We start from the raw sequence: 72,089 nt of genomic DNA, 5'->3' as shown, positions 1-72,089 counted from the left end.
CCTAAATGAAATGTTTTTATCAGGAGAATCTCTCATTTGGCATCTTCACTGACATGCTAAAATGATATACATTATTCAGATTGTATAACTTGTTTGTCATCACGTTTCAGAAATAATGTCACATATGAAAGAGCCACAGATACCTAACGTTTCCGTTTCTGGAAGGCTTCTTTTTGGCGTGAAAGCAGAGGCTCTTGTGTGCTCAAAGAAACATTGTAAAAGAAAAAACACAAACCATTTTTCCCTACTCTAACCTCACACTTGTTAACAAAGGATCATGAGATCTTTGGAGGAAAAGAGAGAGCTGTATCTTCTATAGCAATAATCTGCAGATTGAGGAGGCACAGCCTTCAGTACAAGTGAGACTGTGCTCTCCAAAGATCAAAGGGAAGGTCCAGCTTAGACAGGGAAAGTTCTCACCCTGGTTCTCAATTAGGTCTATTTTATGCAAATGAAGGATCCAAACTTGTTCAGGTCTGATTGGTCAAAAGAGTCAAGCCCTGATGATGTGGTTTCCAAGCCCCAAATGAGAAGTCTCTGCCAGATATTTCTAGCTATGGGGTGTTGGGGTGGGGAGAATTCCAGCCACAGTTTATCTTGGCATGGAATACAGGACAACAGTAACTGGTTTGTTTTGATTGCAGAAAAGGAGGTCCTATGACACTTTCATAACATCTTTCTAAGAACACAGAGTATGTGACCCTCACCCAGCAATGGCCGCTTGATTCTGTTTTAATTTTGAGCACCTCAGTTAGCCATAGGGAGTGCATTTTGTCTGTCAGCTGGGGGCACACTTTAACACACTCAACACAGAACTCTTCTGTGACTGGATATGTGAGGATTTTTTCCCACACCAAGCAGTTCTCCACTGGACACCAACTGGACATTCTATAATTCAAGTCAGTTCTGACACTATCTAACTGGAGACAATGTCACATCCCACAGGTTAAGGGATCAGTCCCACAAGACTGCCCCCAACTTCAGATGCCAATCAGCAGTCCAGGCCACTCATATTTCTGACCAACTGGCTATAGCCACAACCTCTTGCTTGGGTTCAATTAATTTGCTAGCATGGCTCACAGAACTCAGGGAAACACTTATATTTGCTGGCTTATTACAAACGCTATTATAATGGGTACAGATGAAACGCCAGATGAAGAGATACATAGGGTGAGGTATGGGGGAAGTGGCATGGAGCTTCCATGAACACCTCCACATGTTTAGCAACCTGGAAGTTCATCAAATCGTGTTGTCCAAGAGTTTTTATACAATGCGACCTCAAGCCCTCTCCTTCCCAGAGATACATAGATACATGAGTGGGGCTGAAAGTTCCAAACCCCTAATCCTCTAATCACCTGGTCCTTCTGGTATCTGGCCCCATTCTGAGGCTATCTAGGGGCCCTACCCTAAGTAATCATTAGCATAAACTCAGGGATTATCAAAGGGGCTTATTATGAACAACGAAAGATACTCCTACCACCCAGGAAATGCCAGGGGGCTTAGGAGCTCTAGACAGAAACCAGGGACATAGACCAAATGTATTTCATATTATACCATGTATGTCAAACTGCTTCCTGAAAGAAAAAAAAGAGAAGGGAATGGAAGGGGAAAGGGAAGAGAAGGAAAGGAAAGGGAGGTGAGTGGAAAGAGAAAGGTAGACTAAGTGATATGAGTTAGGTTAGGTGAGGTGAATCCACTCTTTATTATTACAACCCTAGGAGCTGCAGTGAAGAATTTCAATAAAACATGTAGTATTTCCAGCATGTTGTTAGTGATGTTCTATGGTCACTATCATTTTTCTCTTTCTGGGAATTCAATTTGTCCCTATTAAGCCAAGGTCACAGATTGAAGAATCTTAGTGGCCATCCAGGCTCTGCCTTTGAAGCAAAGGGTCAGTGCATTAGTACAAAAGGGAATTAATCCAGTATGCTGGCTCACCACACGGTATTTAATTCATTTAAAAGGAATGACCAGAGCTCCTATTCTAGGTTTCCATCTGAACAATCAGAAGCCTCCCCTCTCCCAAACAAGAACGTCATTAATGAATATTCAACGGAAAGTATTACTTCATTGTCAGCTCTAATTGCTAGTTTTACCTTATTAGTAGAAGCTTTTCTGTGGCTGAGCCTGACATACATTTGTTTGCACACTGTTATTAGTCAAGACTCAGTGAAGTCTTGTAATTAACACCTCCACATTATCTCATGCAGTGAAAGCAAAGACAAAACCAGATGACTCACTTTGTTTCAGCTTTGCTCTTGTTTTCTGATACAGAAGCACTTAAGGAGAAGTGTAAGCTCATCAGAATGCCATATGGAGCCAACAGAAACCATAAAAGGGTTTTCAGGAAGCAGTGCATGGAAGTTCATTAAGTGAACAACACTACAGTCAACATCCTGATTTAAAACTCTACCGGACACTAATAAATTGTGCAGGTACATTACCTGCATCACACTCAGCACCATCCAGGTCGCTGATGAAGGATCCATGTCCCCAAGACAGAGGGGAGATAACATATTCTCCGTAAACATAATGAAGTTAATGATTCACATGACAGTTAAATAGCTTTCAGAAATCTTATCAGTTTAGAGATAAAGCAGACCAAGGCAATAAGTGTACTTTAATCATTCCTACTATTGAAAACACTGTGACTAAAAGCTGGCTTCCAGCAGCCTATAAATGATATTTCCGTAGAAAATGGGGGTGGAGGAGGTGGAGGAAATGTCAACAGTTCATATTTTAGTTTTATATTTGGGAAGAGCTCTTTCTCCAAATGTCTGTTAAAAATAATTTCTAGCAAAAGAGATTTGAGAAACCAAGATATCATCACATTTTTTCCTTTTATAAATTTAGTCTAATTGTCTTTTTATTTTTAAAGGCAAAAATAAAACACTAAACTTTAAAAGAAATACCATTATCTGAAATTTTAACAATTAAATCTACAAAATCTGTCATAGTTTAAAAGAAATAATTGCTTACTTCCTGCTTGCAAATGTTTCTTTTCTAAGACAATACAAACAAGGAGAAAATCAGCTACAATAGGAAAGAGGAATAATATATATGTAATGGTATAATGACCTTTCAATTAGCAAGTACAGTATTCCCAAAGCAATGAAGAATCTGGGCATTAAATTAAAATCATTATCATACAGAATTTTCACAGCTTGAATGGTCAGATTGCAAATCTTATTTACAAATAGAAACAGGCCAAAAATGTTATGGACCTCTACATACACGAAATTTCCAATATTACAAAAGTAATCCATCAGAAAGTAACAATCAAGAACGCCTACAAGTTGCCCGACTCTTCTGGAAACATCCTGGTGGGCCTGTAACTGATCATGTCATGAAGTAATCACCCTTTCTTACAGGTATTTTACTTTGTCACCTTTATCGTCCAAGTCACAACTCTGTGCAATATTGGTCTATCTTTCTGTGCCAGCACACAAGCTAGTTTATTAATTTATTTATTTTTATTTATTTTTATGACAGGGTCTCCCTCTGTTGCCTAGGCTGGAATGCAGTGGCGTGTTCACATCTTACTGTAGCCTCCCCAGGCTCAAGAGATCCTCCCACCTCAGCCTTCATAGTAACTGGGACTACATGCGCCCGCCACCAAGTCTGACTAATTTTTGTATTTTTTGATACAGACGGGTTTCACCATGTTGCTCAGGGTGGTCTCGAACTCCTGAGCTCAGGGATCTGCCCGCCTAGGCCTCCCAAAGTGCTGGGATTACAGGCATGAGCCACCATGCCCAGCCAACAGGCCAGTTTAAATGACTGAGTCACAGATGTTACTACACAGTTGCAATTTGGGAAAATTATTAAACTGGGCAGCTTCATGGTAGAGATCCCAGGTATTCTATCCCAACCCCAGCAGTAACTCTCTGTAAAAACCAGCAGAGGTTTCAGCAGACAGGACTTTGGCCAGCTCTCTGCATTCTACCTCTGCCTAAAAATACCACCATTAAAACATTTTCACATTCGTGCCTCTGTGCACATTTTGGCTTCAGGTGCCTACTATGCCCTATTTGTCCAGCGCTAGCCCTGAGGCTTAGGTTTCTGCAAATCTATTGCACCAGAAGAGAACAGTCTGAAAATAGAAACATGGACTGTTTTGTCGCCATTGAATGGAAAGGCTAATAATAGCATTGCTTCATTGTCTGGCATGGACTCAAGGCTACCGCGGCCAAGGAGCAACGCGCCCTGCTGCAGTAACTAAATCATCAAGTTTCTCCAGGGAATGGTGCAGCTTTTTAGAATATGTTTTATATTCTGGGATTGCTCAGGAAGGAACTAGTTCAGAAGCCGTTTTGACATAAGTGTGGTTTGTTTCCAATTTAAAGGGAGGGGGAGGGGCTGGAGAGCCAAGCCAGGAGGTCAGTTGCAGAAGGGATGCAAAAATGTCGTTAAGGAGTTCCTGACAGGTGGTGATAGGGCTGTGGCACTGCAGCCCGAGGCCCGGCAGGGAGTTTGTCCCTGTCAAGTTCTCAGTGTGCATTCAGGGCTGCCTTCACACTCCTATTATGTTTATTTCTGTTGAACTTAAAAAGTGACCTTTTCAAAACTGCAGTGCATTGTTGACCCACATGCATTTTTGAGACCTAATTTTCCTGAATGCCTTCCTTGTTCCTGCATAAGAGAACTTTGTTGGAGAAAATGGGAAGAGGCTGAGGATAAAGAGCATTGGAATGGAAATCTTTCAGGCATTGAATTCTGCCTGCTATTAATAATTTAGAAGTGTGTTTAATGCCCTGGTATGGAAGGAAGGTTTTTTGACACCAAAGGCATCTAAATATTAATTTCAGAGGAATTGGTTGTTACAAGCAGTTAACATCCATTTTGTTAGTTGACCTCCCAAGGAAGGTTAATGCACTAAAATCTGGTCATTAAGTATAGTAACAAATGTTTTTTCAAGGAGGTTATTACTATCATAAACTCTAATCCATGGTTCACAGGCAGCAGCCTCTAGTGCAGTGCTCTGACTAATGAAGAATTAACTATTTCTGAGCAGTTAATAAAGATTTTTTTCCTCACCAATCAACATACTCTACATGATCCTTATAATTACTAAAAGCATTAAGCCCCTGGTATGAGTGCCCACATGTCAGACGGGAATTCTACTCTGAGTAAATGACAAATGGCAAACCTAATCCCATTTCACTTAATTTTTTCTAACATGTTCACTGAAATAAGAAATAATGGAATTCCTAAGTATTAGAAAAAGATGGTTCAGTCCAAAGCATTTGCTAAATGAGTATTGATGAGGTCTTTAGTCACATTTTATTGTGATGGAAGATTTTATACTCCAGTTTAGTTCTTGTTAGAATCAAGAAGTTAATTGACTCCAAACTGGGGTTTTTACTTGCTTGTTTTTTGTTTTGTTTTTCCTTTATTAAGAAGTGCACTCATCCACAACAACACCGGAGGAAAAGACATGTGTGAGGAACACTAATATCTGCCTCATAACAATAAGAGGGAAAAGGTACAACCTAACCTTTCTAAAAAGCCTTGGGGCAGTGTTTTGCTTTTCAATGGAAAGGTCGTCCAGAATTAATTAAAGTCACTTTCCTGCTGAGGAGCAAGTATTTGACTTTACTTTGAAGGCCTAAAGAAAGTTGCTCATACTGATTTCTTAGAGACCCACATTAAAGGCAGCATAGCCAAAGCAATGGGTCAGTCTTTAAAAAGTAATCTCCTTTTGGAGTGAAAAGTCTGAACAATTAATACACTGGAGACTTAGGTGCCTCTGAAGACATAGACCAGAGTTGGCAAGGCAAAGCAAAAAGAGTAAGAATCGCTTACTTTTCCCTGGAACAATTACCTCTCATTCAGGGAGGATCAGTCCTCACTTTTACGTAAACCCTTTTCCTTCTTATTTTTAACTTACGCTAAATCCTGTAATTGGGACAGCTGCTTCCATTAAACAGCGAGAAGGATAAACACACTTAGCCAAAATAAAAAGGATGTCATCTTATCGAAAAGAAAATGTATTTTGTAAAGGTTTGCATTACATAGGAAAGCTTCTAAAAGCGGTCAAATACAGAGACAGTAACTCGCCTTCTCAAAATATTCCTCTGCTGGAAGATTCTACACACTGTGCCTACCTAAATAACCAGTACGGTGGGCCGGCGGAGGTGGCTCACGCCTGTAATCCCGGCACTTTGGGAGGCTGAGGCGGGCGGATCACTTGAGGTCACGAGTTCAAGACCAGTCTGGCCAACATGGCAAAACCCCATCTCTACTAAAAATACAAAAACTAGTTGGGCTTGGTGGTGCATGCCTACAATCCCAGCTACTCGTGAGGTTACTGGCAGGAGAATTGCTCGAATCAGGGCAGCACAGGGGAGGTTGCAGTGAGCCAAGATTGTACCACTGCACTCCAGCCTGGGTGACAGAGCAAGACTCCGTCTCAAATAAAATAAAATAAATAACGAGCAGGGTGGGGTGATCTATGCACATTATGATTTGTCTGAGCATCATTTGTTTGGCACTTTGCTTGCTTGAAGATGACTCCATTAGTTTCCCACTTACTAGTGAAGGTTAGTGACTTAGTCTTCCTGAACTTCAGTTTCCTCATCTATAAAATGATATTATAACATCTATTTTGTAAAAATTAGTGACACCATAAACCTGGTCTACCAAAGGGTTACAGACATACTGCATCTGGAATTGGTGGGTTCTTGGTCTCGCTGACTTCAGGAGTGAAACTGCAGACCTTCGCAGTGAGTGTTACAGCTCTTGAAGGCTGCGCGTCAGGAGTTGTTCCTTCCTCCCAGTGGGTTCGTGGTCTCGCTGCCTTCAGGAGTAAAGCTGCAGACCTTCGCAGTATTACAGCTCATTAAGGCGGTGTGGACCCAAAGAGTGAGCAGCATCAAGATTTATTGCAAACAGTGAAAGAACCTTCCACACCCTTGAAGGGTACCCCAGTAGGTTGCCACTGCTGGCTTGGGTGGCCTGCTTTTCTTTCTTTATTTGGCTCCACCCACATCCTGCTGATTGGTCCATTTTACAGAGTGCTGATTAATCCATTTTACAGAGTGCTGATTGGTCCATTTTGACAGAGTGCTGATTGGTGCGTTTGTAAACCTTTAGCTAGACACAGAGTGCTGATTGGTGTGTTTACAATCCTTTAGCTAGATAGAAAAGTTCTCCAAGTCCCCACCTGTCCCAGAAGCCCAGCTGGCTTCACCTCTCAATATTAGTATAAATTTGTTATTCACTATGTCAATTGCTTTGTGTATTTACCACATTTTATAAAAGTGACTAGAATCCTAGAATGCCCCACAAAAACCTTCTGGGCCTAAAATTGGAATCAAGTGGGTCATAATACATTAGCCTGACTTCTGAAAACCAGAAGTTTGACAGAACCCAGCTCTTCCATCATGGACCCATCATTGAACACAAAACCTTCCCTGGTTGCCTCAGCCAGAAATAAACCTTCCAAATGCAGTGTTCTAATTTGCCTTGTACTTTTCTCATACAATTCTTCATAACCCGTCTTCTCTTAAGAGTTATTTGTAGACAGACCTTGGATCTGTATTCCCAGCACTTAGTGCAGTGCCTCAAGCACAAGAACTAAAAAGGGGTTTGTAAATTTCACTGTCTTGTGGCAATTTTACCGCCTAACCCCACGGAGATGACTGAACGAATGAAAAAGGGAATGTATTTAGAGGTTAGCTGCTCTTTCTTTATTTTTCTGCGGTGAACCCTCTCTCCCACTTTTTTCTCCACTGGTTTCTAAAACCATGTCTCTTGAAGTTTGTCCGCCACCCTCCACCCACATCATTTCCCCACAGTTGATCAGTTGACAGTAAAAAGACATCCAGGAGGCAGGTGTCTGCATGGCTGGATCATTTCTAAGCTGAGTATTTGCAGATCAGGGGTTTCCTGCACTTTGACAAGGATTTTTAAGCGAGTATGGTAAACAGGAAGATGTAGATTGAGACTCTATAAAGGTGAATCAAAGTGTCTTTTGAAGTCACTGGTTTCCGCATATCCCTATTGCCATATCCCTCATTATTCATAGAAATCACAGAAAAGAGAGGCTAGCCTTCCAGGGTTACTAGTGATTTGCTGTGTTGACCTTTGACATGCTCTTTAATCTCTTTGGACTTTAGTTTTTTCATCAATAGTAACAACCTGTTCTAATTACATCACAGACTTGCTAGGCAAATCATATGAGAGTAGTATATAAAAGATACTACTATATTACTAGCACTAGATATTAAAAAAGGACTAGGTTAACTTGTGTAAATAGCTTTTTAAACAATGAATGCTATGTGAATCAATATATTAATAATGAGAAAAATTAGATTTACTTAAAAACAGAATGCTATTAAAAACAGGAAGAAGCCACAGGATAAAAGTTGAATTTGTCATTATAACAGGTGAAGAATATTGCTATAGTCACCCTCATAATGCTTGAGCTTCCTGCCCTTACAGGGAATATTCAATACATTTGGAATAAAGAGCACGTTTGAGATACACTATCAAATCAAAATGGTTTTCCTGGTTTGATCAGTTGTGGAAATCAAGGCTATTAATTTAATACCTAGTCCTTCTTCTCACCATGCACCCTTGGTCATTATTTAACGGTGAGCAAATGGTCTTCGTGACGCTTAGCAAACCCTGAAAATATGTAATTTCCATTCCCACTACCAATTCCGATCAAGGCCATTCCGAAGTGTAGCAAATGAGTTTAAGTACAGGGTTGACACTGAACCGAGTACTGGCACTTTCTTGCTCCAGAGGAAGACAAATGTAAATGCTTGAAAAAACACAGTTGAGAGAATAAATGAAAATGGGTTTAATGTCTTCATCCTCTGAGAATATGTGTGTGCATGTGCGTATTTGTAGTTGCTCTTTCATAAAATGTGTATGTGTCTGTTTTGATTCTGAAGCTTCCCTCTGGTGTGGGTAGGTTTCACAGAGGGGTTCTGGCTTATAAAGGTTAACCATGCAGAAATCAAGGCTTTGTGCATTTTTGCAAAGGTCACACTCATCAGCAGTTCCGGAAAGACTGCTGGGCAGGGCCATGGTAAGCACCCCATGAGTGAACCATGGCTCTGGGTTTCATTTCCTTTAAGAACACTGCTTCAGCCCCCGGTTGTGTCACCAAGAGATAAAGAGGCTGCTCAGTCACTTGAAATTCAATTTGTACATTACTCCAACCTAGCCCACCTCTTTCCTTCATGGTGTTTGGCAGCTGCTTGCTGGCACTCTGCATTTCAAATGCCTGAGCTGCAGGAAGCTGTTTAATAAATGGGATAGGTTTTGATTAATGTAACAAGCTGAAAATAGACCATGATGTAATGCATATCTCAGCAGGAATCACAGAGCAAATTGGACGGTTTCAAGGGACCGTGCTGCAGCAGAGAGTTTCTCTAAAGAAATGTATTTATGTTTTTATAGCACCTTGAAGGGTCAGACTGTAGAATGAGTACATTTTGGACCTGGAAGCTTATCCTGTGGATCTTTGAATAGCAATTATAGGTGACCACACAAGAAGCTCCAGAGAAAACTGGATATTTGACACTGAATGAGGTACACTAAGGGTCATCTATACTTCACCAAACTCCCTGGTAGTATTATTTTTTAAACACAGCAAAAGCTAATAGAAATAACAGCAGTAAAATTCTGGCAGAATCTGTAAACTCAGTTATTGAAGTATTGCATTTAGTTTTGTCTAATGATCTAAAAGCCTCATGTAGTCCTACGCTTAAAGCCATTGATTAAAATTTCTCATTTCTTAGTGGATAAAATAATTAGAATTCATGTTGCTTGGTTTAAGAAAGACCAATGAAAAGAAAAGCAATAGACTTGTATGGTAAGATTCCCTTATATTTACTGAGGAATGGGACATTATGTAAAGGAAATGCGGGGTCACTTTTCTTAAGGGAGCAATAATTAAAGATTAAAAACAAAGTCTGGAATGTACTAAAATAAAGAAATGAAGGAAAAATTTCATTGTTCATAATTGTTGCTTACTAAATCTATACATTGTAAGTTGCTTGAAACCACTTTGGATATTTAGTCAAAGTATGTGTGTCTGTGTATGTGTGTTGATGTGGTGTGGCGGGGGTAAGGGATGGAGGAAAATCATCTTCCCTTGCTACAAATACAAATGAGAGTGTGGAAAAATTATACTTTTGTATTTTTCTCTACAAGTAATTTCACCTTCCCACTATGAGAATCTGTGTACTTTATGAATGGTCCCACACTCTGGTTACTGCAAAGATGTTGACTTGTTACCTTGCCGGTGAGGGAGAGCCAAAATTAACACTCTTAGGCTGTATGAGTAATTTTTTTCCTAGAGAACTTGCCTATCAAAGTACTCGTCTCATGGGACAGCCAATTAATACAACCAAGGTATAGATTCTATGAAATTAAGTTAATTTCAAACAGAGCAAAATTTGCCCAATGACCACAGTCCTAACCAAAGCATTCATTTTAAAAGAGAGTAGCAACAATTAAATAAAATCCATCATTATTACTCCATGACAAACAACACAAATTGATTAAACTGTACTGTAGTGGGTTGAAAGGTGCCCTCCAAAAGTTATGTCCCTGGAGGGGATGGGGAAATGGGAAGTAGCTTTTCAGTGGGCATAAAGTTTCATTTGTACAACATGAATGAGTTCTAGAGATCTGTCTCACATTGTGCCTATAGTTAACAATACTATATTGTGTACTTAAAACTCTGTTAAGAGAATAGATCTAGGGTGAAGTATTCTTACCACAATAAAAAATACATTTAAACAAATTTAAAGTTATGTGTCCTGGAACCTGTGAATGTGGCATTATTCGAAAAAGGGGGTTTTGCAAATGTTAAATTAAGGACAAGTGTTATTTGATTTAGGAATCACCATAATCCAAGATCCTAAATTAAATGATGTGTGCCCTTCAGAAAGAAGAGAAGAGAAGACACACACTCAAAGGAGATGTTGAGGTGAAGACTAGGGTGGAGGTTGGTATGATGTGCTGGCGGGCCAAGGGATGCCAAAGATGGCCCCAGCCACCAGAAACCAGGAGCATGGTGGGAGGCATGGGATGGATTCTCCTTCAAGGCCACCAGAAGGAATGAACTCTATCAACTACTTTATTCTTGTAGCCTCCAGAACTGTGAGAATAAATTTCTGTTGTTTTAAGTTGCCCAGTTTGTGCTAATTTGTTACAGTGGCCCTAGGAAACTAATACACACAACTGAGAGTTGTATCTTTGTGTGCACAAAAGAGGAAACAAACCAGGTGAAAACGTGGATTGGTAATATATTGCGTGAGGGGTATCTGCAAATATTAACTTCTAAAAATATGTACTTTGTTTATTTTTGCACTGTTCATTTAATATATTTGAGACATCTTTTATTTATTTATCTATTTTTGAGACAGTCTTACTATGTCACCCAGGCTGGAGTGTGGTGGTGCCATCGTGGTTTACTGCAACCTCTGCCTCCTGGGCTCAAGCTATTCTCCTACCTCAGTCTCCAGAGTACCTGGGAGTATAAACACGTGCCACCATGCCCAGCTAGTTTTTGTAATTTTGTAGAGAAAAAGTTTCTCTACATTGTCCAGGATGGTCCCAAACTCCTGGGTGCATGCGATCTGCCTGCTTTGGCCTTTCACAGTGCTGGGATTATAGGTGTAAGCCACCATGCCAGGCCTGTTTGAGACATCTTACTACCAAAACACAGATAAATTAAGAACAAGGATGATTAACATAGAAGAATAAGACAAAAAGACAAAATAATAACAAAAAGGGATAGGGAGAAGAGAAAATTTACCTGAAAACTTCAGCCTGGGACAAACTAGAGAACTTGAGAAGAAAATTGTAGGCAAGGAAAAAATAGGAAGCTGGGGTTACAATGATCTTAATATCTAATAAAAGGAATATGGATTTCTTAGATAAATTTAGTAAAATTTACTTAAAAGGCAATAATTCAAATCAATAAATGATTTTATATATGTATATATACACATATATATACACACACACATACACTTAGAAGTGAAATACTGTCTGTTTTGGTACCCCCCCCCCCACACACACACATTTCTTTGATGGGAATAAGGTCATATGCAATTATAAATAAGAAAGTGATGCTAATATAACATCATGGAAGTCATGTTAGTTCTTATGTGATTTTTCCAAGCACATTAGACACAATGATTTGTGTCACTAAAGAACAGGAGTTGAATGCAGCAAACCACTAAAAAACCGTTCTCTACATCAGCGGTCTCCAACCTTTTTGGCACCGAAAGACCGTTTTTCCACGGACCAGAGGTGGGGGTGGGAGTGGGGATGGTTTCAGAATGATTCAAGCACATTATATATTGTGCATTTTATTTCTATTATTATTATATTATAATATATAATGAAATAATTATATAACTGACCATAATGTAGAATTAGTGGGAGCCCTGAGCTTGTTTTCCTGCAACTAGATGGTCCCATCTGGGGGTGATGGGAGACAGTGACAGACAATCAGGCATTAGATTCTTTTGAGGAGCGCACAACCACAACCCAGATCCCTTGCATGCGCAGTTCACAATAGGTTTCACGCTCCTATGAGAATCAACGCCGCCACTGACCTGACAGGAGGCAGAGCTCAGGTGGTAATGCTAACTCACCTGCCGCTTGCCTCCTGCTGTGTAGCTGGTTCCTAATAGGCTACGGACCAGTATTGATCCACAGCCCGGGGGTTGGGGACACCTACTCTACATGATGCTAATTCACTGCATGTTCTTCCTCTTGGCTCAATTTAGTCATGAATTTCACATAGGTGCAGATGGCCTGGTTCGGGCCATGTGTGCATTTTGTCCTTTTTTCTAACTGAGCAACCTCAACCTCAGTTTTACCTTATATCCTCTTCCATCAAGCATCCCTCACCTTTTTTTTTTCTTTTTGAGAAGGAGTCTTGCTGTGTCGCCCAGGCTGGAGTGCAGTGGTGTGATCTCGACTCACTGCAACCTCTGTCTCCCAGGTCCAAGCGATTCTCCTGCCTCAGCCTCCCAAGTAGCTGGGACTACAGGGGCGTGCCACAACACACAGCTAATTTTTTGTACTTTTAGTAGAGATGGGGTTTCACCATGTTAGCCAGGATGGTCTCAATCTGCTGACTTCGTGATCTGCCCACCTCGGCCTCCCAAAGTGCTGGGATTATAGGTGTGAGCCACCGCGCCTGGCCCCCTCACCTTTTTTACAAAAGGAGAAAATCTTATATTTACTAAGGTACTTATTTTTCAAGAATTTAGAATGTCTTTTTAACTGCATTGGTGTTTTTATTAGGATTATTACTATGTTCCTGGTATTCCTGTTACAAAGTTGTGTAAGTTTGAATGATCTGACCCGACTCTATTTTGTCAGCGGGCCCTATTACTTTCAGTGCACCCTATTATTTTCAGTGCACAATTTTTCAGAACATGAGGTTTTTTAGGAGCACATGCATTGCATAATAGTATAAATACTTACATATGACACCTCTCTTATAGACATTATTCTGTAAGACAGGCAAAGGAAATGGTCTCATTTTAGCTTTGCTACCCTCTACACACATTAATAATCTCTACTCTCTTTTGAGTCACCAGCAGCAAAGACTCTACTTTTTTCCAAGCTGATTATTCAGGGACTAACAAACGGAACTTATCTTTCTGGAAACTAGAATCATGACTGTAATAATCATCTGAGTACAACCCATTCAAGGAAGGTTCCCTTAATATGGCTGTAAAGTTATTCTTTACAAACTTTTTTTAAAGAATAGCAAAACAGAAGAGTTGAAAAGAATTAAATCCATAAAAGGACATGAACTAAATGTACTGAACTCAACTTTTATCTTAATCCACACTAGGTGGTTTCAGTGTTATTTCAATACTTGTGAAATGGTGAAAGCTTTATTCAGTTATTATTCAGGGATACAATAATCCTGTTCGTTGGTTGCCCACTGATCCCTTATGGATCCCATACTGACCCATGCATGGACCCATGATAAACTGTTAACTCTGTTGTACCAAGGCTGACATACTGACTACAGATAATTCTTATTCTCTTTCTTCAATTTCAAGTTTCTTTTTAAGCATCAGAGTTCTTATTGACTATGTTAACAGACTTTGATGGTTTCAGTTTCTATTTGAAAAGTACTACAAAGATGTAGTATCACATTTGGACAGGTTTAAATTTCCCTCAGTGTGATTAGAATCGTAATAATAAAACACCAACAGAAAAGATGCTCAAGGCAGACAAGGTTACGTAAACTCAATGTTTTCTAGTCCAAATCATCTGGTAATTTAGCTAGAATTTTGAACAAGAATTGCATTCAAACTTCCATGGGGAATAAAAAGTGCATAGATACAATATATTTAACTTAAAGACAACTGTTTGGTACTAGCAAAATAAAATACGGGCATTTAAATCGTGTGCCTGACTGGATAGGCCTGATAAAACAATCCTAAGCCAAAACTAATTATTGTCACAATACTCAAGCTTTGTGGACTCAATCAAAGAAATGTGTATTCAGACTTGATGGCCTTTGTGTTTACTGGGACTTTTCCTCTCCTTTCTCTGGGTCTTGCAAAGCTGATCCTAACCTCTTTTGAAGTCTGTGGTTACCCTGGGATCACATCAGATGCATTGAAGTGGGTTGGGCAAGAAAGAAGAGAGCTCATTAAGTGCTCACATTTTAATGCCATTTTCAGTGGATTACAATGATTGTTGAATGAGTTCTAGCTCTCCATTCATAGATTTAAAAGTTAATATTTTAAGATATCAGCTTATTGCTGTAGTAACATGGGGGCTAATGTTTTGAAAGGGAACAAAAAGGTTTCAGTGGTAAAGTTAATTTTGTATTACTGAATTATAAAAAATGTAAACATTCCAAAATGTATTCAATATATCTCTTTCTCCTTTTTGAGATCTACTAATGTTTTTATGCACAGGGCTATATATTTTTAAGCACCTTGTACTTAAACTTCAACATAGCATGTTGCACAGTTTTTTGCATTTCATTCATTTAAACAACATTTAAATGACTTCTGTGTACCAGGTTTGATATGCTAGGAAGCTGAGATGTAACGATAGTAAGAGTTTTAATCACGGTAGAGGAGACAGAGAACAAGTTGGAAAATAAATGAGAGTTTTAGAATACACTCAAGACTGAAAAAAAGAAGACAGAGCAATAGGGTAGAAAGAGCATAAGTGAGGGTTTACTTTACATAGAGTGGCCAAGTATGGCTCACTGAGTGTTAACTAACATTGGGTAGGTGCCAAAGAAGCCAGCAATGCAGAGATTCAGGTGTAAGGATGGGCCAGTACAAAGGTCCTAAGAAGAGCACACATTTAATCTGGTAATTTTTGGTTTGTATCCCTTCTCTGCCATATTATAAGGAAAGGTATCATGTCATTTGGGATGCAGCAATTATGTGTTTATAGTAAATACATAAATAATGATGATGGTAATATCATCATTAATAGCTAACATCTAATGCACTTAGTATCTTCCAGAAACTATTCTGGATCTTTGACTGTATTAGCTTATTTAGCTTATTAGCTCTGGGCTTTGCCTATATTAGCTTATTTAATTCTCACAGCAACCTTACAAAGTAGATGAGAAAACTGAGGTTCAAAGTGGGTAAGTAAATAGCCCAGGGTTACACAGCCATGTCAAACTAGCTGATCTGGAATTTGAACCTAGGCATTCTGGCCGTTAACTACCTCCACCATTAACTCCCCGTTATGGACTGAAATGTATCCCCCCCACTAAAAAACTTCACATGTTGAAGTCTTAAGAATGTAACCATATATGGAAACAGGGCTTTAAAAGTGGTAATCAAGTTAAAAGGAAGTCTTTAGGATGGGTCCCAATCCCATAGGATTGATGTCCTTATAAGAAGAGGAAATTTGGACACAGACGCACACAGAGAAAAGACAATGTGAAGACACAGGGAGACGAGAGCCATCAACAAACGAAGGACAGAAACATCGGCCAGGGCCTTAATCTGGAAATTCTAGCTTCTAGGATTTTGAGAAAATACATTTTTGTTGTTTAAGCCATGCAGTCTACAGTACTTTGTTATGACAGTCCTGGCAAACTAATGTGCCATCCAACTTGGCTAAAAAAAAAAAAAAAAAAAAAAAAATCATCAATGGCCTAATAGTAATTTTATGAAAAAGGAAAAATAAATTGGCTTGAGCCCAGATAATTTAACTAAATGTATTTAACTCTGCAATATGTAATAAGAACCTAAAAAAGAGGCATTGATAATACTCTTTTTTCTTTACTGTTTGAGGTTTAGGTGTAACATCATTGTCAGAACCTGATGTCAATGACACGAGAGGATGAATTTAGACTTTTGTAAGTTAGGTGACGTGTTTTGCCTACACCGTCAGCATTTGAACTGTTCCTCTGAATAGTTATCTCCTGAAGATAAAAAGAGAACAAAAAAATGACTCACAGTATAACAATCATCTCACTATACACAAACCCTAAATGTGTTCAAATTTTCAACGGAAAGGATTATAATGATTCTAAATGAATACTTTTGCCTGTTATTGATTTATTACTTGTCAATTTCAAATTCAACCTTTGTGTCTGTTTCTTGAAAATGGATCTGGACCCTTTAAATATTTCCCCTTTGCCAATAGACATAATGTTAAGCTTTGTCTGGAGACAGCACTAGAGAGTTTTGCATCTCGATGCAGGTGTTCTTGCTCCTCATGTTCCCTTAGCATGGGCATTTGCTCCAGCAGTTGACAACTGCGGCATGCGTGGCTTCTTCAGCACTAAACTTCTGAAGTACTCACAGATGCTCCAGTACATGGTCCCCGCAATGTCTTCAGGCACCCACTTCAGGAAGGTTCACACTGGAGTACCTCCGGTGAAACATCATCCTGTGAACAGCCTTCCCTGGCATCCTTGAGGGTGATTTCCCAGCAAGTTCTACTAGCAACTTTTCCTTTTCTGCCATCAATAAGATCTAGATCTCAGCCCTGGGGACTCTTCTTTGATTTCTCTATCTCAGCCAGCCATAAGGGCAGTGACTAGTATATATAATATAATATAATATAAATGTTATTTTTTCTTTAGAGTTCTTTTTACTTCTAATCAATATCTTGTTAGTCATATTCCTTTTATAATTAATAATTCTTTATATTAAACTGTCCCTGTTCAAATTGCTATGTGGCTTCCCTCTCTTGCCAGGACCCTGACTAATACAGTACTGAATAATCTCTCTTAAGGTTTTACAATCTCTCTTAAGGTATTGCAATATGCTCTCAGTTAGACTGTTGTAAAAGTAAGAATCATACAGTAACATCATTTTTCACTTCTAGGGCAATAAAAAGCTTCCCTACCCTAAACTTGTAATCCTGGAGAATACTAACAAAGGACCACAGGTTCTTTGACTGGCTTATTTTTATTTTCCATACTCTACAACAATCCCTGGCGAACCATCTTTGTAGTGTTTACAAAGTTGATGCTCCAAAAACACCAATATGAGACCCCACTCCTGACGGTTCATATTTCACCTCCTACCCATGTGCCTCCACATCAGACCTCCCCACACTCCCATCTCCCACTAGGAAAGCGTTATCTTGACCATACCAGAAAGAATTATTTTATCTTCAATTGTGATTTGTGCCCACAACCTTTGTCAATCATGAGTCCTTGCTTCATATTCCAGAACCATAAAATTTTATATATATGTACACACATATAAATATATACACATATATAATTCAATATATACATTTATACATAAAAAATATACATTTTTATATATGAATCTTTCATTTTCTCTTCTTTCTTGATGATTTCATAGTGGTCATCTATTCCTAGTAATATTTCTTACACCTGTCTACATTTAAAAATGCCCTAAGGAGCTAGAGCTGATAGCTTTATTTCCCTCTTATCCAGATGTTTACAGTTGCAGGTTGCTTTCTACAAATCCATTATCTGAATCTAAATCAGTCTGGTGGTAGTTTACTGATATTAGCATAAGGACCTGAAAGTGCTATGTCTGATTGCCAAATATCACAAGTTTCTTGTTTTTCTTTTCTTTTTTTTTTTTTTTTTTTTGAGACAGAGTTTCGCTCTTGTTGCCCAGGCTGGAGTGCACTGGCGCGATCTCGGCTCACTGCAACTTCCACCTCCCAGGTTCAAGCAATATTCTCCTGCCTCAGCTTCCTGAGTAGCTAGGATTACAGGCATGTGCCACCCGCCTGGCTAATTTTGTATTTTTAGTAGAGATGGGGCTTCTCCATGTTGGTCAGGCTGGCCTTTTTTCTTTTTTTTTTTTGAGATGGAGTCTAGCTTTGTCGCCCAGGCTGGAGTGCGGTGGAGCGACCTCCACTCACTGCAAGCTCTGCCTCCCGGGTTCACGCCATTCTCCTGACTTAGCCTCCCGAGTAGCTGGGACTACAGGCGCCTGCCACCGCACCCGGCTAATTTTTGTATTTTCATTAGAGACGGGGTTTCACCGTGTTAGCTAGGGTGGTCTCGATTTCCTGACCTCGTGATCCGCCCGTCTCGGCTTCCCAAAGTGCTGGGATTACAGGCCTGAGCCACTGCGCCCGGCCCACAAGTTTCATTTCAACTACATTGAGAATGGTTTTAACATGGAAAGTCTTAGAAAATGTACATTCAAATGATGTCAGTCCATACCTCACTTGGTCAAGCTCCTGTTTACAACATGTCAAGTACTGGGTGCATTTAATATCAGTACTTTAGTAGCAGTACTTTCCATCTTTCAGTATAAATTTATTCCACTGAGTCCAGGAAAAACGATATAAATTTTCATTAAAGAAAACACCATATTATGACAGCAGTAAATGAATCATCTGCAATCTCTTTTAAAAGGTTTGATTTATTTCCTGCACTTGGGAGGCACTATGTTGTAAAAATATTTTCACTAACAAGTATGAAATGTTGCAATATATATTTTTATACATACTGTATTTGGCTATGCAATACATTTCATTTTCGTATCTGCACACACGTGCATATCTATGGTGGGCCCTCCAGATAATTTCTTGGTTACATTTACTTTTTTTCATGAAAAAAAGAAAAACAAATTGGCCAAGCAGCCTAGGCAAGCATCAAATTCATCATAGCTGAAGATAATATTTTCCTGAAGTGATTCATTCTCACATCTTCCTGCAGGAGTTTTCTCCACCCAGTGACATAGTGAAATGTCACTGAAGTGAAGGCTATTTTGCTTAGCCTTGACCAAACAGAGAGGCTTACTGTAGATATGCAGTTATTTTTCCTCTTGGAAGACATATTTTTTTATGTATGTGTAAGTAGAGTCAAGCTGAATCTAGAGAGCTGCTGCATGGTAAGAGCTTGGTTTGAAAACATGTTGTGCAGTTGAATGACTTGAATAACAAAATCCCCGGCAGAGTTTTTCTGAGCTAACTGCATTTGCACTCTGCAAGGAGATCAATGCTTCCCCTCATTGATTTTCCTCAGTTGCAGAGCCAGGATTATGCACATTGTGAAGCTGTATTCCCAGATTCATCCAATCTGATTTTCTAGTCAGCACTAAAAAGGCATCCTGCTCAACTGTAAACTGAAGGTTATAAAAGTATAACTGTATCAAATTTGTACTTTCACTAAGCCTGTATGTTAAACAGAAGCACAATAATGTATTCCTAGTGAGATGGAAGGGCTGCATGGGACAAGACAGATTCTGTTTGTGCGCAGCTTCTAAATAAATGGCAGAGATGCCAAAGATAAATCTGAGATGCCTTGCATACGTTTGTGTAACTCCCAAGATATTTTCAAATGTGCTAGGGCTTCCTTTCTGGCGGACTCGAAATGCAAAGTAAGCATGTAAAGAAATGATTTCCTTCCTAAATTCAGGAATTGACTGTCGTCTTTCTGAATTTGAAATTGCCCTAGAATTTATCACTGGAGAAGGTTAGTGGTTGGAAGGCTGTAAAAATCAAGGATCTAAAAAAAACATCAAGGATCTATTTCACTGTAAACAACTGGCAGCACTAAAGGTTGGTGGGTTTACTCTGCAGTTAACACACAGTCTTGTCTTCCATAAAGTTGTGGAACATGTTATAATCCAGTTCAGCACTAACAGCCAATAGCAAAATGAAAGCAACCCCCAAAAAAGGTGACTTCAGCTCTTCCAAAATTTTCACCTTTATTATTTTTATATATCAAATAAGTATGCTGCTGTTCGTGAAGGATAAGAGGGGAAAGCTGACTCCTATATTAAATTTTCTCTTCCCCATTGCACTTGGAGGATAGAGAAGGTGTCACGTTACAAGGAGGATTTCATATTTGCTTTTGAAAAAATTGTGTAAAATAAGCCATTTCCTACCAAGACTAGATAAATGATTACACAGCTGCTTGCCTTTCAAAGAGAATTTGCTCAGAATCTGGACTTGCCATGGTGCTCACTTCATTACGAAAGAGTGCTGTCATATCTCACTCCCTGTGTCTGCTGGGGGCTGGGGGGCTCTCACACACACCCACCCCTAGAGGCTGCTTCCGCTATGGAAACAAAGTCTGGAGGCCAACGAAAGACATTTGGGCAGATCCATATCCAGGGTTAAGGGTTAAGAATTTCCACTTCCTAGGCTTAACATGTAAATTGAGCTGGCAGATCTACCCTAGTAACTAAGAAATATAAACATGTTTCTAAGTTACCTAATCAGTGGACATTTTCCTGGTAAAAGATTAACCAAGCTGTGATCAGTTTCTGAGCAACTGAAGGTAAAAAAGCAGATTCTCTATTCTAAATGTCAACAACTTACCCCAAAGATTTTCTTCTTTCTTTAAATCATTCACATAGACTTTTTAAAAATCAAATGAATATTATTTCCCAGTGTAAACTTAAATGAGACCAACCCACCCTTATAACCAACAAACACACCTTGATCTGCTTTTATTTTTCTAGTCTGCCGTAAGAAAATCGGCACTTAATTGCAGGCATTGGCAACCAAATGTATTTTTCCAGTTATTATTGTCATTCTTATCTACAAGTATCAGTGATATTTTCAATTAACTGTGATATAGCATGAATTACACTAATATTTAAGTGATAGTCTTCTAAAGAGCATTAATTTTTTAATAAAAGCAATGTATATATCTCATACAGTAATTTTGAAATACTTGAAACTCAAGTTGGAATTGATTTTCTTGACTGTAAAGGAATGTTCTTAACCAGAGCACTTTCCTCTTGGCGTGTTCTCTTTAATGAAGTCTTACTTCTGAGAAAGTTGAGTTTTTCCGAGTTGGTGCCCTTGCTTCAGTGATAGTAGTCTAAATAAATATCGTGAAGAAATTTGATAATGAATAAGTAGCAGGAGACACCATTGTTTAACCTCCAAACTATGCTAGTAAGTAGGGTGATAGACTTGCTGTGCTGAATAATGGAGCTGTTATTCTAGCCCAGTAGGATTGTTTCCAAAGGCCAGCAACAGGGATCTGCCAGGCCCTGGCTGTGTGTTGCCCCTGAGTGCACTCATAACCTCCAGTATCGAGTTACAGCACATTTATCAAAGGAAATCACAATTTGGAAGAAAACCACATTTTCTACTCTTTCAAATAAGAAACATCCCTGTATGCTACTTTCATTTTTACTTGTTTTTACCTAGGTGGAACAGAAGACTAATCTGGAAAAAATAATTGTTAATAAAAAAAATTACAACATTGAGAGAATTTCTTTCCTTTGAAATATATACTTTTAAGGGGCCATTTTAATATTGTATGAAAAAAAGTATATTTTCTTTATAAACCCTGAACATGCTAATATATTATTATACACAGCATAAAGTTGAGGGCATTTGAAAAGTGAAAATAGAAAGCATTCGTAGCTATTCAACCCTGAATACTTAGGACATTTCATTTCTTTTTCCAGCAACCATATTCCGTCAATAAAAGATCAAATGCTTTTGGTTACTGGACTGAAAAAAATCAAATCCTCCAAACTTTTAGCACTTGATGTTCCCAGAGTATTTGCTCTCAGCTATAGCTCATTAAATGAGCTGATCCACCACTGAGTCTATAAATTGAAACAAAAGCAAAGAGCTCTTTTTTTTTCTTTATTCAAAGTAGATGGCACCAAACTGAAATGCACTTAAGTCTGGGTTTTTTACAAGTTTTTCTTACACATAGTGGGTATTCTGCAGAAAAAATACATGTCATTCATCCAGCCATTTTTCAATACCAATCTGGTTGGGACGTCTCTGGGTTGGAGTGGTGGAACCATGATTATTAACTGGTAACTGGATGAGACTGAGGGGAGGCCATGCAAACGATAAATGAAGTTTGACAAATTGGGTATTTGATAATCGCATGCTCACTGCATTAAATTACAAGTTTCTACTGTATTTTATGTCATTTCACACAAAAATACAGTGTTAGCCACTATTCTAGGCACTTTATAGAGTATGTAAACAACCCTATGAAATGGATATCATGATTTATCCCCATATTAAAGGTGATGTACTGGGTCACAAAGCTTACAGAGCTAATAAGGAACAGAGTTAGGACTTGAACTCAGGGAATATTAGCCTAGAGTTAATCCCCTTAACCACTCTTTTATTCTACCTCTTGTGTCTTTCTTAGGGATGTCAAATGAGGAGCTTTAGAGTCCCAAGGAAGTTGAAATAGATTGACCAATATATAATAGTCAAGGCCTCCATGCCACCCTTTTCTTCAGCCTTTCCTTATGTCACACATCCTATTAGATAAAATGTAAATCTAAGATCCTTTGCATTCTGGTGCACATATGAGTACAGATTCATTAATTCCTTTTTAACCACATTTCCATCTGAGAGGTGATATTAGAAATATCACCAATTTTCAATTCCAAACATTATTTTTCCTTTACTTTATATCCCAAATCAAAGAAAAGATTTTCAACAATTGTTGAGTGTTAACCAAGCCAAGATGGCATTGCAATAGTTCTGCAATAATCTCTTCAAAAATAGCTTGGCTGTAGTGTTAGATTTTAGTAGTATATTCAGGCCATATAGTTAGAATCACGCCGTATGAAGCCTTTCAGATTGGCCTCTTTCACTCAGTAATAAACATTTAAGGTTCCTCTGTGTCTTTTCCTGACGTGATAACTCATTTCTTTTTAGTGTTGAATTTCAATATTCCTTTATATGGATATACCACAGTTTATTTATCCATTCACCTACTGAAGGACATCTTAGTAGCTTCCAAGTTTCAGCAATTATGAAAAAAGCTGCTATAAATATCCATGTGCAGGTTTTTGCATGGACTTAAGTTTTCAGTTAATTTCGGTAAATACCAAGGAGCATGATTGCTGGATCATGCAAACTCATCATGATAAGAGCTTGTTTAGTTTTGTAAGAAGTTGTCAATTGTCTTCCAAAGTGGCTATACCTCTCTGCATTCCCACCAGCAGTGAATGAGAGTTCCTGTTGCCCCACATCCTTGGCAGCTTTTGGAATTGCCAGTATTTTGGATTTTGGCCCTTCAAATAGGTGGGGAGTGGTATCTCATTGTTATTTCAACTGGCACTTCACTAAGGACAGATGATGTTGAACAACTGTTTATATGCTAGTTTGTCCTCTGTATGTCTTCTTTGGTGACATTTCTGGTCATATCTTTTGCCCATGTTTTAATTGGGTTGTTTGTTTTCTTATTGCATTTTAAAATTCTTTGTATATTTTGGATAACCATCATTTATCAGATAGGTCTTTTGCAAATATTTTCTTTTAGTGTGTGCCTTGAATTCGCATTCACTTTGTGCCTCTTGATTCTTTTGAATTTAGGGTAATTAGTTCACTGAAGTGATATAACAATATATGAATTTTTAAATTTGTATCATAAAATCCCATTTTCTCGGCTGGGCATGGTGACTCATGCCTGTAATCCCAGCACTTTGGGAGGCCAAGGCAGGCAGATCATGAGGTCAAGAGATCAAGACCAGCCTGGCCAACATGGTGAAACCCTGTCTCTACTAAAAATACAAAAATTAGCACGGCGTGGTGGCACGCACTTGTAATCCCAGCTGCTTGGAAGGCTGAGGCAGGAGAATCACTTGAACCCCAGAGGTGGAGATTGCAGTGAGCAGAGAATGTGCCACTGTACTCCAAGCTAGGTAACAGAGCAAGACGCTGTCTTGGGTCTCGGGAGGGAAAAAAAATACCATTTTCTCTTTTACATTTTAATTGAAGTCTTGTTAGTCCCACCTCCATCCAGTCTCCCAAACTTAATTCCTTAAATTGCCTAGAGTGGTTTTACATTCACCTCTGTGAAAGTCTGAGTAACTAAATTTTCCATATAAGAGTGAGCCTGTTGTGTGTTTTTCCTTCGAGCTCTGGATGTCTGATATAAACACAGAGGAAATCTCTTCACTTTTATTCATCTTATGTTCTTTGTTTAAATTTCCTTTTCCTGAACCAGTTTCCCATTTGCTTCAATAGTTCCACTTTTCCCTACAGAGCTATAAAATAAAATGTGCACCTTAATTTCACAACCAAAGGGGAAAAAGAATTGGATATGGTTGCTTTCACGTAGAATACAGTGCTAGAGCCGGCAGCAGAGCAAATTTATTTGCTCGTTTATGTAATCATTTTCAGGTATTAGCACATTACTTTTAACAAATGATTTAAGGACGTTGGTGGAAAAGGGGCCTGCATGGGGATATTTATTGAGATTTTCAAATAGTTTGAAAAATTAAAGCATAAGTCTAAACTTGGTGTCGATACTCTGTATTTTTCAGGCATGTCTGCAGAATGATCAGACATATGGAATTACAAGATCTCTTGCTCATTTAGGGTGTTCAAGGAAATCAAAGAACTGTGGAAACCATTACTGTCCAGGAAACAATGTTGTCTTTGAAAGCCTCGTCACCTAAGACATATCTCTGAAGTAGATGAAAAAGCCAACCCAGGCGTGGTGGTGGAGCCCAGATGTCTCGCACGTTTAGTATGAGCTAGAAGACACTGTTTAAGTAAAAATAACTAAAGCCAGCCTGCCAAAAAAGCTTGTACTTCAGGTTCTAAGAGTTACTTGCTCATTTGACAGATATTTATACATTCCCTACTTTGTGTAAATCAGCTCACACAGCAAGAAAAACATATTTAGACGGTTACATAAAAGACACTAAGAGCTAAGTGACATGAGAGGAACAAAAATAATCTTATTAGAGTTCTTAGAGGAAGAGAGTACTCTTCATTTAGTAGATGTGATCAGACAGGCTTTAAGGCGGAGCTGCAACAAAAGGGTGAAGATGGTGGCAAGTGGAGGTTGGAGGAAACAGTAGTTAGGATGGAAGCGCATTGTAAGGAAAAGGTGTAGAAGCAAAAAGTTCATGTCTTCTGGTCCTGTTTGGGGGAAGAGAAGCAGTTCGGTCTGGCTGGAGCTTAAACACATATAAAGATATAAAGAAGATGAGAAGAGAGGTGTGGGAAGAGAGCATCGGGGCCCTGTGTTTGCTGTCTATTGCTGCATAACAAATTACCCCAAACCTGACTCCTTCAGACAGCAAACTATTGTTATTTTACAGTTTCTGAAGATCAGAAATCTTGCTGCAGCTCAGCTGGGCTTCAGGTTCTCCCATGAGACTCAATCAAGGTATCTATGAGTCTGGGCTGCAGTCATCTGAGCCTTGTCTGGGGCTGGAGGATCCACTTCTAAACTCAAGTGGCTATCAGCCAGAGGCCTCACTTCACTTCCAAGCAGGCCTCTGCATGACAGCTGGCTTCCCCTAGAGAAAGTAATGAGTAGGGAAGACAGAGAGCAAGTAGGACAGAAGCTTTAATGTCTTTTGTAACCTGATCAGGGAAATGATGTACCATCATTTCTGCCATATTCTATTGGTCACAAAGACTGACCCTTGTACAGTGTGAGACGAACCACACAAGGGAGCGGGTGCCAGGGGGTGAAGATCATTGGTGCCATCCTAGAGCGTGACTTGCACAACCATTTCAGTTGTGCAGATGAGGCCCTGCACATCTCTAAGAGCTTTACGTATAATGTAATTATCATGAAATAATTTTTGAAAAGTAGAATGTATGAGCAGATAAACAGAACTTGATGCCTCATAAGATGTACCTAGTGACATTGAAACATATGCATTTGATGAATGGTAGAATGAGCAAACAGAATGATTGAACAGCTGGAAGGATAACTAAAGGTCTAGATGAGAACTAACAAAGCCCCAGCTAGGTTGGAGACAGTGGGATGAGAAAGAAGGGCCAGATGCCCAAGTCAATAGCACAAAGGCTGAATTGACAGGATGTGCTGTCTGTCTCTAAAATAATTCAAGAAGAGATCTGATGATGTCTCCATTCTCTCAGCAAACATTATGTACATGCTAAATACCACACACTTTGCTATAGATTAGGGAGAAGAACTGAGGAAAGTCAGGAGCTCTCTGTCTATTTAGAGAGAAAGATAAGTAAACAGAAGGTTAAAATTCTAGGAAATAAGCACACTCCCGGGAAATAGAAAAGGGCATTTGGGGGCTTGAGAATGTATTGTCACTTTAGTTGGTGGGCTGTGCCAGAAAGAAAGGGCCCCTTAACTGAGTCAGGAGAGAAGGTGTTGAGCAGATCAGTAAGGGTTTTTCAGGCAGAGAAAATGAGCAGCTCAGAAATCCAGAGCTTTAAAAAATGGCCCCATTGGCAGACCAGCACAGGTCTATGTGGGTATGGCAAATGTGGGCCTGCAAAGGTAGGCAAAATTGAGGGCCAGAAGTGTCGTTGGTCCCAACTTACGGAGTGTATGTTTTATTCAGCATGTATTGAACAAGGTAATCATCACATAGACTTGGTGTTTCAGAAAGAGCTCTTGGGCCACTATGTGAAAAGAAGGTGAAAGGAAAAGACTGGAGACCAGAGAGCTGTAATCTGGAAGTAATCTAGGTGAAAAATAATTAAGATCTATAGACAGGTTGTTACTGTGTGACTGCAGGAAAGGAGCATCTAAGAGATATTTCAGAAGTAGAATTGATCAGATCATGTCATTGATTAGATGTGGGGCATGAAGGAGAGGGAGGTGTCTAGGATTACTCCAGCCTTAGTGACTAGTGGATGGTTATCCTAACCACGGGAGCAGATAATGCAGGTGGAAAGGCAGTTTTGGGAGAGAAATAGTGAGTTTCGTTTTGGATGTGCTGCATTTGTGAAGAGCGTGCTACTCTGGTAGAAAAGACAATCGTGCAAACTTGGAAGGCAGAAGAGAAACCTGGGGCTGGGCAGATTGGCTCAAGAGTTATCAGAATGCTCTTCTGTATAGGTGAGCTCATTGGCATGGATGTGATTGCCATGGGAGAAAATGTCATGTGGAAAGGGAAGGTGTGGCCACGTGGGGAACACTAACCAGTGTGCAGCTGGTGAAACAGACTGTTGGGACTGAGAACAGGAGATTCAAAGATGGGAAGTGTAAAGACAGAGGCCAAGGGAAAAACGTGCTGAGAACCAAGGACTTGCAGACAGGAGTTAGAGACAGTGTCAAATGTGTCAGAGAAGGGAACCAAGACATGGATGAGACGGTATCTACTGGATTCAGCTGCTGGGCTCTCTCTGGCCACAGAGGCCAGAATACAGAGGGCTGGCAAGTGAACATAAGGCAAGAGAATGTAGAGATTCAGCAAGAAATGTGACAGTGAAAAGAAGGAAACAGAAGGTTCTGTAGCTAAAGGGGAATGTGGGTTTGCCAGAGACTGCAGACACCACAGGAAGGATCATCTAAGAAGCTGTTATGGAAGTGGGGCAGGGAAATGCTGGGAAGGGAAGGACAGGTCCCTGGCGAGGGCTCCACCCCCAGGCCTGTGCCCACGGACCTAGGTGAGGACAGGCACTCCTGTCTTCATGCCCAAATGTTGCATTTCCCAGGACCACCCTGGCCCGCCACGCCTCCATCCTGTGCCTATAAAACCCCCCGAGACCCTTGGCTGGGCGCAGTGGCACATGTCTATAATCCCAGCACTTCGGGAGGCCAAGACGGGTGAATCACTTGAGGTCAAGAGTTCTAGACCAGCCTGGCCAACATGGTAAAACCCCGTCTACACTTAAAAAAAAAAAGAAAAAGAAAAAGAAAAAGAAAAATTAGCTGGGTGTGGGCCAGGTGCAGTGGCTCACGCCTGTAATCCCAGCACTTTGGGAGGCTGAGGCAGGTGGATCACGAGCTCAGGAGTTCAAGATCAGCCTCGCCAAGATGGTAAAACCCCGTCTCTACTAAAAATACAAAAAGAATTAGCCAGGCATGGTGGTGGGTGCCTGTAATCTCAGCTACTCAGAAGGCTGAGGCAGAGAATTGCTTAAACCCGGGAGATGAAGGATGCACTGAGCCGAGATCGTGCCACTGCATTCCAGCCTGGGTGACAGAGCGAAACTCCGTCTCAAAAAATATATACATAAGTAAACAAAAAATAAAATAAAATTAGCTGGGTGTGGTGGCGGATGCTTGTAATCCCAGGTACTCAGGAGACTGAAGCAGGAGAATCACTTGAGCCTGGGAGAGGGAGGTTGCAGTGAGCTGAGATTGAGCCACTGCACTGCAGCCTGGGCAACAGAGTGAGACTCTGTCTCACAAAAAAAACAAAAAACAAACAAACAAAAACAAACAAAAACCCCTGAGACCCTTGCAGGCGGGCACACAAGTGGCTGGACGTCAAGAGGAACACATCGGCAGAAGAAGACACAAGCAGCTGGATGGCTAAAGGACAGCGAGGGGAGCACGTCTGCGGAAGAGCCAGGGGCATTCTGCCGGCACACCAGCAGCTAGGTGGAGCTTGGCCAGGGCAGTTGAAGGAGAGTTCAGGCCACCTAGCAGCCTGACTCCAGGAGAAAACCATCTCCCTTCTGGCTCCTCATCTGCTGAGAGCGACTTCCACTCAATAAAACCTTATACTAATTCTCCAAGCCCTCGTGTGATCTGATTCTTCCAGTACACCAAGGCAAGAAACCAGGATACAGAAAGCCCTCTGTCCTTGCAGTAAGGCAGGGGTCTAACTGAGCTAACACAGCTGCCTACGGATGGCTAAACTAAAAGAGCACCACGTAACACACACACACTGGGCCTTCAGGAGCTGTAAACATTCACTCCCAGACACTGCTGTGGGTTCGGAGCCCCACAACCTGCCCGACTGTATGCTCCCCTAAAGGTTTGAGCAGCAGGGCCCTGAAGAAGCGAGCCTCTCCCCCATCACATGTCCTTCAAGGGGGACAAGGAAACTCTTCCCATTTCAAAGCCATATCACTAGGAGAAAAGAAGAAATGGACACCAGATACTATGTGGGGAGACTCACTAGTATGTGTGAGGGCAAGAGAAATGGATAGTGGGCAAGACGTCAAAAGAATTTCTAACTTAATAAGTAGGTTAAGAGGGAGAGTTGCTGGGATGGGGTGCAAAAAAGAGAAGTTTCAAAATAACCAGTGTGAAGTAAGGGGGAAGGAAGTGTCTAGGGCCAGAAGAAAAAGGATTAAAAGCAAAACAGAGGAACCGTTTGAGCGTATGAATTTATCGTGGCACCAATTAATTGACTGATTGATTGATTCAGTCATTACTGGATGCTTCATAAGGTTTAGGTAATGTTGGTGCTGAAGGATTCACTGAGGACTAAAAGATTCAGACAAGCAAGAGTTCATCCACTCCAAAGGAAGCAGAAAGCTACCATGCTAGGCAAAGACCAGACAAATGTATCAGGGAAAGCTTTGCTGAGGTTTTAAGGTCCAAGATGAGTTCTGATTGGTTGGTAGGGGTGAGCCAAGACAACAACTGTTACTCCTGGATAGATTTCCCAAGCCATACGCACATTCATGCATGGCATGAAGTCCCATGCCAGCCACTATTGTAGCTGTTGGTAAGTGTAAGTCAATTTTCATTTGAACTAACATGCTTGCTCTATACCTGAATATGTGAAAGATATGAAATATTTCATGTTTAGGTGGTTGGCAAATAGAGAAATAATACCTTTATAAAGATCTACTAAAAATAGTTTCAAGAATTAGTAGCTACTGTCATATTCTTTTTTTTTTTTTTTTTCTAGGAGGTAATCTAGCTTCATGAAAGCAAAGAAGAGAAGGAATGGAATATGATGTGCTTGTTCCAATCCCTTTGTTCATCACTAGTACATTTCACTCTTTGCCTGTTTAGAAAGCCAATAAGCCAGCAAACCCCCAGGCCAGGGACCAGGAACTGGCATCCACTCTAGCCCTTGGAAGCAAGTCAGACCAATTACAGGTTGTGGAGACACTGCAGTTTGTTTGAAAATATTAAGTAGGTCAAATTGTCCTGTGAAATGTAGGCTGCCAACTTCTTTATTAGTAAGAAGATCATTTATTAATGTATTCAACTTCTGTTTCTTGAGTGAAAGGCAATTTGATGGAGATTTTGGGTCTTACTAAAATAAATCAGAGGCCCCGTCCTCTGGAGACGACCTGCAGTCTGGAAGGGAGATGTCTACAAAAGGCCCATACAGGGCAGCAAGGTTATGTGCCCAAGAAATTTCACAATAACACAGAGTAATCAGCCCATTGATATTTTTGGGATCTCCCACTGGCAGTGAAGCTCAGGAGAGGTGAAAAAAATACCAGGATTTCCAGGTCAGTATGCAGCTGCTAAGCTGGCCCATGATACTATATATAGTCTAGGTGTCCTGAAACTTTACACCACCTTTTAAAATCATGTCCAGAAAAATTAGTTAAAATCAAACTGGATTAATGAAAGTCATGCACTGATCTGAGGCAGGCAAAAACGTCAAAATATGCCAAGAGAAAAGCAGAAAGTAGCAACATCATACAGGGCCCTAGAGGTCAGGGGTGATCCTCTGTAGATGCCCGAGCAGAGCATTGGCAATCAGGAGGATGAGTACAGGCAGCTTCTCTGTGAACAAGCTGAGCTGCAACTGACCAGTAAAAGAGCAGTGGAACAGATAGTGGAGAGGATTATGAGTAGAATAATGACCTCTACAGAGTCACTGGAAAAGGGTACGGCTGACATCCTTCCATCCTACAGGGAGATGCTGTTGCAAAGTTTAAAGGAAGCTTTCCCTAAGATGTACAAGCTGAGGAACCTAGAGAACATGCTGGTAGCAGGACCTAAATAATGCTATGGGGCATAGAAGAGTAGGTAGCAGGGCTTCACGGATGACCAGAAGAAAGGGAAAGGCACCAGCAGTCCTACCTCGCCTAAATTGAGGGAAGAAATTGTCACCTCCACCAGGTAAGTACCCTTCATGGGCATTCCCAGAGCATCTCAAGGTTTCTTTGTTTTCTTTGTTTTTGTTTTGAAACAGGATCTCACTCTATTGCCTGGGCTGTTGTCGCTCTATGCCCAGGAATAGCTCACTGTAGCCTCAACCTATTGAACTCAAGCAGTCCCCCAGCTAAGTCTCCCAAACAGCTGGAGTAGCTGGGGCTACAGGCACGTGCCACCACACACGGCTAATTTTATTTTTAGTAGAGACAAAGCCTTCCTATCTTGCCCAATCTGAGCATTTTGAGTTTATCCTTGTATATGCTCTTGCCTAGACTAACATCTCCTTGAAGTATCCATTATTTCTCTGTTTTCATTACCCAGCACATTACTCAGCATATAGATATCATTCAATGTTTGTTAAATGAAAAAGTGATCAAATGACTTCTTGTTGGGTTTTGTTTGCATGTGGGATATAGGAGTGTGAGTAGCAGGGCACTGGATCAGGAAGGCAGAGTGAACCTACAGTGAATATTTGCTGTTTGCCCAGCACGTAAATCATCTCCCTTTTCCTTTGAGGAATTTCCAGTTTCCTTTGTGGAATTCACTACTTTTGAGTTATGGAAGGAGGCACATCCCACCTACTATCAAAGATGGCCAATCTGCCAAATGCTCTTTCCCAACCTCCCTTGCAGCTGGGGCATGGGCATATCACCTAAGTTCTAACAATCAGACCACTCCCCTGATTTTCAATAGAAAGCTTGTGATGCAACGAGGGACAGAAAAAAATCCACTGTGGTTTGGTGACAGTTGCAGAATGGAGTGCTTGGGGCAGTAGCATGATGGCTGCCATAGAAGACAGTGCACATGGCAACCACATCATAGTGGGAACTAACTCTGCTAGCATTCTGTGACAGCAAATGTGGTGTCCTCATCCAGCCAGTTCCGTGGCATTATTTTGAGAATTCATTCTGGCAATACAAGCTTCTGAGTCTGTTTCCAGCCCTCCTGACAAGTCTGTAATCTGCCCAATATATTTTTTAAAAAATTCCTTTCTTGTTTAAGTCAACCAGAGTCAGTTTCTGTAACTTGCAACTTGGAATCCTGACTGATATAGGGCTAAACCCTGGGACACCAGGCTAGAACTTTCACATATCACCTGCAGGCAGCAGGGACCATTTAGACTTCTACGGATGTTGTGACAATCACAAAAGTGCTCTAAGAACATCAGACTGTCAGTGGTATGTAGTATGAACTAGAAGAAGATGGATCTTGAAGAAGAAAAAAGACCAGGTGGGAAGGTTTTGTACCTATACAGGTGAGAAGTAATGCAGTAATGAAGGACTGAGCTAGGAGATTTGTAACTAGTCAAATGGTAGATGACGAAAAGAGGTCTATTTCTAATTCCTTGTCTGGTTTTCCACAAGGAATTTGGTCTAAAATTAGGGAAAACTGTGCTTCCATAGAAAATGCATTATTTGGATCACACCTTTCCAGGTTATCTTATCCTGGTCTTTCATAGTCTTTGAGCTATTTTACAACTCCGTATATTGTGAACAACTGATAGCAATGCAAAGTAATTCTTGTCTGTAGATAGGTAAATTATGCCTACTAGAGGTTCTATTGACTTTCTTCCCCACTGTGGAAGAAGCCAGTTTTGCCTCCATTTGCACATTTGTTTTAACATTTCTGATCCATGAATTAACATTTACAAAACTATCCCTTGAACTGTTTGAAACACCTCACCAGTTTCCTCTTTAATGAATCAAATAAAATATTTACCTTGTGTTTATATTTATATCCATAGGAGACCTCGCTTCTTTTTTGAGATGGAGTTTCGCTCTTGTTGCCCAGGCTGGAATGCAATGGTACAATCTCGGCTCATCGCAGCCTCCACCTCCCGGGTTCAAGCGATTCTCCTGCCTCAGCCTCTTGAGTAGCTGGGATTACAGGCATGCGTCACCATGCCTTACTAATTTTGTATTTTTAATAGAGACGAGGTTTCTCCATGTTGGTCAGGCTGGTCTCAAACTCCCAACCTCAGGTGATCCACCCACCTCAGTCTCCCAAAGTGCTGGGATTACAGACTGAGCCACCACACCCGGCCTGGAGACCTTGTTTTTGAAAAATTTAAGCCTTCATTTCTTTCTTTGTACATGGTTTCTTGAAAAAAAAAAAAAAAAGCTCCAAAATGGACAATGGACATAAGTTACCGTTGTTCCTGCTATTATCAGTTGATGTTTAACACTAGAGGTAAGTGTCTAGTACATGACAGGATTTATCTTAAAGAGGCTGTAGAAGAGGAGAAACTTTCCCTCTACTCTCTTAGGTTCAGTATCTGGAGACTGCAAATTAAACTGAGAAAAGAAAGATTAACAGGATAAAAGGTTTATTTCACCCGGACACAGGGAAGTGGGAGACTCACAGAATAAAAGTGAAAACTCCAAAATTGTGGTTAGACCCAGGAACTTAACATGCTATTTTAGCAAAGGGTAATAAAGTATGGAGAAAGGACTAGACAAAGGAAAAGAGGAGTCTGGCTTCTAGAGAGGATAACCTGGAAGGTGAGTAGGAAATTGTTATGATCTGAATATGATTTGTCCCCACCAAAACTCATGTTGAGGCTTGGTCCCTAATGTGGCAGTGTTGGGAGGTGGTACCTTTAAAAGGTGATTAGAGGCCAGGCACTGTGGCTCATGCCTGTAATCCCAGCACTTTGGGAGGCCGAGGCGTGTGGATCACGAGGTCAAGAGATAGAGACCATCTGGGCCAAGATGGTGAAACCCTATCTCTACTAAAAATACAAAAACTAGCTGGGTGTGGTGGCACGTGCCTGTAGTCCCAGCTACTCGGGAGGCTGAGGCAGGAGAATCACTTGAACCTGGGAGGCAGCAGTTGCAGTGAGCCAAGATCGCACGGCCACACTCCAGCCTGACCACAGACCGAGACTCTGTCTCAAAAAAAAAGGGTGATTAGATTGTTCAAATGGATTAAGGTCCTTTTTGTGAGACTGAGCTAATTCTTGTAGGGATGGATTAGTTCTCATGGGAATGGATAAGTTCCCAAGAAAGCAGTTATTATAAGGTGAGATTGCCTCTCATGTTTTGCCTTTGTTTGCATATGCCTAGTTCCCCTTACATTATCTGCTATGTTTTGATGAAGCACAAGGCCCTCACCAGAAACCACCAGATGGGGCCACCCAACCTTGAACTTCCCAGCCTACAGAACCATGAGTGAAATAAACCATTTTTTAAAAAAAATTAAATCTGTCTCAGAAATTCTGTGATAACAACACAAAAACAGACTAAGAAATGTATGGTAAATAAGCATTATTTAGTAAAGTTTGTTATGTAAACTAAGTCATCTCAAGTGATAATAGTTGTCTCTAGAGTCTTTCTTCTCTTCCTCTTATGGAAAAAGGAGGTCACCCGTACTTCGCAAGTGTGGATTTCCTTTACAAATGCAGATTTCCTTTACAAAGGGGAAATTTATGCCCTTTTAAGCAGAAAAGGGAATGGCCTAGAGCACCTCCTATGTTTGCTGTTTCTTAATTGCCTTCAGTTCAAAATAATCCTTATGCCAAAGTGACATATTTTGAGGTGATATTCTGATCCCTTCCAACTGTTATAACAAAGTACCACAGACTGGAAGACTTTCACAAAGCTGATTCATTTATATGTAAAGTATTTGTCACCCAGTGTCCTAAATACATAGAAGTGTATGAGGGATTAGAATCCCTGCATATCCAATAGAGTCCTAAGTAGATCTCAATCAATATGAATGAATGGATGGGTGATTATGTTTATAGTGCCTGTCTTATGGCTGCATGCTAAATCCTTTTCAGTGGACTCCAAGGAAGTGACCCAATTCTCTGGTTATATTAGAATTTTGTTATATGGAATATAGCTTAAAATAAGTGGACCATCAGCTGAAAGTAAGAAATCTTTGAGTCTTACAGCTATTTCAATGAAATAGAATTTGATTTGTACCACAATCATAAAAGGTGGTCTAGCAGTGCAAGATATTCTTCTATGGGATCATGAATACTGATCTATTTTTTACACAGATATATCTCAGAAGCTAACATTCAGAAATGTACTAACACAATATGTCACAATATGTTGTTTAACAAAAATATAGAAAAAAAGCCATATCTGCCACAAATGAGGAATGTCATTAAAGCATCAGCTGCAAATATTCACAAGCTTCTGACTTGGCAATTGGCTGCAGAGAACCACTTACTCAAGCAATTCTTCACTATTAGCTTTTGCTTGTTGCTCTTGGCTTCAGCACAAAGTTGCTTTTAAAAGCAGGTGACAAAATGAAAGCCTCAAGTATATGACCTTATTTCAGGTCATTTGTAACTTCTCAGATTGTTGGTTAAAAAAATGGTTTGCAAAGGGTATTAATAGGCTTGCATGGTTTTCATAAACCACCTGAATAAGGTGCTTCTCAGAAGTAACCATGCCATTCATAAAGCAAGGACTCTGGAGCCAGGTGGAATGGGTGTAAAATATGGCTCTACCATCTCCTATCTGTTTGACGTTGAGAAAATTATTTACATCTCCCTAGGTCTCGGTTACTTACCAGTAAACCTCAGAATCCTCATGGGGAGTGAATATGTAAAGCACTTGCATAAAGTCTGGTCCACAGAAATGCTATCTAAGTATTTGCTGATAATATGGAGATGTGTATTTATTGATTGAAAAAAGAATTCCTACAAACTACAATGGTTCTGGCTACTTCCCAACATGGGGAAGAAAAGTGGCAGACTGAACATTGCCAACAGCTGGGGAGGACCAAGATGACTGGCCCTTTACTTCTCTACTACAGTATTTCCTCTCTCCCCTTCACCTTTCCCACATTTCTGGGAAAAGTGCCCAATAATGCAAACAAGTTGTTAGCAGGACCTCCCATATGATGTGAGAGGGATGGTACCTGGTCTGGACCCTTTTCTTCAGGGGAAATTTTCTGATTCTTTGCCAACTTAGTGGGAATGATCAAAATGTCTTTTGATAATGGTTTCCGTTCATTTTAGCAAATCTCATCCCAAATTGCAAACATAAAAAAAATGTGGATAGCATGTTCTTTTATTTCCTTTGCTAAGTAGTTGAGAAGCATGAGATAGGTCCTTATAGCTTCAGGCTTGTCTTCAAGAGTAAGTCCAAAAAAGAGGTAAACAGATTTCCTGCTTCAGGGACAGGCTGACAAGGGTTAACATTTTGCTGAGGACTCCATTTGTGTGCTCTGTAAGGAAACAGGCAATGCCTCACAGGATCCCATTACCCAAACAGGAGAAGCTAGAAGCCTTGGGAAGTATTTACCCGGGGCATGAATGGGTCATATAACTTCATATAACTTGCAACACAGCATTTGTTTAACACTCAAGTAAGATTAGAGGGGAAAAAAAGCACGCGAACACACACACACAGAAAGAGAAGGAGGAACTTAAACCAGCTATGGTGAAGACAACCTAAAGGTCAAAATTGTAATATTAAATAAATCTTACAAGATTTTATAAACCATAATTTATTGTCTATGTGCAACTGACATTTTAGCTCTTGGTTTAATACCAGACACTTCAAAGTATTCTTGTAGAAGAATGGTTGATAACCCTCTTACACGGTATAATTGGAATTCTGCATGTTAGAACATTTGGTTTCTGAAAGATTTTTGTAAATGTTAATAGCTGTCTTTTAAAATAGTGTAAGTGTGAAATGCTATGAAAAGCAAAGGTTTAAATGTCACTCTGTCTATAATTTTCATATTGTAAAAACTAAATAAGTTTTTTTAAATGGAAAATCTAAAAGCCTGCTGCAAGTTTGAAGATATCAGCTCATTCATTCTTCATTTTTGAAACAGATATGACATTTAACCAAATGAGCCAAATTTAGAATTAAAGGTGATCTGTTTTTTCTAAAATTTAATATTGAACATTTAGCCTAAACTGAAAAGCAATTATATTTACAGAGTTCCCTACTTCTTCCCACATTGCATGAGCTTATGATTAAAGATCTGCCTTTAAAGTATTCATCTGATGAGCCACCTAGCTACACATAGTCATTACCATCTGAGTTTTCATTGTGGACTCCAGCCAGTCTGGCTGAGGCAGTATTTGGGTTCTTTGTATAGAGGCAGAGCCAATGCATTTCTTCCCAGAGTACATTTCTTCCTACTACGAAAACAAAAAATGCCTTTTCCCCTTCTCCTTTCTTCTGTTTTTTTTTTGTTTTGGTTTGTTGTTTGTTTTTTTGTTTTTTGTTTTTCTCTCAGGTTGGCTTTTACTTCTTTGTGAATGTTTACTGTGCAAAGGGGGAAGTGTTCATTTTCGTCCACTACCCCTCCTTGGGGATCTGAATTCTGCATCATCTCTGGTACTTGGCAGCCTGTGTACATAGGCCAAGAATGAGCATCCTACAAACAAGAAAATAAATAAACCTGATTCACGTAGAATAGGACCCGAACATTACTGCTCAAACCCCATTTCACCTAAGTCCTGTTTAACAGACCAGTGTATTTGGTGTTGGGTACGTGGCTGCTATTAGAAATTTGTTACTTTTCATAGGTACCAAAGGTTGCAGGGGAATCAATTAATAAAAATGTAAATGAGATGGCATTCAAGAATTTCCCTCTAATGCATCACACTCATTCAATGCAGTAGTGTTGCAATATGTTTTGCTGGTTGAAAGACAAAGGAGCCAGTTATTGTTCAAATGCCAGGAAGTACAAGTAACTTGTACCTAGCTTATCTCTGCTCCTGTAAGCACATGCTCTAGATCTCAGCATCCTTTGCCTTGTGCAGCTAACAAGAGAAAGTCAGTTGGGTACAGCTGGTTTAATACATACTAAAGCTATTTTCACAGAATCATTTATTCATTCTCCCTCAGCCTTTAACTCTATGAATAGAAACCAGTTTTAGGCTAAGCTCACATTAGAGGCAGAATCAAGAGATACAGTATTGGTCAAATCCAATATTTTCTATTGGGATAAATTGGGGATGTAAGTAATCCGTTCCTCTTTCATTTTAACTTACATCTTAAGAATATGATATCACTTGACCCAGTACACTGGACAATGCCTCCCTCTTCACCATAGAGAAAGAAAAAAGATGCGTCCTTCTATATGAAAGTGGGATTTATATATATATATATCACCTGGGAGAGGCCTTAACCAGTGATTAACCCTGTTATTTAATTACGACACAAGAGCTGAGGTTCTCAAACTTTAGCAAGCATCAGAATCACCTGTAGGGTTTGTTAAACCACAGATCGCTGAGTCCTGTCCCAGTTTCTGAGTCAGTAGATCTAGAATAGGGCTGAGAATGTGCATTTCTAAAAAGTTCCCAGATGGTGCTGATGCTGCCTTTTCCACACTTTGAGAACCACTGAAATAGTGTGTTTTTCCAGCACCAAAGCCAAGGATTAACTGGGTTATAGCTAACAACCCTAAATAGCACACTCACTAAGTCACCTAAGGGCATACTTTATATTCTGCTTTTCCCGGTTTACTAAAGAGACAGCATCAGACTGGATGATTTACAAAGATCATTTTTAATGGCATGGGTCATGGACTGGTAAAACTGCCTTAAAAATGTTCCCAACTAAATTACTGTGAACATGTTCTATTTGGGGCTTTAATTAATCATGCATTCCCATTTTTCTTCCCGAAAAACAAAAATAATACAATAACTTCCATTTGTTAACTTCTTCCTACAATGCTACTGGCTCTGTGTTGCCTGGTTCCCATCAGTTTACCTCATTCAACCTTCACTGCAATCAAGGAGGAAGCTTTGTCATCCCTATCTGACAGAACTGAGGACATGGCTGAAGGAGATTAAAAGCACATTTGGAAATACCGCTTTAGATACTCTACAAGTTAACCTTGGAATAAACCAGACTATCAGAGAGCATTGTCGCTTACTGACAGATTTCTTTCATTCCTCTCTGCTTTGGCATTCAGCAGTCAACCACATCAAGAGACCTCATAAGAAACAGCCCTGTAACTCATTTGTTGCTTTCCTGTAAGAATGTTGTCAAGGACATTATTTACTTCATTACAAAGGGTCTTCTTTGTGCTGGAGAAACTTCTCTCAGAACTCTGTGCCAAGAAGAATGGTGTTTCTCCCGAACACTGGGTTTGATCTTACAGATAGTATAAATTATATATCCAGGCACATCCTCCTTTAGTGAGTATATACAAACTGGCTTCACTTCATTTTTTTCATCTTCCAACATCTACATAATAATATTTACTTTTAAAAATGTTCTTAACAATGAATATGACCAAGACAATGTGAGGAAACAGATCACAAACTTTGTGTCAATATAGTAAGCATGTTTCCTGCAGGGAGATCCCACTGTTCCCACTAAAATAGAACACAACAAAAGGAGGTAGGAGAGAAATAAATGACTTAGGACCTATCTAGGTTGAAAAGGCAAACTAGAAGTGGTGCACACCTAACTTGTTTGAAAATATTTTGTCAACTATTATTCTTGTCCTCTTGGCACTTCTGGGTTCTCCTCGTCCCTATTTCATTGCTATTCCCCTTTCATATTTCCTTTACATACCTGATACCTTCCCTCCCCAAAATGGTATGTGTCTGTGTAGTTCCTTGATAATTTTTGTCAATGAATAATAAACTTTGGGTTTTTGATAAGGAGGTAAAAAGAAAGGGCTCTTATTGATTCTGCACAGGGCTGTACACCACAGGGTGAGGAAAAAAGGAAAATCCAAATATGTTTAGTCAAGATGTTTTCCTAAACTATTGAAGAACTCTTATCTGGCCTCCTCTTAAAATATGTAAGAACTGTTTCCAGCAGCTTGTTATTTGGCTGTGCTTATTTTAGACCAAAGCCAATAAAAAAAAAAAAAATGAGACTCTTCCCACAGTTTACTTATTAATTATACAGGATAAAATAGTAGCTTAACAGGAGAACTCTGGCAGACACCCTTTTACCCAACTTAGTGTCACTACCGGTGGGATGAACAGGCACCATGTGTCTGCTTGTGTGACAGTGTGACAAAACACAATACCACTTACCTCGCACTCCTGAGGGGATAAAAAAGTGCATCCTGAATCTAATTATAGGGAAACATGGGATAAACCCAAACTGAGGGATATTCTACAAAATAAATGGCCTATGGTCTTCAAACCAATATCATGAAAGACAAAAAAAAAGGTAAGGAAACATTCCAGGTTAAAGGAGATTAAAGAGTCATAAAAACTAAATCTAACACAAGATCCCAGATTGGGCTCTGAATCAGGGGGAAAAATGCTATAAAGGATATTAATGGAGTAGTGGCTTGTGCCTGTAGTCCCAGATACTCATGAGGGAGGCGAAGGAGGGAGGATCACTTGATCCCAGGAGTTCAAGGCTGAAATGAGCTATGAGTAGACCACTGCACTCCAGCCTGGGAATCAAAGCTAAACCTTGCCGCATACCCCCCAAGCAAGGAAAAGAAATTTTTGGAGCCTCTGGCAAAATCAGAATAAAGATCTGTAGATATGATAAGGGATTGTATTGATATTTCACATTTTGATAATTATAACATTGTTATGTGAGCAAATATTCATATTTTTAGGAAATACACACTGAACTACTAGGGGTAAAAGGGAACTGTGCCTACATCTTACCCTCAAATGGTTCAGAAAAATAGAATCACATAACCATTTTATGTAGACGATAGAGATAAATATAAACATAGGTGCATTTACTCCATGTGCATGATGCAGCATGTTCATCACACAGCACAATGGGATAGACGGATGGATTCACAGATGGATGGAGAGTTAAAGACATGAAAGTAAATGAGGCAAAAGGTTAAAAACTGTGAATCCAGGTGAAGGGTATACAGTAGTTCTTTGTACTATTATTGCAATTTTGTCCTGCTTGAAATTATCACAAAATTTTCGAGGTTTGTTTTGGAAAAAATAATAGGCACAGTGTATTTTTTTCCCTAAGTAATAGTGCATGATGTTTTGTTTGTGATGTGGCAAAGCAAATAGCTGCAAAATAAAGTCATTCACATAACAAGCATGGTCATCTTAAAAGCATGATGCCTAGTGAAAACCACTTCCTTTCATGCATAGACTTGGCTAAATCTTTTTAAAAATGTTTTGAAGCACTGGGGTTGATTATTCGCACCACAGAGTTCTCATGTGGTAGAAATGTTACGCACGCCATTTTTAAAACAAGCTTAGCTCTCAAAAAACCCTGCCCGCTACCCTCTAAAAAGCACTAGAACACACCAAAGCATAGGAGGTACCAGCTGGAGTCATATATTCTGTGTTCTCTGACAAGGGTAGTGCCATTATAATCCAACAGGCCCATGTGAATGTGCGGCAAGCATTTGCTTCGATTTTTATTGTGGAGCATGACAGAAAGGAACATTTGTTCCTTTTCATTCCTGAATGTTTTCATGGTGACATTTCTCAATCTGTGGGTTTGGGTGTGTGTGTGAGAGTGTGTGTGTGTGTGTGTGTTTACTGCTTTCTTTTCCCTCAAAGAGATCACCCAGTGACCTTGAAATCTGCACTGGCATTTTGCTGGCAGGAAAGGAAGCTCTCTCTTCTCATTTGCAAAATGAATAACAATTTGATCATCTTTAAACTTCTAAAAGGTTAATTATGCTCTCTTCATGAGTACCGAATAAAAACCTGTTTTATCTCTGCCCAAATGAAACCCACAGGGCTCACCCTCCCTCCAGCTCTGCCAGGGGCCCGAGTCCTTCTGGCTGTCAATTAACCACTATCAACTCCTAGATCTGTGTGAGCTGCTATAGATTTTGTCATCCCAAAACCATGACAGCCCTCATTTGCTAGAGCTGTGTGGTGACTTTAAAAATTTCTCAGCAGGAAAGTGTTACCAGCTTCGGGTGTGGTGGAAAAAAAAGGAAAGCAAGAGGAGAGAGCTGGAGAGAAAGAAAGAGAAAGACTAAAAGATGTTGGATTACTAAACCTTCATTTCACTTCAAAGATTTCCACACCCAAACAAGAATTCAAACAACGTAACGAATATTGGAGGGAAACGCTAATGAAGGTAACAACCAAAAAAATTAAAAGCAAATTTAAAATATTTAAGCTCTGCTGCAGCCAGAAGCATTAGATTCTTGCTGATCTGCTCGTTCTCAAGGTACACTTCTGCACACTCAACGATGATGGTGCCCGTGTGTCAACACTCGTGGTGGGAGTGGTCAACAAGACTTTGTATGGAAAAGGCTCAACATCTACCCCTCTCCCCTTTAACATTTCTAAGCTGCTACTATTTCTTGGCCATAAACAGCCTCCTTAGTTATAAGCCAGAAACCATATCTTTAAAAGCAAGTCTGAGAGAGTTACATTTCATTTTTATTACAAGAAAATGTCACCTTTCAAAGAAAAGCAATGGCAGAGAATGGCAGCTCACGCTGGGAGGCAGGAAATCCTGCTTTTGCCTGACACTCATGGCTCCTTATTTTAATAACTCATACTATTTCATATAAGCCAACCAAGCATTATTATATTTGAAAACATAAACAGAAGATGGAACAAGCAATATAGTTTTTTCTAAAGGAAGCTTGTTACTATACACAACAGCTCAGGTGTTTTAACAATTGTATAATTACCAAGATACCCTACAGAGCCTGACTGATCTTTTGACTAGACTGAAGTGCGTTGTGTGTGTAAAAATAAAAAAGGCCTCTGTGCAACTTCACCCCACGTTCAAGATGCAGTGACTAAATGTGTGATAAAACAGCAAGTCCCTTTCTTTCCTTTCCTTCCTTTCTTTCCTTCTTTTCTTCCCTCCCCTTCTCCTTCCTCCCTCCCTCCCTCCCTCCCTCCCTCTCTCTCTCTCTCTCTTTCTTTCTTTCTCTTTCGTCTCACTCTGTCACCCAGGTGGGAGTACAGTGGCATAATCATAGCTGACAGCCTCAAACTCCCAGGCTCAAGTGATCCTCCCACCTCAGCCACCTATGCGGGACTAGAGATGCTCACCACCATACCCAGCTAACTTTCTTTTTTGGTAGAGACAGGGGTCTCACTGTGTTGCCCAGGTTGGTATTCAGCTCCTGGGCTCAAGCAATCCTTCTGCCTCGGCCTTCCAAATAATGCCTGAGATTACTGGTGCAAGCCACCAGGCCTGGCCCTTTATTTCTTCAGCAACATCTCTGTAAGAAGATCCAGTGGCGACTACAACTTTCCAGTGATTTCATGAAAAATGAAATCATTTTTACCAGGAAGCACTAATGCAAATTCAGAATTTTGGTTGTTCTTCTTCCTGGATATGTGAGTATATGTGTGTGGCAATACATATAACATAAAACTTACCACTTTTACTATTTTCAAATGTATATTAAGCACATTTCAAGTGGTGTTAAGTACATTCACAATGTTGTAGGTACTTCACCACATCCATCTCTAGAACTTTTTTGTCATCCCAAAGAGAAACTCCCCCATTACCCCTTTCCCTACCCGCTGATAACCTCTGCTCTACATCCTGTGTCAATGAATTTGCCATTTTTGGTACCTCACATAAATTAAATCATATAATATTTGTCCTTCTGTGCCTGGCTTATTTTACTTAGCATGTTTTCAAGATTCATCGATGTTGTAGCATGCATCAGAATCACATTTCTGTGTTTAAGGCTAAATAATATTCATATATATGTGTGTGTATATATCTAGATATATATACACACAGACACACATGCCACATTTTGTTTTTCCATTCATCTGTTGATGGGCATTTGGGTTGTTTACACCTTTTGGTTATTATGAATAATGCTGCTATGAATATTGGTGTGTTTGAGTACCTACTTTCAATTCTTTGGGATATATACCTAGAAGTGGAATTATAAAGTATATACTGTGGTTTTTATGTACAATAATTGTGTCAGCCAGGCCAACACACAAGTGTTGCTTTGTGTGAGGTAAAAAATACAATAGAAATTTTACTTAGCAAATATTGGATATTATCATGCTTACATTCCATTCCAACATGGTTTTTGTTGTTATTACTCAAGTATTTGACTAATTATAGGAATATTTTAAAACTTTAGAAATGGGGGAAGAAACTGAATTCATGCCCTAATTTTCTTTTAGCAAAAATATAGAGTTTAGGTCTTAGTCTGTTTTGTGTTGCTATAACAGAATACTTAAAACTGGCTATTTTTTTTTTTTTTTTTTTCAGATGGAGTTTCGCTTTTGTTGCCTAGGCTGGAATGCTATGGCGCGATCTCAGCTCACCGCAACCTCCGCCTCCCAGGTTCAAGCAATTCTCCTGCCTCAGCCTACCAAGTAGCTGGGATTACAGGCACGCGTCTCTATACACAGCTAATTTTTGTATTTTTAGTAGTGACGGGGTTTTACCATGTTGGCCAGGCTGGTCTCGAACTCCTGACCATGTGATCCACCTGCCTTGGTGTCCCAAAGTGCTGGGATTATAGGCATGAGCCACCATGCCTGGCCCAAAACTGGCTAATTTGTTTTTAGAGATTTATTTAGCTCATGGTTCTGCAGGCTGGGAAGTTCAAGATTGGGCAGCCACATCTGGTGGCTTCTGGTGAATGCCTCATGCTGCATCAGAACATGGCAGAGAAACAAAAGGGGAAGCAAGGCCGGGCGTGGTGGCTCACGCCTATAATCCCAGCACTTTGGGAGGCCAAGGCAGGTAGATCACCTGAGGTCTGGAGTTTGAGATCAGCCTGACCAACATGGAGAAACCCCACCTCTACTAAAAACACAAAATTAGCTGGGCGTGTTGGCGCATGCCTGTCATCTCAGCTACTCTTGGGAGGCTGAGGCAGGAAAATCACTTGAACCCTGGAGGCAGAGGTTACAGCGAGCCAAGATTTTGCCATTGCATTCCAGCCTGGGCAACAAGAGTGAAACTCCGTCACACACAAAAAAAAAAAAAAAATGTGGAGGGAAGCAGGCACTTGCCAAAAAGGGCAAACATTAGAGGTGTCCTCACTTTGTAACTACCTGCATTCTTGGTAACTAACTCAGTCCCTTGAGAGTGAGAACTCAGTCTTGAGAGAAAGGCATTGAGACCTCTTAATGACCTAATTGCCTTTTAAAGGCACCACCTCCCAACACTGCCACATTGGGGACCAAGCCTCAACATGAGTTTTCGTGGGGACAAATCATATTCAAACAACAGTAAGGTCCAAACTAAAGCACTAACATGGGCAATAAGTATTTTCCTCTGAGTGGTGGATGGAGGAAGAACTTCATGTTTATCAAGAGTTATTATCACTTGGCAGGGACAGTTGACAAGAGTTCCATCTCCACCCTTCTGTATGCCACTTTTCTCCCTGTAGTGGGAAGATTTTCCACAGCCCATGCAGAGTGTCATTTGGCAAACTGTCCCCCATTCTTCCTTTTACATTTTTTTCTTTTTGGAGACAAGGTCTTTCTCTGTCACCCAAACTGGAGTACAGTGGGATGATCTTAGCTCACTGCAACCTCTACCCTACAGGCTCAAGCAATCTTTCCACCTGAGCCTCCTGAGTAGCTGAGACCACAAGCACATACCACCACAATCAGCTCATTTTTAAGTTTCTTGGAGATATAAGGTCTCCCTATGTTGCCCAGGCTGGGCTCAAGTGATCCACCCACCTTGGCCTCCCAAAGTGCTAAGGTTACAGGCATGAGCCACTACATCTAGTCACTGAGTCACCATGCCCAGCCATCCTTCTTTCCTCCCTACAACCCACTGTGCCTTTTGTGAACCAGATAATGCCACTGTCCTGCTCTCAGCTAATGAGAACAGATGGGCACATAATCCAAGGAGGATCAGTCTACAGATTGGCTAGGTGACCAGTGGCCTATGACCCAGATTTTGGATTAAAAACATGAGCAGAACTAACTGGACTCCTATCTCAGGACATGAGAATCAGGAAACTGTTAATGAATCACAGAGCCACCGAAGTAGTGGGCAAAGATGGTATTAAGAATGCTATGAGATTGTCCGGTTTGGAAAGGACACCATAAGCCAAAGTTACATGCAAGCTGAATTATGAGGGAAAAGAGAAAGTCACACATTTGAGAAAAAATGCATCAGACACACAGAGAGAAGTAGATATGTCTTGCAAGATGATGCAATCCATGAGGATGATGGCAGAGCTGCTAGGAAGAGCTGACTTTGTGTCTAAGTCTTGCCATTTCAAGGCCTTTCCGTGTATTTCTTTATCAATAAACCCTTTCGTTGAGTTAACTGGAGTAAGTCTCTGTCCCTTGCAGTTTAACAAATCTAATTGAAACTCTCTCTTCTACTGTTTCTTCTTCCATATCGACCATCTCCCAATGTCTCTTATTATCCTTCTAAGCCCCTTTTTTTTCCTTCTTTTCTCCCCCATCCCTCAACCCTACCTACGCCTCAGGCACACTGCTGAGGCCCATCCCTGTAGAAGACCCTAAAAAATGGAAGAGAAATAACACGGTAGTTTGGATATTTTTTTAAATGACAACTTTATTGAGATATATATCATAATTCAGTATTTTAAAGTATACAATTTAGTGGGTTTTAGTATATTCAGAGTTGTATAATCATCACAACTGTTTAATTTTAGAATTAATTTTCATCATCCCGAAAAGAAATCCCATACCCATAAGCAGTCATTCTCCATTCCCTCCTCCCCCTAGTCTCTGAGAACCACCAGTCTACTTTCTATCTCTACAAAGTTGCTTATTCTGGGCATTTCATATAAATACATTACGTACAAAATACAATAATCATAATATATGAGTAGCTTCTTTCACTCAGCATAATGTTTTCAAGGTTCATCCATGTTGTTGCATGTACTTCATTTCATTTCATAGTTCAATAATATTCCATTGTATGGTTATACCATATTTTGTTAATCCACTCACCGGTTGACAGGCATTTGGGTCGTTTCCAGTTTGTGGCTGTTATGAATAATCCTGCTGTGAACATCTGCATACAAGTTTTTGTGTGCACATGTTTTCATTTATCTTTGGTATATACCTAGGAATGGAACTGCTGGGTCATATGGTATAATGCAATATATTTAGTTGTCTTTTTGCTCCCCTTTCCTTTCTGCAGACCTTTGGCAGGTTTTGCAGCTGTCATTCTATTATTTTCTTTGCATGTTCCTGTTTTCAGTACATCTTTCCATTTTTCTCTTCTCTCTGCTTTTCCTTTTACTGGATTATTTGAGTTCATTAAAAAATATATATATATATCTGACCCCAACTACCTGCAGAACGTGCTGGCTGAGCTGGCCGCCCAGGGGGTGACTGAGGACTGTCTGGAGCAGCAGTGACCTTGTGCCCCAGCACACCCGCCTCTGGTGGCCACCCCGCTGCCCCATGGCTGGCTGAGTGGCCAGGCAGGAAGTGCCCAGCCCGAGAGGCTGGGAGGTTTGTTGGGGGCGTGCGGTGTGCCCCACCTGAAGCCGGGGCTCCCTCTGCCTGCCTCTCCTTCCTCCCCTCCAGGAATTGGACAGCCCTGGGCAGTTGTACTCATGGGGGCTTAAGATGCAGCTACCTCAGTGCGCAGGGCCTGTCTGTCCTCTGGGGGCTGCTTCGGGCCTGCAGCGCTTGGGGCCTGGCGTGGGGCAAGTAAGTAGAGACTTCCCCAGCCTGGACGGGCGTGGGTTCTGGGTCAGCTTCTTTTACCTCAATTTTGTTTGCAATAAATGCTTTATAGCCAAAGTCAAAAAAAAAAAAAAGTAGCTTTCCCTGATGGCTTTTATTATATTTCCTCTATGATATTTTCCTTCTCCCTCCCTGTTGTTGATAATGCTTGAGTAAAGCCTGCTTCACCTAGAGGGAAATAAGTATGTGGAATAGAATGACATGAAGTAGTTCCATAGAGTAAGAACTTCATAAACAGAAGCACATATTCAAGGGTGCACAGACAGAAGATTACAGTAGTTCATATTTAAATGACCATTGTGGTCATATTTTTATTCCTGTATTTGCCGAGTCTGACCACAAAACTTGATGTTGACCTGCAGTCTCTTCCATCCATCCATCTAAACAAACTGCAAACACAATGTGACTCCCAGGTAATTGCTGCACTGCTGCTATAGGGTATGTCACCATCAGCAGTACTAACCCTTTGCCTCGGGCACCATATGAACAGTGACAGACGAATCACCCTGATGAGATGAAGAACTCTAAGTGGATTGAGGGAGGCCTTTGACTCATCCCAGCCCCACAGCTTCCCAGTCAGACGTACCCTTATATTATTCCTACTGTAAACTCAAGTCAGAAGCTGAAAAGCACCAATTTTGCTCAGGGAGATGATTCAGTGTTTTTCAAGTTTTTGACAGCTGACCAATTAAAAACCAGATGATACTGATAACAAGCTCTAAATAAGCCAGAATTTAGAACCATAGAAGGCACCAAAGCACCTACTGGCCCTCCATGCTCAGTGTGAGTTTGAGAGAAATTCAAACATAATTACAATGATGAGGAGGATGCTGATGACCTTAGGGATATGGGGCATGACTCACATCATTAACTGGAAAGCAGCAAATTCTGTTTCTTAAATATATCTCCAGTGAGCCTCCTATTTACTCCATTTCAGTACTCCTTTTTCAAGATTCTGAAATTGTATCCATTTCCAGTTAATGATTTGAATCCTGCCCAATATCCCTAAAGCCTTCACCATCATCTTTACCATCGTAATTATCATTGAATGTTTTTATACTCATACTGGGTACAGCTGCATATTAGATGAAGTAATGTGGCTGATTTCACATGTAACTTAAAAAGCATAGCTTCATCCATATTTAGTCAAACCACGTAGTTTATGCTATTGAAAATCTACCATTATTAAGACATTTGTTAACAAGCACTTTGCTAAGCCTTTCAGTCTATGAATGGGGAAGTTGAGATATTTTTCAAAAGGGAAAGGCACAGAAGCTCATATTCCTAAAATTCATTAATATCATCATTTTGTAAAAGCCATTGGAGATTTTTCAGGACGAGGAGTGACATAAAGAAGCCTGATCCCCAAATTGGTTGGCATTGCCCTTAACTTACAATTTTGAATACTATTCATTGTGTCAGGCAATAGGACTTTTGAGGGTATGGTGGATATAAACACTAATGAGTTTTGCTTTTATTTTAATTTTTGTGCTCTTTATTAGCCAATATACCAAACCCCTTTCCAAATAAAGAACTGGCGCCAATATCAGTCAGGGATTTTCTATCCATGAGTGTATTCTTATTTCTGTGTGATCAGACTTCAGAGAGAGTTCTAAAACAAGCAGGGCTGGTGGTGCTGGATTTTAGAGCAGAGATGCTATAAAAAGTGCACATTAGAGAAGTTTTGGATAACACAGCATGATGCAAATTGCTACCATACGCATCGCTTACTGGAACCACGCCGATCTCAGCAGAGGGGACAGGAGTGACATCACCAGTACTGTGACTTGAACCACCCTCAGGAAAACACAGCTGATGGGACAGCGACGGTCGTAACAGCGCAGAGACCTAGCAATGCACGCCATGTGAGACCAATCAAGAAGCAGTTGCTGGAGTTCTCAGTTTCATTTCTCAAATTTTATAGCTAGACCACATAAAAAATGTATAAGAGAAGTTTGGGACATTTTGAGGCAATGAAGGGAAGTGGCACGGTGAGCATCATTTTATTTTGTTCTTATCAGGTAAGAAATCACCAGAAATGAAAGCTTTCACAGTGTCAGTGTTAATAACAAAATGACCCGTACAACAGGAACAGTTCAAGGGCTACTCTGTCCATTTCCTATGCCAAATAGCTCTTGCATTAACACTCTTGCTCTCTTCCCTAAAAGCTCACAGTGTTGAAATTAGAGAAGCCCCAGGGGTTACAGCAGGCCAGAATACTGGGACAGACCATATCTAAATGATGCCAGACACTGAGAAATGCTATCAAGGACCAGCATTTTAAAAAATATCTAGAGAAATATCGAAATCTGCTCTGGTTTATTTTATTTTATTATTTTTTTTGAGACAGAGGCTTGCTCTGTAGGCTAGACTGGAGCCTAGACTGGAGTGCCGTGGTGCAATCTCGATTCACTGCAACCTCCACCTCCCGAGTTCAAGCAATTCTCTTGCCTCAGCCCCGCAGGTAGCTGGGATTGATTACAGATGCATATCACCACACCCAGCTAATTTTCATATTTTAGTAGAGATGGGGTTTCTCCATGTTGGCCAGGCTGGTCTCAAACTCCTGACCTCAGGTGATTCACCCACCTTAGCCTCCCAAAGTGCTGGGATTACAGCTGTGAGCCACCACGCCTGGCCCTGATTTATTTAAATTTAGGGTCAGCTCTCTGGCAATCTCAACTTCTCCTCTTTCTCAATCCAGTGGTTTGCTGACATTCATTCTCTTAATACTTAGATGCAACCACTAGCTAACTACGAACTGACTCTGTTTCCTATCGTTCACAAATATTTATTAAATACCTTCTATGTGCCAGGTACTGGCTAGGTGCTAGAGATGAAATGATTCACAAAACAAACATGATCCTTGCCCTCATGTTGTTTATGTATTTACTTGTAGGGGAAGAGTAAGGGACATCAACAGAGTGCCACTCAAAAATGTAACCACTACTGTAGGAAAACAAGACAAAGCAGGTGTTATGAATGAGTGTATGGGAGGAAGATGCTTGGTCAGGGAAGACCATATCAAGAAATAGAACCAGACACCTCTTGTCACCTTCTCTGCTTGTGTCATCATCCACGATCCCTCTGTTCTATTGCCAGGACCATGGCAGGAGCCTTCGAAGCAAATTTCCTGATTCACTTCCTTATCCGCAACTAGTTCATTTCCATACAGCAGCCAGAGGGAGCCTCCCAAAATGCAGGAGAGGTAATTTCTCTTTTTATGAGACTGAGTCTTGCTCTGTCACCCAGGCTGGAGTAAACTGGCACAATCTCTCGGCTCACTGCAACCTCCGCCTCCCGGGTTCAAATGATCCTGCCACCTCAGCCTCTGAGTAACTGGGATTACAGGTACACACCACCACACCTGGCTAAGTTTTTTGTATTTTTCGTAGAGATGGGGTTTCACCATGTTGGCCAGGCTGGTCCCGAACCCCTGACCTCAAGAGATCCACCCACCTCGGCCTCCCAAAGTTCTGGAATTACAAGAGTTGACCACTGCGCCCAGCTAATGGGAGGTAATTTCCTTCCCCTACTTGAACTTGTAGTGTAAAGATTAAAAGTCCTTTCATAGCCTTCAAGGCCCTAGAAGACCTGATGCCCTGCTATCTCTCTGCCCTCATCTCCAACCACTGTGTTTCCACCACACTTTCCTCCTTGTTGTTCTTCAAAAGACCAAGACTGACCCTTTCTCAGGGGCTTCCAAATTGTGGCCTCTCCTCCAAGAAAGCGCTTCCCCCAGATGTCTGCAGAGTGTCCCCATCACTTAACACAGACTTTACTGAAATGTCACTTTGTCAGGTGTGCCTTTCCTGCCAATCTGTATAAATAAGGAGTGTCCCACCAGCACTCTCAGGCCCCCACTTGGCTTTCATTTTCTATACCATACTATATATTGTGTTACATTTACTTATTGTCTGTTTTTCCCCACTAATGTGCAAACTCATGAAAACAGGGAGCAAACTGGGATAAAACTATGAGGAAAAGCTGAGCAGAGGGAGCAGCATGTGGGAAATCCTGAGACAGGAGAGCTTGGTGTGCTGAGCCACTGACAGCATTGTGGCTTTATGATTCATCTGGAACCACAGGTGCCTCCAACTCTGAGAACTGATCAAGGGCTTGGACAAAAGAGTGAAAATACCACTAGGAAAAAAAGAGTCCCTTCTGTGCAAAAAAGAGTCCAGATATATAGAGGAAGAGAGGGAAGGAGAAGAGAGAACTCAACTTTCACTGCTCAGCAAGGCACAGAAAAGGTCACGCTTTAAGAAAGAAATTCTCATTAAATTTCATTATTGTTTTGTTCTTTATTTTCCTAAGATCAAATGAAAAACATCTGCTTTAAAAAATTCCTATGAGGAAGTTGGTTAGGAGAGAAAGTTGTTTTAGCTTGACTCAGTAGCCTACATTTTCAACATCTCTCACCCAGTCTTCATCATTGCCAGGCACTTGTTAAGTTTACGATGTCATTGTTTATGAGAAAAGTTAACAAAAATGTATCAGAAATGAATTATAATCATTTTATTTAACAATTCTTTTCTGGGTACACTGTGCATTGAACAAACATTGAGTATTTACTAAATGCCAGGCCCTGGGTTAAGGTGCCAGAGACAAGTGGACTCTGCCTGCCAGGCCCTGGGTTAAGGTGCCAGAGACAAGTGGACTCTGCCTTAAAGGGACATCCTGGTCTACCAGCAAGTCAGATAAAATACCAAAGATTACAGAATTGGTGACAAGGGCTACAACAGGTAAACTGATCTTGTAAACCTGAACTGGAAGGAGAATCGGACCCAACACTTCCTGAATCTTGAAACAGGAGCAAGCATCACTAAGGCGAAAATTGGGGGAAGACTCTTATGGGTGGAGACAGCCAAGGAGCAAAGCTCTGAAAACACCAGAGAACAAGAAGTCCTAAAAGCCCAGCTGCAGTGGCTCACATCTGTAATCCCAGCACTTTGGGAGACTAGCACTTTGGGATGGCTTGAGGCCAGGAGTCTGAGACCAGTCTGGACAACATAGTGAGACCTTGCCTCTACTTAACAAAAAATTAGTGGAGTGCAGTGGTATGTGACTGTAGTCCCAGCTACTCAGGAGGCTGAGGCAGGAGGATCACCTGAGTCCAGGAGTTTGAGGTTACAGTGAGCTATGATTGTGCCAATGCACTCCAGCTTAGGCAATAGCAAAACCTTGTCTCAAAAAAACAAAAAGAAAAAAGTCCTAAAGAAGGAATCCTTTCATTATGTGCAGCAGAGACAGGCCATTAATGGGTTGTAATTTTAAAAAGCAGCTAAAATGAGGGAGCGCACACATGCACACACACAAAAGTGTACACTTATCTCAAATATTTAAATACTCATTCGCCACTTTAAAACATATAGGACCTCCACATTGACCATGGACTACCACATGGACTTTCTTACATAAATCACACCCAAAATAGATCACCAACTTTTTCTGTACGAGAAACTTAAACACGTTTTATGAAGCAATCTGAACGTAAAACACTCCTAGACTTCTAGGATCCCCTGACCCTAATATTCACAGTAGTCTCTACCACATCTAATCTAACGCGTTTCCCTTATAGCAACTTTGTGATGTCAAGTTTTTCCAGCACTTTCAACTTAGTTTCATTGTAATAACAAGTTTCTTTCGAATCTCCTATTTTATTGTTTCAAATAAATTTTAATTAAATTTAATAATTACAATAGCAATTACAACTTGCATAAACAGGTTCAGGAACAAATGCAACCAGCTTCATGAAGCAGACAACTTAGTGTGTAGGAAAAGATGGGTAAGGCCATATGGCAAGCTTGTCCAACCCGCTGCCCACTGGCCACGCGTGGCCCAGGATGGCTTTGAATGTGGCCCAACAGAAATTTGTAAACTTTCTTAAAACATTATGGGTTTTTTCATGTTTTTGTTTGGTTTAGCTCATCAGCTATCATTAGTGTTAGTGTGTTTTATGTGTGGCTCAGGACAATTCTTCTTTCAGTGTAGCCCTGGGGAGCCAAAAGACTGGACACCGCTGCGGTGAAGTAACTAGCCTTCTGCTCTAAATCAACCATGTTTTCTATGGGTTCCTCTCCTTAAAAGATAGTACCTAAGAACTAGGTACATGCTAACACTTCTATCAAGAGGATGCAAACTACTTAGCATTCTGTCTTACATCTCAGTCAATTCACCATATGTTTTATATCTATTAGGTGCAGAGATTTACAATAGATTGAACAGGAGAGATTAAATATAAATGAAAGGACTATTCAACAGCACAATGGGGTGACGATAGTCAATAATAACTTAATTGTACATTTGAAAATAAAGAGTGTAATTGGATTGTTTGTAACTCAAAGGATAAATACTTGAGGGGATAGATACCCCATTCTCCATGATGTGCTTACTTCATATTGCATGCCTGTATCAAAACATTTCAAGTACCCCATAAATATATACACCTATTATGTACCCACAAAAGATAATAAAAATAAATAAAAGCAAAAAAAGACATTATTGACCTTAAAAGATCTCTAGTGTTATTGTACAAATGACTACCATCATCACTGTGTTATCTGACATTCACTGACTACCTACTTTATGCTAGGCATTATGGAAAATACTTTGCACACATTATCTCAATTAATCTTGACAACATTTCTTTCTTTTTTTTTTTTTTTTTTTTTTTGAGATGGAGTTTCACTCTTCTTGCCCAGGCTGGAGTGCATTAGCACGCAATCTCAACTCACTGAAGCTTCGCCTCCCAGCTTCAATCAATTCTTCTGCCTCAGCCTCCCGAGTAGCTGGGAACACAGGCATGTGCCATCACACCCAGCTAATTTTGTATTTTTAGTAGAGACAGGGTTTCTCCATGTTGGTCAGGCTGGTCTCAAACTCCTGACCTCAGGTGATCCGCCCACCTCGGCCTCCTAAAGTGCTAGGATTACAGGGGTGAGCCACCACGCCCGGCCTGACAACATTTCTTTAAGGTAGATACAAATATCACCAACCGTGCTTTATGGGTAAGTTAACTGAAGCTGAGAGCCACTCAACTGGCAAAGCCAAGCTTTGTCTGAGTGAAAGTTGTTGCCACTTTGCTTCCTTGCCGTTTGCTGTTACCAATAATCAGAAACCCCAGATCAGTCTTTCAGCTATTAAACTGTAATAAGCTTTCCTCCTTTGGTTTTTTACTATTAGCATAGAAGAGTTTCCTTAAATCATTTTCTCCACCTGAAATTATCACTGGAATGAATGAGACCTAAAACCTTGTGAAGTCTGGTATGGATTCATTGAGTGTCCTGCAGTGTGCTAGAAGCCCCAATCCTGAATCAGTCTCAGGCCCACAATTTCAGTGGTCATGACCAACCAATGGGACCATGGTACGACCGATGAGCATTCCACTCAGGAACCATAATGCCAAACCTCTTTCCCATCTAAGAGTCGACCCTGATTTTTATTACTTGCATATGCTTTTTGTGTGTGTGTGAGACAGGATTTTATTTTGTTGCCCAAGCTAGAGTATAGTGGCATGATCTCAGCTCACTGCAACTTCTGCCTCCCTGCCATAAGCAATCCTCCCACCTCAGCCTCCCAGGTAGCTTGGAATACAAGCACACACCACTATTCCCAGCTAATTTTTTGTATTTTTTGTAGAGACAGGGTTTTGCCACATTGCCCAGGCTGGTCTCAAAGTTCTGGACTCAAGTGATCTGCCCAACTCAGCCTCCCGAAGTGCTAGTTATTACGAACATGAGCCACAGCTGCATTTTGCTTATTTTAACAGGACTTCTCTAACACCTTGTTTTAGAAAACTAGGTAGAATAAAGAAAAAAGAGAATGAACACAGCAAACTATTAAGTCGGTGGTGATGACCGACTTCTAAGACATCATTAATTTAATACTCTGATTTTTTTAACTATGATAAAAAATGTCATATGATGCATTTATAGTTTTATAATAGATGAATAATACACGTGTTATAAATAGTCCCAACAATACAGAAAAACGTAAGAGATAAAATAGAAGCACTGAAATCTTTCTACCCACTGACAACCATGATTAATACTAATTGATATATAATATTCTGCACGCATAAGTGAAATTTTGATGAAAATATTTTGACTTCTTTTTCTATAAATAACTAATCCAATTTTTACCTTTGCAAAAGACCATGATGTATCCATGTCAGCTATCAGGCATCATCTCCTGATGGTATTTCAGGGACTCCCCTCTACGAATCCAATTAGAATGAAGTACTGTGATGCAGATACAACAATGTCCTACTGCAAACACCTTTGTATTTAGACATAACCTGTCTAATATATTTGTTTCCTGCGCATGTAGTCCTTAAATAAAAATAGTCTCCTTTTACACCTCCTCCAAAGAATTGATCAGAGTTTAATTAGATTTAATTCCATTGATTTATTGCAGTGAACTGAATTGAGCTGAATCAAAGAGAGTCATGTAGGAATTGCTGAGCAGTTGTTAAAATGTACCTCTATTTCTTGTGACAATGTGGTGCCTTCAGTCATATGGACTTAAAATGAAAAGACTTATAATCTTTTAAGATAGCAAAAGCTCTTAAAGTTTGGGTGGACAATGTACTGTTTTATTCAAATACCAAAAACCAAATAAATTAGACCACCATGATTCTCACAATAGTTGAATGAATCAAGAAAAATAATTTCTTCATTTTCTTCTCATGTGTATTATCTTCATTCCCAGAATTACCATTCCCTCATGCCTTAATCAGTTCCTGAAATCCTATCCCTTTTAAAACAGAGCTATAGCTAATAAATATTTTAAATACTGACATTTGTTAGGCATGTTCAGAAAATCTGGAATAGTTCAAGCCAACTACAATGTCTCATGATGGATCGCTGGGGGTTACTGGACAGGTGATGCTTTGGGATTTTGGCTGTTTGGGACAGTAGCAAAAGGATGTCATCACTGCCTTTGAGAAAAACGTATGTCCTGTGCTTAGTAATTGACACTAATAATCCCATACATGGCATTCTTTATGCCACCTGGAGGTTCTGGAATTTTTTTTACTACTTTCACTGATATTCCAGTTTTTATTCCTTCTCTAAGATAGAAACCAGAGCTCTTTAATACTTGGTATAATCAGGCTACTAAAGTGTGTCCCACGAAGGGATTTGCACTTGAAGAGCATCCTCATAATCTTCAGAAATAAGCAAGTACCCTGCCGGGCATGGTGGCTCATGCCTGTAATCCCAGCACTTTGGGAGGCCAAGACAGGTGGATCACTTGAGGTTAGGAGTTCAAGATCAGCCTGGCCAATGTGGTGAAACCTCATCTCTACTAAAAATACAAAAATTAGCTGGGCATGGTGGTGCATGCCTTTAATCCCAGCTACTTGGGAGGATGTGACAGGAGAATTGCTTGAACCCAGGAGGCAGAGGTTGCAGTGAGCCAAGATCACGCCACTGCACTCCAGCCAGAGACAGAGTCAGACTCCGTCAAGAAGAAAGAAAAAAAAAGAAAGAAGAAAAGAAAGAAAGAGAGTGAGAGAAAGACAGAAAGAAAGAGGAAGGAAGGAAGGAAGGAAGGAAAGAAGGAAGGAAGGAAGGGAGGAAGGAAGGAAGGGAGGGAGGGAGGGAAAGAACAAGAAAAGGAAAAGAAAAGAAAAAAGGGAGGGAGGGAGGAAGGAAGGAGAAAAGAAAAGAAAAGAAAGAAGCAAGGAAGGTAGGAGAGAAAGAAGGAAGGAAGCAGGGAAGGAAGGAAGGAGAGAAGGAAGGAAGGAAGGAAGGAAGGAAGGAAGGAAGGAAGGAAAGAAGGGGAAAAGAAAGAAAAGAAGCAAGTACCCAACATATCAGGGGAAGAAGAGGTGTATCCTGTCTGAAAAGCAATTTCACTGAATGCAATGAGCCTGGGAGCAAAAAAGATAAATTACAGCCCTTTCATCTATAGAATCAAGACAAACAAACGCAGTGGAGAAAATGTAAACCCCTATGGCTGGTAACTAACTACCATCTGTCTTCCATAAATCCCTTGGAAGTGGAGAAGGCATTTCAGGTGCTAAATGGGACAAGGGTTACAGCCCATATGTTGCAATCAGTGCATTTACAAATAACCACACCCTCAATTATAGTGATTTGCAAATGGCAACGGCAAAAGCTGATTGCTTCCTAATAGTCACTCTCCCCTTCCCTAGTAGCAGAATCCCAAATTTATTTAAGGGCATCCATGAGCCCAGACATAAGATCCTACTTTTCAGCCCCCTCTTTAAGTTTGATGTGACCGTGTCAAGAAGTGCTGGCCAATTATACGAAACTAAAGTGTTGTACAGTGTTTACAGAAAGTTCCCTCAAAATGCAGGGAGTAAGCCCTTTTTTCTCTTCTTTTCCTTTTTTTTTTTTTTTTTTGAGACAGAGTCTCACTTTGTTGCCAGGCTGGAGTGCAGTGGCGCGATCTCGGCTCACCGCAACCTCCACCTCTTGGGTTCAAGCGATTCTCCTGCCTCAGCCTCCCCAGTAGCTGGGACTACAGGCATGTGCCACCACGTCCAGTTAATTTTTGTACTTTTAGTAGAGACAGGATTTCACCATGTTGGCCAGGTCGGTCTCGATCTCATCTCATGATCCACCCGCCTTGGCTTCCCAAAATGCGGAGATTACAGGCATGAGCCACCATGTCCAGCCCTTTGTTCTATCTACTTTATCCTACGGTACAGAACATGAAACTGCAGACCACTCTTAGGAAAGGTGGAGCAGAAAATGAGAAGAAACCATGCCAGTCCTTGACTCGCTACCTCCAGATTTACTTTACTTCAAACAGAATTAAACTTTTATATTGTTTAAGCCACTGTTGAGGGTTCACTATTATTTGCAGCTGAAACTAATCCCAACTCATACAGATTAGAAATAAATAGAGATGGCCGGGCGCGGTGGCTCAAGCCTGTAATCCCAGCACTTTGGGAGGCCGAGACGGGTGGATCACGAGGTCAGGAGATCGAGACCATCCTGGTCTACACGGTGAAACCCCGTCTCTACTAAAAAAAAAATACAAAAAACTAGCCGGGCGAGATGGCGGGCGCCTGTAGTCCCAGCTACTCGGGAGGCTGAGGCAGGAGAATGGCGTAAACCCGGGAGGCGGAGCTTGCAGTGAGCCTCGTGCCACTGCACTCCAGCCTGGGCGACAGAGCGAGACTCCGTCTCAAAAAATAAAATAAAATAAATAAATAAATAAATAGAGATGTATACAATGCCCAAGATGTACTGGTAGTGCAGAGAAATTGGCCCAGGTTCTTTACACAGGCTAATGGAAATGAGTTCAACATAAGTGTCCAAAGCAGCAAAAGGGTAAGGCAGGGAGGGGGAGTGGGCAAGGAGTGCCAAGCCCAGAGGCCAGGAAGGCAGTCATTATACTCATGCCAGGCTGGGCCTGAGCACAACCTCACAAAATTTAACTCAGTGAAGATTCAGGGCACCACTACCAATTATTTAGATTGGATATAAGCCAAGAGAGACATAGCACACAAAGGCTCTACAGCAGTATTTTCAACTCTTATTCCACGCCACTTATGGTAAACATAAAAAGCTCCAAGCCCTCACCTTGAGAAAATGATACACCCCTGGAGGATTGAAACCCAACTCCCCTCTCTCCCATGCCCACCAAGGATAACTACAACAGAGCTCCCATCAGCTACCTTGGTACTGCTAAAGGTACTCATTAAGAGGTTTTGTTCTTTGTGTATAAAGAAGTTCTCAACTTTTGTTTTTTCTGCCTCAAAGAACAGAACAGATGATATTCACAATGTGAAACACCCACGGGCATGCCCAGAGTGAGAAGAAATTTCCAGCTTGCTAACTGTAACTCCATCATTTTCAATCCCACTCAAGAAAGCACATAAGAATTGGAATGAGAATGACATTATTATAAATGATGTAATGATAGTGACAACTTTGAATTTGCTTTAATATATAAAGATATTAAATCATATCAAGTGTTCCTAAATAATCTTCAAGTCACTTGAAGATAAAAGTATTTGTAACAACCCTCTTAAAAACAGCAAGAGCTCGGAGCAAGTCACCCATTTACAGATGCTCCTCAATGATTTCCAAGCCAGAAACAGGCTTACAGTGTAGAAAACCATTTACCAGGTAAATAGCCGAGCAAGCTTCCTCATGCAAATGAGTTCTGAATAAAAATCTCTTTAATGATAATAATGAGGATGCTGATCAGAGCCAATTATTTCAAGCTTCATAATTTGTATATTAACTAAACATTCTCATAATTAAGCAAGTTAGCCTAGGGAAATACCATTCATTAAAGGCTCTGGTGTATTTTGTTTCTGAATTTTCTGCTCTAAAATATTCCTGTGAATAGGAAGTGAACTTGCCTGTAAGTAACAAGAAGCTGAAAAGAGGAACTTAAACAAATTTGGGGTATTATTATTATAATGCAGCCAAAAGTCTGGAGGTAAGCTGTTCAGAGCTGATGCAGTGTTTCCAGGCAGCGGGTAGGGATCAAGGCTCTTTTCTATTTCTTTTTTTTTTTTTTTTTTTTTCTGAGATGGAGTCTTGCTCTGCCGCCCAGGCTGGAGTGCAGTGGCTGGTTCTCAGCTCACTGCAAGCTCTGCCTCCCGGGTTCACGCCATTCTCCTGCCTCAGCCTCCCGAGTAGCTGGGACTACAGGCGCCCGCCTCGTCGCCTGGCTAGTTTTTTGTATTTTTTAGTAGAGACGGGGTTTCACCGTATTAGCCAGGATGGTCTCGATCTCCTGACCTCGTGATCCGCCCGTCTCGGCCTCCCAAAGTGCTGGGATTACAGGCTTGAGCCACCGCGCCCGGCCGATTCAGCATGTCCTTAGGGTGAGTTCATCTCTTTAGGGTCTCACCATAGCTGCTTCGCTGCAAATTTATGAGCCCATTCTGAGCAGGAAGAATAGGAAGACAAAGGGCAGAAGGAGCCACCAGCTGAGCTGGTGTCCTTGAAAGAGCTTGTCTAGAAGCCCTACCCAGTAACTTTCACCTACGCTGCAGTGACCCAAACTGTCTCATGGCCACCTCTAGCTACAAAGTGTGACTGTGGGGAGTGAGGAGTCGTGAGAGTGATGATGAGGAGGGCGGGTAAGAAAGGGTGATGAGAAATAGCTTTTCAGCAGGGGCAAATCTCTTCCCTACACAAAATGAGGGTTACGTTAGGGAGGAAGGTGAGGGAAGGGTTGATACCAGGTGAGCAACCAGCCTTGTCTTTATCTCCTAGCACTTGGAAGGGTAAAGAACAAAAAGGAAGGAATTCTAGAAGTCTCTTAAAAAAAAAATATGTTTGAGATCTCCAATAGAAGTCATCAGAACCCTGTTAGGGAAATGCATGACATGAAGACACATGCTTGTCTCACTTTGGAACTGGAGCAAAGAGTTGAAACTTACATCTGTATGGAGACACTCACAGACCTAGAAGAAATGAACCTAAAAAGCAGTCAAGCTGCCTACAGCAATATCACAAATAGGGGAATGTTGAACTTTTTCTAAGTAAAAGATAAAAGAAGACAAACAGGTAATTCTTTCTGTATGCAACCTTTCTTTTGTTTTCTTTGTTTGTCCCTAAAGCATCTTTGTTGTTTTTGTTTAATCTTCTGTGTTCTCCAATTCCTTTTATTCATTAAAAAAAAAAAAAGGTTCCAAGAAGGTGCCATAATTGTATCTTTCTTATATTTTTTTAGTTTACAACGTTCTTATCAGTTGGGCCCCTCTTTACAAGTCACACTGTACATGTTTTCTCTGTGTTAGTGATGGAAACCCAGCTTGACATCTGACAGCCATACTCAGTCCTTTCTGCTTTGCACGTCAGCAACTACTGGAACACTTCTGAATTAGCACTTCGCTGTCAGTTTTGTTAATGATGTTTGAGGCAAAGAGGAACACAACCTACTCTTCTGGGAATATGATATATTGACTCTGTAGAGTTGACAATAGTGAAATGTTGGTTTAATGCCAAATTTGCCTTTCAGATATGTCACAAGTTCTAAATATCTGAAAAAACGAACGAATAGAGCTTAACCCCATATTAGCAACTCATGAAAAGCTGGATTTAAATGTTGGCTTAATAAGAGTTTTATTTAATTATCATTAATCATTAAGAAATCTCCATTACAGGTGACATACAAAAATGAACAACAGACTTTGTTCTTATATAGTATTTTCCCATTTGAAATAAAAACAATTTGCTAATAATACTTACCATGACCCCTGAAGAAAGCACAGACAAAGTTTTTTTTTTTGTTTTTTGTTTTTGTTTTTTGTTTTTTTTGAGACAAAGTCTTGCCCTTGTTGCTCAGGTTGGAAGCAGTGGTGCGATCTCGGCTCACTGCAACCTCCGCCTCTCGGGTTCAAGCGATTCTTCTGCCGCAGCCTCCTGAGTAGCTGGTATTACAGGCACTCACCACCATACTCAGCTGATTTTTGTATTTTTTAGTAAAGACAGGGTTTCACCATGTTGGCCAGGCTGGTCTCCAACTCCTGACCTCAGGTGATCCACCTGCCTCAGCATCCCAAAGTGCTGGGATTACAGGCATGAGCCACCGTGCCCGACCTAGACAAAGATTATCCTATTTATTTATAATGTATTTATTGAGACAGGATTTCTCTCTGTCTCCCAGGTTGGAGTGTAGCTGCATGATCACAGCTCATTGCAGCCTCAATCTCCCGGCTCCAGTGATTCTCCCACCTCAGCCCCCCAAGTAGCTGGGCCGACCGGTACACATCACAACACCCAGCTACTTTCTATAGTTTTTGTAGAGAAATGGTTTCACCATGTTGCCCAGGCATGTCTCAAACTCCTGGACTCGAGCAAACCTTCCACTTTGGCCCAAAGTACTGGGATACAGGCAAGAGCCACCACATACAGCCAATTATTCAATTTTTAAATAAATTGAAATAGTGGTTGAAAATGTTCAGTAAAAGTTATATACTTTCATCACTTATTTTAGAAAAATGAGTCATCTCACAGTCTGCAGGTCCCATGCTATATTTTGGTTAAAGCAGCACATAATAATAAATTGTTTATCATAAGAGCATAGGTCGAAGAATTAGAATTTAGCCTCCAACTTTCTTGTTAGAATTTCTAACTGACAATTTGCTAGTGGAACAACTCAGAATTTACTGTATCTTTCCTTGAATCTTTATTCACAGCTATGTTGGACATGTTTGTCCAAAATGCACAAATGCAATTACAGCAAACACATCCAGCTCTGAAACGAAGACCCCAGCACCTTACATTCTTAAATTTCTTTGCTGTCTGTCCATGGAAATAAATACATTCCTAACCTTTTCCCCTTTACCAAATAGATTTAATAAATCTACAAAGTAAAACTACTTAAGTGGATCAAGCACATATTCAACTTTTATTTATAGGACAGTGTGATAAACTGAAAGCATCACTTTCATGAAAACATTATATTAAAAGGCTCATCAAACATAGTTATTTTAAAGAATGAAACAATGGCACAATCATAAGAGCTCTGCCAGTCTTTTCACCCAGCGCAAAGATAACGGTTTCCTATGTACTTTTTAAAACTATTGTGGTAAAATACACATAACATAAAATTTACCATCCTGACTATTTTTGTTGTTGTTGCTTGTTTTCTGGTTTTTTATTTTTTTGAGACGGAGTTTGGCTTTTTCACCTAGGTCGGAGTGAAGTGGCCCAATCTCGGCTCACTGCAACTTCTGCCTCTCGGGTTCAAGCAGTTCTCCTGCCTCAGCCTCCCACGTAGCTGGGATTACAGACTCCCGCCACACCAGGCTAATTTTTGTGTTTTTAGTAGAGACGGGGTTTTGCCATGTTGGCCAGGCTGGTCTCGAATTCCTGACCTCAGGTGATCCACCCACCTCAGCTTTCCAAAGTCCTAGGATTACAGGCGTGAGCCACCATGCCCGGTCCATCCTATTTTTAAGGAATCAGTCCATTGACATTAAGTATATTTATTTATTGTGCAGCCATTGACATCATTTATTTCCAGAACTTTTTCATCTTCCCCAGCTTAAACTTGGTACCCATTAAACAATGACTTCGAATTTCCCCTCCTCCTCAGTTCCTGGCAACCACCATTCTACTTTCTGTCTATGAATTTGACCACTCTAGGTACCTCATCTAAGAGGAATCATACAGTATCCTTTCATGACTGGCTTATTTCACTTAACAAATCAATATCCTTAAGATCCATCTATGTTGTAGTGTGTGTTAGAATTTCCTTCCTTTTTGAGACACTGTGTGTCTATACCACACTGATTTATCCATTATCTATCTATGGACTCTTGGGATGCTTCCACCTTTTGACTATTGTGAATAATGTTACTATGACCATGGGTGTGCAAACATCTCTCCAAGTTCCTGCTTTCAATTCTTTTGTTTTCCATGCAATTTTTAAGTGGTAAAACTGAGTACTAGTGTTTATATGTGAGGAAAAAACACCTTTAGAAATATTTGGAAAACATTTCAATACTAATAGGTAGCAAAGCAAGTGCATAAGACAGTAGAAAGAATAGACTCATCTCTGCGACTTCCCTTTGTGACCTCGTAAGAGTCATTTGTGCTCTGGTTTCCTCATTTGTAAAATAAAAATCTCTAGTTATAATTATGTAATTATTAAGTCTCTTTTCCAGTTCTAAAATTCCATGGTTTAACGGCTCCAGTGGACTCAGGACATCGATTCCCCAAAGCTTATGAGATAGTTCATGATGGTCCAGGGCCAGAGTCCAAGTTTGATGGACTTTTAAAGTTTAAGTTTACTTTTTAAATTCAGGAATTTTTTTTGCTCAGATGTAGGGAAGAGGAAACTAATAAGAAATTCATTTGAAAATCAACTAGTGTTTTTTTTTTTTTTTTTTTTTTTTGAGATGAAGTCTCACTGTGTCACCCAGGCCGGAATACTGTGGCACAATCTTGGCTCACTGCAACCTCTTCCTCCTGGGTTCAAGCAATTTTCTGCCTCAGCCTCCCGAGTAGTTGGGATTACAGATGCCCACCACCATACCCAACTAATTTTTTTTTTTTTTTAATTTTTAGTAGAGACAGTGTTTCACCATCTTGGCCAGGCTGGTCTTGAACTCCTGACCTTGTGATCCACCTGCCTCGGCCTCCCAAAGTGCTGGGAGTACAGACGTGAGCCACCATGCCTGGCCAAACTTGTGTTTTACAAAAGAAGTAATTAATAGAAAAATGAGCGTTCCAAGGATCTTTGCAGGTTGTATTCTTTCTGAAAAGAGAAACGAATTCACCTATAATATCACTGTAAGCATTGAGAGCTTTGTCAATATGTTAAAGTGTTATTCTTCAAAATTGTACACTGCCTTGCTCTTCTGAAAGTACAGTTCAGCTAAAAGAATCTCAACAACTATGTTATCCAAGTTGCATTTTACTCAAACAAAGGTGTGTGGGTGTGTGTCAGAGAGAGAGAGAAACACATCTTCAACCCTTCTCTACTGTAACTGGTTTATGTCTGAGAGTCAAATTACCCAGTTTGGATGACGGCTCGGTTCAAATAAACTACATAATTGCAAACTTTCCACTTCGTTTTCTGTTGAGTAAACATAGAGTTTGTGTAAGTCTGTGGTTTCGTAATGCTACCGAGCCCACTCTCCCCGAACTGGCACAGAGGCCACCAATTTCCCGTCTCTCAGGCCTGGCAGAGCATCAGAGTGGCAGGATCAGTCTGGAGTGGTAAAAAAGATTCACGCAGCTGCTATTCTCTGAGCTGGGAGAGGTGAGAAACTGCTCTACTATAAGTCTTTCACGTTCTGGACTTGGCTAGCACCCTCACAGGAAGTGTGCAGGAAGCCTTCTGATTGGTCCACAGAGTTAACCTGTCTACTGGAAATTTTATTTCTGATATACACCCATCAATCTACCTCACCCCATCTCTTCCATTCCCATGAAATGCCAGGAGCTAGCCCACACGCTCAGCCTTTGAGCCACTACCAATGCTATCATCTTAACCTTGGTGTGCCTCAGTTTCCTCATCTGTAAAATAGGAATTATATAATAGTACTACTCCATGCAGGTTTGTGAGGATTAAATGAATTAATATAGTCAAGATGCTGAATCTGTACCTGGCATTTAGTGAACCCTGGGTACATGTGATTATTATTACTCCCTTACCATGCCCTCCTGGCTCCTTAACCACCTCCAGGGTTGGTGCCACTGCCTTGATTTTACCGTAACTCACAGGTGTGCTCTGATTCTGGGTCTCTTCTCCAGCTGAAGGCCCTTGCAACTTGCCTGATGCTTTGGGGCACTTATTCCAGAGTCCTACCAATTTCCACATCAAGCACCACCTTTCTTATCACACTCTCCCAGGCCTCCAGCCCACTTCCCTGACCAGCTGCTCCATGCAGTTCCAACACTAACAATATTCAAGTTTTGGTCTTGATGACAGGCTCTCTTTTTACATGCTAACCTGAGGGGAGACCGCCCATGGCACATGTGGCTTAGAAGTTATCTGTTGGGTAACCTTCCTCATCTTATAAACGATAAAAGTGCTGGAGTCATGTACAATCAATCCCTTGCACCCCTCTGCCCCCAGGTCCAGCTCTAGAAGGGATGTGGGGATGAAGCCATGTCTCTTGCCCTGAAACATACAGGATGTCAGTAACCGAGCCAGAAACTGGGGCCAGCTCTCGGCTTTCCCATGACTATGTTCTACCCACTCAACTATAATGCCAAAAAAAAAAAAAAACCACAGACATTTCATCAACCTGTCTCTTCTGTCAAATTGCGTTATTCTCAAATTGTGTAAGCCTTATGTAAACAATATCACTTCACACATGGGGTTCCATAAGTACATTTGCTGCGTGGTTCTCACCCAGCAGGTTTTCTATAGATGGATATATAAAAAGTGCCAAGATTTCAAACTTAAGAAAACACTTAAAGGGCGGCCGTCCAGCAGCATTACAGTCATTTTTTTGCCCTGAGGCACAGGAGAATGAGTTCTTTGCAACTGGATGGTTCTAGCTGATGCTCATTACCAAGTGCTTCTAGGCAGATGGCTTCCCTACTCTACTGATCCGCTGAGACCAAATGGCTGATGGATCTGATTTTTCAGACACATAATTTTTATATTCTTGCTGCATTTTTCTTCTTTCATTTTCTTCTCTTGTCACTCTTCTGCTCCTCTATTCTCTCATTCACTCTCCAGAATAACCATTATCTCTGTCCTCTCTCTCCCCTTTCTCCATTCCCTCTTTCGTAAACAACCCCTAGTATTGCAAGTCCGCACATGTTTACTTGAAATTATTATGTCTAGGGAAGGAGAGTCTCTGTTAAAGCTCTCTTAAATAATGCAAATTCATTACCTAAAAATGCTTCTCCATCTATCTGATGTATATTTATAAGTTTGCTGGATTTTTATTGTTTTTTGTGCAAAGATAGAGTTTCCTCGTACTAGTTACTAGCTAAAAGTCATTAAATTAGCTTTCACTGTAATAAAATGAAAGCATTTACTTGATTGCTAAATAATTTAAAGCAGGCTCACTAAGGTATATTGCCACAACTTAACATGTTGTAGCATAAAATGAAGATGCTAAAGCCCTGACAAAGAACAACTTTGGAATTCATCAGTAGGTATTACATATGTTATGCTGATTAAGATGTTATGTTTTAAAATAGATTTTCCTGCCTCCGATCTCTTCTCTGTCCAATCTAACTCACAGTTGCCACCTTAATCCTACAGAAACATCACTTTACATACCTTTCAGAAATCTGCAACTTCGTATCATTTAGAGCATCGTTCTCCAGCGAGCATCAAAATCACCTGGAGGGCCTATTAAAACAGTTTGCTCAGCCCAATTCCACCGTTTCAGATCCGGTGGGACTGGAGTGGGGCCTGATAATTTACATATGTAACATGCTTCAGGTAAGGATGAAGCTGTTGGAGTAGAGACCACACTTTGAAAATGCATTGACATTGAAACCCAGACTTTCAGTTTGATTTCAATGCCCTTTTCTTGTAATAATATGGCCTTTCTCTATTCCTTGAAATGGATATCCATAAGTTCCTTTCACAGGTAGACCTGTTATTTTGGTAAAACTCTTCTACTTTTTACCCCCAGAACAGATGTTGCCACCTGTATTGAGATAATTTCTGCTATTTAAAACATACACTTACTCTTTCTGTAAAACTCAATCCCACCACTTCCATGAGGGCTTCTCTAGATTCTACAGGATTTCAGAATTTCTTTCATCTCTGATTATAGTAGCATTGGCTTTTCTCTGCTATGTATTTGACCATGGTATATACTGCCTGGTATTATTACTTATCTATCCATAAATGTGATCAAGTAAACTAGTTTGCAGTACAAAACAACCAATAAATTTGAAGATCCTAGACAAGGTTTAATTTACATAGCAAAACAAAAATTAACTGTTTTTCAATTTGTTGTTGTTGTTTTTTAAATAAACATGATAATGGTTAGTCACCAAGAACTCTAAAATTGTACCAGCCGTCCTCCTAGTGGAATCAAATTGGCCATATAGTGATCCGACAAAGTCCTCTGCTATGTGCTACACAAAATCTTTTACATCAATATATGATTTTTACCCCAGTGCTTTTTCTAGATAACATAGCTACATGGTGCTTCTAATGGGGAGATGCATATCCCAGTTTTATTATGCATATAAGCCCAAAGGTGGATTTACCATGTAATGAAGCTTAATCTTCAGGTTCATCATTTGGATCATGGCTTCATCATGCCCTTCTGTGTGGCTCAATGAGAAGCCCTGATACTGAGTTAATGTGGTCAACTATGTTTGCAAATTTTGCGAAAGTAAGTATTTTTTAAACTATCTTCTTGAAGAGGGCCTCCAAAATTGTATAAGCATCAAACCCTACATGACTTGGGTCTGGCCCTAGAGATGGTACATGGATATAGGTCGAAGATGAGTAAGGCAACCAAGTCAGAAGCAGAATTAGGGTTTCAAAAACAAATGATTACTTTACCGCCAGTTCTCTGTTTTTTCCTTGAATCCATCAGTGTAATTCTAGAACCATTAATCAAATGAAGGCACATGTTTTGCTTTTTAAAAATTAGCAGCCATCTTATTCATTTGTGAAAATGGACAATATTAATTTGTATTCTCATTGATTTTATGTAATTCATATTACAAATAACATTACTTGAAGTACAGGTAATTATAATTTTAACAACAATTATCTTTGTAAATCAATGTAGAGCTTGTTTGAGAAAAAGGTTTTTTATTTATTTTAGGAATTGAAATGAAACTCTGAAGATGACCTATTAAAAACATATGGACAATTCTGAATCCTCAAAGAGTGGAACAAAGGGAGAGAAAACCTCATATTTTAATGACCACTTAAAAGAATCACAAAACTTAATCAACAAAGTCTTGGATGTTTGCATAAGAAGGACATGTGAGAGAGTAATACATCACTAGCAACGATAACACATTACTCAACTCTGCAGCCACAAAGAACATAGGTAGAAGGTTTAGGAAAATCTGAACGTCACAAACTAGAAAAGATAAAATTGGGCCTCTTAAGTTTATGGTCAGATAATATGATTTATAGATACTGGAATAAGTCTAGCTCTTATATAAATTTGTTTCAAACACAAAAAGTAATGTTTTCTTTCAGAGCAATTTGTCATTACAATGAGATTCTGGCACTTGACCAATTCTTTTCAGAGACTTGCTTCAAAACAAATGGCCATTAAAATCTTACCATGTCACAATAGAAAATCCTTACTATAATTCATTCTTGATGCAAAATTTACTTAAATTACTGTATTCATTGAGAGAGACTGCCAAACTTCATTTCATAAAAAAAAGTCATTTTCATAAGCAGTAAATCATAATTTAAATTTATCTTTATTTTCATCAGATGCATTATTTGTTTCCCATGTATAAGATACTGTTTTTCTTCATGCAGTAAGTAATTCCTAAGAATAAAGATTTTCATTTCTAACCCTCATTCCTTGAAGAAATGATGGAAATGAAGTGAAATATACATTATACGGTACAGTAAAAATTAGGCTTACATTTTTAAAGCCAAGAAACATGAAATGTTAAAGCTAGGGCTCCTGAAAAGTGTTTAGTAAAGCCAATTATAATTTAAATTAAATGGACACTATTAAGTAATCACTATGTACACAATCCTTGCACAGATAAATGAATGTGTAAATTACCAAGAATAAAATAAGAAAATTTTCAGATACTAGCCATATTAATTCAACTGAAAAAGCTCTAATAAATTAATAATTGGAAGATGGTAATTCACAATGCATTTAAATTATACTTTCTGTGTTACCTCATTTTTGGAAGAAATTATCTCATATTCATATATATATGTGTATGTACATGTATACATGTGTAGACATAGATTTAGATAGATATAGAATAAAGCCTGGAAAACAGATGCCAAAATGGAAGCAGTAGCCATCTTTTGGTGATGAGTTTCTAAGTGATTTTTATCTTCTTTCTCTGGCTTATTTATCATTTATAAAATGATTCTTAAAACAAAATATTTTAAAATTCATCTTTGATGGCGGCAAATGATTGCCAGTTGTACAGATCCATTTTCTATTATGAGAAGTTTTAAGGTTGATTTTCTACTTTGTGCATATGAAATTTCCCTTTTTGCACTCTGCTCCCCACTTTGGTATAGCATTTTACCTGAATACATATAAGTACATATTAGAATCACCAAAACTTTCTAAGAAAACTTACATTAAAGAAGTGGCACTTTGGGAGGTCAAGGTAGGTGGATCACTACTTTGGATCTGCTTAGCAGTTTTCCAGATGAGAAGCCTGTATTTTGTAAACAAAGGAAAAAGTCTTCTCAGTCTAGCTTTGGAACGTGAATAAGGATACCAGAGAAATGTGATACGCTAGAAGCCTTCTTTTCAAGGTGGGCTTACAATCAAACAGCTTTTTTCTCAAAAATAATCGTGAATTCAGGATTCGCACCCTTAATATGGGTGGTAACATTTCTTTTTCTGCATTTGTTTTTTTCATATTTTGTATTTATATTTACTTTTTAAACTTTTGTTTCCTTAGGTTTTAGGGGAACATTATTTGGTATTTGGAGTGGTATTTGGTTACATGAGTAAGTTCTTTAGTGGTAATTTGTGAGATTTTGGTGCACCTATCACCCGAGCAGTATACATTGAACCCAATTTGTATTCTTTTATCCCTCACCCCATTCCCACCCTTTCCCCCAAAGTCCATTGTATCATTCCTTTTTTTGGGGGGGGGGACAGAGCCTCTGTCGCCTAGGCTGGAGTGCAGTGGCACGGTCTCAGCTCACTGCAACCTCTGCCTCCTGGGTTCAAGCGATTCTCCTGCCTCAGCTTCCCAAGTAAGTGAGACTACAGGTGTGTGCCACCATGCCCAGCTAATTCTCATATTTTTAGTATAGATGGGGTTTCACCATGTTGGCCAGGCTGGTCTCAAACTCCTGACCTCGGGTGATTCACCCCGCTTAGCCTCCCAAAGTGCTGGGAATATAGATGTGAGCCACCGCACTGGGCTCATTGTATCATTCTTACACCTTTGTATCCTCATAGCTTAGCTCCCACTTATGAATGAGGACACATAATGTTTGATTTTCGACTCCTGAGTTACTTCACTTAGAATAATAGTCTCCAATCCCATTCAGGTTGCCACAAATACCATTAATTCATTCCATTTTATGGCTCAGTAGTATTCTATCATATATATATAGATCATATATATGATACACATGATATACAATACTATATATCATATATTATACATTTTATATTATATATTATATATAATGTATGAGTATATATTATGTATGATATATATCATATTATATATGATATGTATGCCATAATTTCTTTATCCACTTGTTGATTGATGGGTATTTGGGTTGGTTCCATGTTTTCACAACTGCAAGTTGTGCTGCTATAAACAAGCATGTGAAAGTATCTTTTTCGTATAATGACTTCTTTTTTTCTGCGTAGATACCCAGTAGTGGGACTGCTGGATCAAATGGTAGTTATACTTTTAGTTCTTTAAGGAATCTCCACACTGTTTTCCATAGTGGTTGTACTAGTTTACATTCCTACTAGCAGTGTAGAAGTATTCTCTTTTCACTGCATTCATGCCAACATCTATTTTTTTTTATTTTTTTGATTATTCCCATTCTTGCAGGAGTGAGGTGGTATTGCATTGTGGTTTTGATTTGATTTTCATGATATGAAACCCACTTGATCATGGTAGATTATCTTTTTGATATGCTGTTGGATTCAGTTAACTAGTATTTTGTTGAGGATTTTTGCATCTATGTTCATCAGAGATATTGGTCTGTAGTTTTCTTTTTTTATATCCTTTCCTGGTTTTTGTATTAGGGTGATACTGGCTTCATAAA

Source organism: Colobus angolensis, unplaced genomic scaffold, assembly GCF_000951035.1.
Source record: "Colobus angolensis palliatus isolate OR3802 unplaced genomic scaffold, Cang.pa_1.0 Scaffold62, whole genome shotgun sequence".
Classification (NCBI taxonomy): domain Eukaryota; kingdom Metazoa; phylum Chordata; class Mammalia; order Primates; family Cercopithecidae; genus Colobus; species Colobus angolensis.
Note: the sequence above shows the minus strand (reverse complement) of the source record.